The sequence below is a fragment of the Nyctereutes procyonoides genome, unplaced genomic scaffold (assembly GCF_905146905.1).
Source record: "Nyctereutes procyonoides isolate TBG_1078 unplaced genomic scaffold, NYPRO_anot_genome, whole genome shotgun sequence".
Classification (NCBI taxonomy): Eukaryota; Metazoa; Chordata; class Mammalia; order Carnivora; family Canidae; genus Nyctereutes; species Nyctereutes procyonoides.
In genome coordinates, this window is record NW_026575125.1 from 97,376,370 (window position 1) to 97,448,458 (window position 72,089).

The window sequence follows — 72,089 nt, forward strand, 5'->3', positions numbered from 1 at the left end:
ACTCTTCTGCCATCTTGCCCCTCCTCTCCTTGATTACAGTTTTGTAATACAGCTTGAGGTCTGGGATTGTGATGCCTCCCATTTTGCTTTTCTTTCACAGCATTTCTTTGGTATTTAGGGTCATTTTTTATTTCATATAAATTTTAGGATTGTCTATTCTAGCTCTGTGAAAAATGCTAGTGGTATTTTGGTTGGGATTGAATTGAATGTGTAGATGGCTTTGGGTAGTATAGACATTTTAACAATATTTGTTCTTCCAATCCATGAACATGGAATGTTTTTCCAAATCTTTGTGTCTCCCTCAATTTCTTTAATAAGGGTTCTAGGGTTTTCAGAACACAAATCTTTTACATCTTTGGTTAGTTTATTCCTAGGTATCTTATGGTTTTAGGCGCAATTGTAAATGGGATTGACTACTTGAGTTCTCTTTCTGCTGCTTCATTAATGGGGTATATAAATGCAACTGATTTCTTTTTTTTAATTTAAATTCAACTAGCCAACATATAGTACATCATTACTTTCAGATGTAGAGTTCAGTAATTCACCAGTTGCATGTAACACCCAGTACCCATTACATCCTGTGCCCTCCTCAATGCTTGCACCCAGTTACCTTATCTTCCCATCCACCTCCCCTCCAGCAACTCTGTTTCCTATAGTTAAGAGTCTCTCATGATTTGTTCCCCTCTCCAAATTCTTCCTATTCTGTTTTCCCTCCCATTCCCTGTGGTCCTCTGCACTATGTCTTATATTCCACATATGAGTGAAACCATATAATTGTTTTTCTCTGATTGACTTATTTTGCTCAGCATAATACCTTCCAGTTCCATCCATTTATTTATTCAAGTATAATTATCACACAGTGTTATATTAGTTTCAGGTATACAATATAATGATTCAACAATTCTATACATTTCTCAGTGTTTATCAAGAAGAGTGTACTCTCTATCCCCTTTATTTATTTTGCACATTCCCTCACCCACCTCCCCTCTGGCAATCACTAGTTTGTTCTCTGTATTTAAGAGTGGTTTTTTTTTTTTTTGTCCTTTTTTCCTTTGTTCATTTGTTTTCTTAAATTCTACATATGATTGAAATCATGTTGTATTTGTCTTTCTCTGACTTATTTCATTTAGCATGATACCTTCTAGGTTCATACATGTTGTTGCAGATAGCATTAATTTCTGATTTCCTATTTTTTTAAATTCCTTCTTCCCATTTTGAGGGCTTATTCTGTTTATTTTTTCATAAATTAGACATTAACTCTTTGATATTCACCCATTATTTTTACTTACATAAACATTTAAGACTATACATTTCTTTTTTTAAAAAAAGATTTTATTTATTTATTTATGAGAGACACACAGAGAGAGGCTGAGGCATAGGCAGAGGGAGAAGCAGGCTCCATGCAGGGAGCCTGATGTGGGACTCTATCCTGGGTCTCCCAGATCACACCCTGGGCCAAAGGCAGATGCTCAATGGCTGAGCCACCAGCCGTCCCAAGACTATCCATTTCTTACTAATTTCAGCAGTAGCTGCATTCCACCCCTTAATATCTAATAATTTCTTCTCATTCTTTTCTTTTTTTCTCTTTTTTTTTTGAGATGGATGGAGAGAAGGGCAGAAGAAGAGGGAGACAGAGAATCTGAAGCAGGCTCCATGGCCAGTGCAGAGCCTATTGTGGGGCTAAATCTCACAACCCTGAGATCATGACTTGAACTGAAATCGAGTTGGACACAACCAACTGAGCCACCTAGGTTCCTCTCTTCTCATTCATTTTTAATTAGCTTATAATTTTCATTAAATTTTTATTTTTGATACTTTATTGAAGAAATATCTTTTAGTATTTCCAATTGCACAATTTCATATTTTTTCTTATTTTTAAAGTTTTTTACAGACTTCACTCAGTTTCAATATTCAGTCTAAATTTAATTAATATTTCTCTGACAAATGCAAGTATATTAAAATATTTTTAACCCAAATCAATTTCCATGGCTTAGTCCTTTAGTATTATAGAGTTTTTGTCCTTTGTATTATGTTAATACTACAAATTAATGTGGTCAGTATTTTAAATTTACCTCTATTTACATCATTTTAAAGTGTTCATTGTTTTTTATACCCTATGCATCTTATTCTGGGATTATTTCTATATATCCTCAATTAATAATGTAAAATTTCCTTTAGTGGATGCTTTATTGGCAGTAGACACTTTCATTATTGTCAAAAAAAATCTTTTTTTTTTTTTTACCGTCTTTCTTGGAATGATTTTCCTGGGTATGTAATTTTAGGTTGAGAGTAATGCTTCCCTAGCTCTTTGAAGGTGTCATCCCACTATCTTCTGGTTCCACTGTGTTTTGCTAAGTTGTCTATAAACAAAAGAGTGTTAGTAAGCCAGGTCTCTCAAATATATCTAAAAAATAAAATACCTAATTTATAGTGATTTATATCATTCAATAATTTTCATAGCTATATCAAGCCAGCAATGTGACATTCTGAAAATGCAGTTGAGGAGATATGTGCAAAATAGACATTTCTTTTTAGTTTAATGGCTTTATTTCACTCAGGCTTAAATTTTGGGAATACCTCTTTGTGATTTGCTTCCCATCCTGTTCTTTTTGCCTGTATTACCTCTCATTTTCTTCTGTTCCACCAATCTATGTGAACTTGATTGTATGTATCCTTCTGTACTTTTCTCCAAGAACTTATAATTACATTAAAATATACATTTACATATGTACATATAAATGTGCATAGACATATATATGGGAAAGTGTCACTGTTTTGTTTACCAAATAGTTTGAATTACAAAGACTTCTCTGAATTTTCCATTTGTCTCCATATTTTGTAAAAATAACACTAATGAGAAAAAATTCATATAGGCATAATTTATTTAATAATTTATTTATTGATTACCATTAAATATTTCCAGTATTTTACCACTAACTAAATGAGGCCATAAACATAATTGAAATAAAAAACAAAAAGCAGATGTGTTGATTCTTAATACTCCCACTGGGAATAGGGGCCTTGAACCTTAATCAAATAGTGAATTCTATTCACATTTAGCCACTTTGCCAAGGAAAATAGCTCCATCCTATTTAGTTGCCTAATCCCTGATAACAGCAGAGAACCTTATTTTGCTAATAAAGGATCAATTGAGTGAAAGGGTCTGTTAAGCCCTAACAGCAGGGTCGCATTTCTTTTAGGTAATTTCCCCTCCACTTCCCACACTTTCTCTGGTGATTTCTGTCTTTCAATAGCACGAGATCTGCCAAAAATATCCAAGATACTTGATTAAAATGAAGTCCCCAGGGATCCTACCAAGTCAGGCTTATGGGCATGAGGCTCAAGCACCTGCTTTAACTATAAACCCTGCCAAGTAGACACAACATTAACAAATAAAGGATTTCTCTAGAGAAAACAACTAACAATGTCCATGAGCCAGAAAGGGTGTAATAGAACTACTTAAAATGATTCATTATCTGGATAAGAAATTACTCTGCTGCCCCCAAAAATGAACTGAAACCAAAATGTCATATCAATTTTATCAAACACCATGCTAAAGCCCAAGGAAAGATGTCACCTTCCACAAGTGCTCCTGTGATCTTACACTTCAAGCAGTCCCCTGTGTTATGGATTCCTTAAAAGCATCTTCTCTGAACAACATATGTCCCAAACTCCATGAAATCTGCAGAAGTGATCCACATCTGCTTGAAACTGCTCAGAGAGGTCACAATGGATGCACCTATCCATGCAGAAAAACATCTATCAGGAGAAGCTGTAATCTTGATGGGAGTTCCTCTGGAAGCCAGCTGTTCCAGTTCTTTCATAAGTCTTTCTTCAAGCCCAGGGAAAAGAGTGGTGCCCCCAGACAGCACAATTTCTGCAAAAAGATTATTTTGGATGTCAACGTCACACTTCATAATGCTGCTGGACACCATTTTGGAGAGTCCTGGGTTGTGAATACCCAGCTGATCGGGTGCAAAAAGAATTTCAGGCACTTGGTGCAGCTGGTCTCCAATGTAGATAACATTCCCGTCTGGCAGTCTGTATTCTCTCAGAACCTCTTCTGGTCTCTTGCATAGCTCTTTCTCCGGCTCCAAGGCCACATAACACAGCTTCTCTTTGATGTCACCAACTAAGGCCTTATTGAGTATGCAAGGGAAAGTACTTCCACTAGAAAGGAGGAGGCGAGTGAGGTGCTCTGTGATGTCCCTTCCTGCCACATAGAGCTTGGTGACAGCGTGAGGCAGGGAATAACCCTCAAAGATAGGGACTGTGCAAGTGACCCCATCCCCACTGTCCACCACTAATCCTGTGACAGAGGCAGAGGCATACAGTGCTACCACTGCATGATTGGACAGGTAGAAAGCAGGCACATTGAAGGTCTCAAACATTACTTCAGCCATCTTCTCTCTAGTCTCCCTTGGGTTCAAGGAGGGCTCAGTCATGAGAACAGGGCGTTGACAAGGATTTACTCCTAGTTCCCACTCAAAAAGATACTTCCAAAGTTTCTCCATTTCATCCCATCTTGTTACCAGTCCACGCTCAATGGGGTAGTGCAAATGCAAGGCCTCATATTTGTATAGGGCTTTTTCTCCCACAAGGTACTTTTTCTTAGTGGCTTCTGATGATGGCATGTTGAATTTAGGATACCCCACAACAGAACTGATGATGCGACGGGGTCCAATCTCTCCAGACAGGCCTGCTTTGCAGAGTCCTGATCCATTGTCAAAAATTACAGCTGGAGTATCTAATACATGTGGATTAAACATGTCTGAAGCATGCTCTTCCGAACTTCAAAAAAAAAAAAACTCTTTGCCACTTTGTATGACAACAGGCACCTCTGAAGTTTTAAAACCACAGGATTCCAAAGTTCTCAGGTTAACACTCAGGAGGAGCTAGCAGGCTGTCCCCATTCCCCCAGAATACCCCATCTTCAACCCATGAATCTTGTCCCCTTTCAGGCATCCCAGGGACTGCTATGGCAATTTCAGTGATGATGCCTCCTATGTAATAATCTAGCCAAGGCAACAATTATCCTCAGAGAGCAACAAAGGGATTTTAAGGGGTGGGGTCTCTGAGCCACCAATACGCCTAGCTTGAAGAAACATGAAAAAAGAGGAAGGTAGGTGCAGCTGGGTGGCTCAGCAGTTGAGTGTCTGCCTTTGGCTCAGGTCATGGTCCTGGGGTCCTGAGATGGAGTCTCGTATTGGGCTCCCCACAGGGAGCCTGCTTATCTCTTGGCCTATGTCTCTGTCCCTCTCTGTGTCTTTCATGAAAAAAATAAATAAAATCTTAAAAAAAATAAAAAAGAGGAAGGTAAAGCATACCTATGGGCAGTTTATGTCTATGAATCTGAAGCAAAAGCCTAGCCTTAGAACCAAGTAAAGCAACCAAACTGTGGGCTTCTTTCAGAAAACTGGCTTCTATGCACTGCTAAATTATTTTGGGGGAATGACAAAATATACCCTTCCCTTTGCTAAGGGGAGGAACTAACCACAAAACACAAGTTCAGATTGGAATAAAAATGGCCTTAATCCAGTTTCAGAGGTGCTCAGAAAACTCTTTTATTATCCCCCCATATGTGTTTCTTGTTTTCAACAGTTTTCTTGAGATAAATTTCACAAACAATACATCCACTCATTTATAGTGTACATTCCCATGATTTTCAGTATATTCACTGATTTGTGAAAATGTCACAAAAATCGAGTTTTTGAATATTTTATTTACCCCCAAAAGAAACCCTGTATCCTTCAGCTATCACTCTCTTTAGACTGTCCTCCTGGGCCCTAAACATCACTAATATATTTTCTGTCTCTATAAATTTCTTCTGCCTTTTTCATATAAATGGAAGCATGTAGTATGAGACCTTTTGTGTCTGACTTAATTAATTTAGCATATTGCCTGCAAGATTCTTCCACTGTTTGGATATAATACAGTTTCTTTACCTATCTTACAGCATACTATTTATTTATAATCCTTATGTATCTATATAATATCAGCAGAAATATTCTCTCTACTTCTATGAACTTTTTTATAGAACTGGCTTTTAGGGGGCACCTGGGTGATTCACTTGGTTAAATATCTGCCTTTGGCTCAGGTCATGATCTCAGGGTCCCCACTTGGGGCTCCCTACTTATTGAGGAATCTGCTTCTCCCTCTCCCTCTTGCCTTTCTCCCCTGCTCATGCTCTCTTTTGGGCTCTCTCTCTCGCTTGCTCTCTCTCTCTCTCTCTCAAATAAATAAATAAAATCTTAAAAAAATAAAAGAGCTGGCTTTTGGCTAGGGTAGTAATACTTATATCAGACAAAATAGACTTTAAAACAAAGACTGTAGCAAGAGACATACATAATGATAAAGGGATCAATCCAACAAGGGGATATACCAATAATAAATATCTATGTATCCAACAGAGGAGCACCAAAATACATAAAGCAAATATTAACAGACATAAAAAACTGATAATAATATAATATTAATAGAGTACTTTAACAGGCCACTAACATCAATGGATATATCATCCAGACAGAAAATCAACAAGGAAACCATAGCTTTGAATGACATAGCAGATCAGATGAAATTAACAGATATATACAGAATATATACATTCTTTTCAAGTGCCCATGAAACATTCTCCAGGATAGATTACATGTTAGACCACAAAACAAGTCTCATTAATTCTAAGAAGATTTAAATCATATCAGGCATCTTTTCTGAAGATTTAAATGATATCAAGCACTTTTTTTGACCACAGCAGCATGAAACTAGAAATTAGTAAGAAGATTGGGCTCCTGTATGGAGCCTGCTTCTCCTCCCTCTGTCTGTGTCCCTGCCTCTCTGTGTCTCTCATGAATAAATAAATAAAACTTTTAAAAAAGAAATTAGTAAGAAGAAACACCTCTGGAAAAATCACAAACACATGGAGGCTAAACAACATGCTACTTAACAGTTAATGGGTTCATGAAGAAATTAAAGAATACATGGAGCCAAAACAAAAAAAAAATGAAAGCACAATGTTCCAGAATCTTTGGGATGCAGCAAAAGCAGTTCTAAGGGGGAAGTTTATAGTGTAGAGGCCTACCTCAAGAAACAAGAAGAATCTCTAAACAACCCAAACTTACATATAAAAGACTGAAAAAAGAATAATAAAGCCCAAAGCTCTCAGGAGGAAGGAAATAGTAAAGATTAGAGCAGAAAAAATGAAATACAAACTAAATAAAACAACAGACAAAATCCAATGAAACCAAGGGTTGTTTCTTTGAAAAAATAAACAAAACCAATAAACATTACAGGCTCATCAAAAAAAGAAAACAAATACATAAAATTATAAATGAAGGAGGAGAAATAAAAACTGATTCCAAAGGATTATAAGAATATTATGAAATATTACATGCCAACAAATTGGATAACCTAGGAGAAATGGATAAATTCCTGGAAACATATAATCTGGCAAAACTGAATCAGGAAGGAATAAAAAATTTAAAGAAACAAATTTCTAGTAATGAAACTAATCACTATTCAAAAACTTCACAGCAAACAAGAGTCCTGGTGGGGATGACTTTACAGGTGAATTCCATTAAACATTTAAAGAGGAGTTAATACCTATTCTTCTCAATCTTCCAAAAAAAAATAAGAGGAAGGAAGAGCTCCAAATTAAGTCTATGAGGACGGTATTACCTTACTACCAAAACCAGACAGACACTACGACAAAACAAAACAGAATAACTATAGACAGATATCTACAGACCAATAACATAGGCGTAAAAATCTTCAACAAAATATCAGCAAACTGAATTCAACAATATATTTAAAAATCATTCACTATGATCAAGTAAGATTTATTCTAGTGAAACAAGTGTGTTTCAATACTTGCAAATACTTGTGATAAGTCACATTTATAAGACAAAGAATAAAAACCGTGTGATCATCTCAATAAATGTAAAAAAAGCATTTGACAAAATATATCATCCATTTATAATAAAAATTCTCGACAAAGTGGAGTTAGAGGAAACATATCTCAACATAATGAAGGCCATATATGGAAAACCTATAGCTAACATCATACTCAATGGTGAAAAACTGAGAGGTGTTACTTTAAGATCATGAAAATACAAGTACGTCCATTATCATTACTTTTATTCAACATAGTACTGGAAGTCTGAACTATATCAAAAAGAAAAGAATAAATAAATAAATAAATAAATAAATAAATAAATAAATAAAATCTAAATTGGTAGGGAAGAAGTAAAACTATCATTATTTGTAGATGATATGAAACTATATATAGAAAACCCTAATGACTCCAACAACAAAAAATTAGAACTGATTCATGAATTCAGTAAAGTCATAGGGTACAAAATCTAAGTGCAGAAATCTGTTGCCTATATATAGATAAATAATGAAGTAGCAGAAAATTAAGAAAAGCAATCTTATTTATAAGTACACTAAAAAAAATACCTAAGGAAAAAATTAACCAAGGAGGTAAAAGATCTGTACTCTGAAAACTATAAAACACTGACAAAAGAAAATTGAAGAGGACCTAAACAGATTGAAAGATATTCCATGCTTATGGATTGGAAGAATTAATATCATTAAAATGATCATAGTACTCAAAACAATCTACAGATTCAATGCAATTCCTATCAAAATACAAAGAGCATTCTTCACATGACTAGAACAAATAATATTAAAATTTTTATGGAACCACAAAAGACCTTGAATAACAAAAACAATCCTGACAAAGAACAAAGCTGGTGGTATCATAATTCCAGATTTCAAAATATATTAAAAAGCTGTAGTAATCAAAACAGTATGATATTTTCATAAAAACAGACACAAAGATCAATGAAACAGAATAGAGAACCAAGAAATAAACCCACACTTATATGATCAATTAATCTGTGATAAAAGAGGCAATAATATACAATGGAGAAAAGACAGTGACTTCAAGAAATGGCCCTGGAAAAACTGAACGGCTACATAAGAAAGAATAAAACTAGAACACCATACACAAAAAATAGACTCAAAATAGATAAAGGATTTAAATGTGATACCTGAAACCATTTTTAAAAATTCTAAAAAAAAAAAAAAAAAAAGGGATCCCTGGGTGGCGCAGCGGTTTGGAGCCTGCCTTTGGCCCAGGGCGCGATCCTGGAGACCCGGGATCGAATCCCACATCGGGCTCCCAGTGCATGGAGCCTGCTTCTCCCTCTGCCTGTGTCTCTGCCTCTCTCTCTCTCTCTCTCTCTCTCTCTCTCTCTCTCTCTCTCTCTCTGTGACTATAATAAATAAATTAAAAAATAAAAAAAAATTCTAAAAAAAAAAAAGACTTAGGGAGCAATCCTTTTGACTTTGGCCATAGCAACAGTTATCTAGATAGATCTCCCGAGGCAAGGGAAACAAAAGCAAAAACAAACTACTAGGACTACATCAAAATAAAAAACCTTCTGCACAGTGAGGAAAGCCACCAACAAAATAAGACAACCTATTAAATGAGAGAAGGGAGACGTTTGCCAATTATAACTGGTTAACATCAAAAGTATATATAGAACTTACACAACTCACCAAGAAACAAATAATCCAATGATAAATGGGCAGAAGATATGAATAGACATTTTTCCAAAGAAGACATACAGTTGGCCAATATATACATGAAAGATAACCAACATCACCAATCATTAGAGAAAGGCAAATCAATATCACAATGAGATATCACCTTGGGCTTATCAGAATGGGTAGACGAAAGAAAGAAAGAATGAAAGAATGAAAGAAAAAGAAAGGAAGGAAGGAAGAAAGGAAGGAAGGAAGGAAGGAAGAAAGAAAGAAAGAAAGAAAGAAAGAAAGAAAGAAAGAAAGAAAGAAAAAAGAAAAAAAGAAAAAAGAAAGAAAGAAAGAAAGAAGAAAGAAAGAAAGAAAGAAAGAAAGAAAAAAAAAGAAAGAAAATGAATGAATATTGGTAAGTATGTGAAGAAAAAGGAACCCTCGGTACTGTTACTGGGGATGTAAATTGGTACAATTACACTGGACAACAGTATGGCAACTAATAAAAAAGAAAAAAAATAGGAAGACCATATGATCCAGTAATCTTACTACTGGCTTTTTACTCAAAGCAAACAAAAACACTAATTTAAAGGGGTAAATGCAGTCCGATGTTATTGCAGACTTACAATAGCCAAGATAAAGAAACAAGCCAAGTGTCCATTGATAGATGAATGGATAAAGATGTGTGATACATATACAATGAAATATTATTCAGTAAAAAAGAATGAGATTTTGACATTTCTGACTACATGATAGACCTAGATGGTATCGTGATAAGTGAAATGAGTGAGACAGAGAAACACAAATACCACATGATTTCACTTATGTGTGAAATCTAAGAAACAAAACAAATGAATAAAACAAAACAAAAAACAAAAAATTGGCCTATTAAATATGGAGAACAAACTGTTGGTTTCCAGAAGGGAGGTGGATGGGAAGATGGGTGAAATAGATGAAGGGAATTAAGTGGTACAAATTTACAGTTATATAATAAATGTCACAGAGATGAAAAGTACAGCATAAGAATTTTGTCAATGCAATATTTATGGTGACATATTTTGATTACACTTATCATGGAGAGTGCTAAGTAATGTATAGAATTGCTGAAGCAGGATGTTGTACGATTGAAACTAATATAACATTTTATTTTATACTTCAATTTAAAAGTTTTAAAAATAGGGCAGCCTGGGTGGCTCAGCAGTTTAGCGCCACCTTTGATCTGGGGCGTAATCCTGCAGACCCAGGATGGAGTCCCACATCAGGCACCCTGCATCATGGAGCCTGCTTCTCTCTCTGTACCAATCTCTCTCTCTCTCTCTCTCTCTCTCTCTCTCTCTCTCTTTCATGAATAAACAAATAATTTTTTTAAAAAAAAGTAGTTTAAAAAAGTTTTAAAAATAAAATAACCAGATTTTGCTTTCATTGATTTCCCTATTATTTTTATATTCTCTATTTCAATAATTCCTGCACTATTTTTTAAATCATTTCATTCCTTTTGTTTGCTTTAGCTTGCTCTTCTTTCTCCAGTGTGTTCAGTTGGAAGGTTCAGATATGGATGTGACACATTTCTATTTTTTAATATAGACTGAGATGATTCATTTTATTTGTCAATTTGGCTAAGCTATTGTGTCCAATTGGTGAAAAACTAGTCTATATTTTTTTGTGAAACTATTTTGTAGATATAATTAACATTTAAATTCTGTTTACTTAAATAAAGGCGATTAAGGTGGGTGAACTTCAAATAATCAACTGAGAACCTTTGGAGCAATGATAAAAGTTTCTTGGAGAAAAAGGAATTCTTCCTCAATACTATAACAGAAAACCTGCCTGAGTTTTAAAGCTGGCCATTTCTGACTAAAGACTGTAACATTGTGATGGTTAAATTTATGTTGACTTGATTTGGATAAGGAATGCACAGATAGCCTGTACAAGATTATTTCTGAGTGTATCCCTGAAGATATTTCTTGCAGAGATTAGCATTTGAATTGGTAAAGAGAGTAAGGAAAATTAGCCTCACCAATGCAAGTAAACATCATTCAAATGTTGAAGGCCCTGAATAGAACAAAAAAGCAAAGGAAAAGTAAATTTACTTTCTGAAAGAGGATGTCTCTGGGACACTCATCTCCTGCTGTTGGAAAATGAACACAGCTGCTCTTGATTCTTGGACCTTTAAACATAGACCAGAACTTTCACCATTGACTCCCCTGGTTCTCAGGTATTTAAGTTTGAACTGGAATTATACTACCAGCTTTCCTGATTCTCCAGGTTACACATGGCAGTTCATAGGACTTCTCAGTTTCCATAACTGCATGAGCAATCCCTCATAATCTATCTATCTATCTATCTATCTATCTATCTATCTATCCATCAACACATTCTTTTAGATTTATTTCTCTGGAGAACCCTAATTCAAACATCATCTTCTATTTCCTGCATTTTTGAGATATACTTGATATATCAAAATTATAAATATATGTATATATGTATTTACATATGCATATATACTTATAATTTTGGTATATATACATTTTGATATATAAGATTTTGATATATAAATATACGTATAGGGGGCGGGGCAAGATGGCAGAAGAGTAGGGTCCCCAAGTCACCTGTCCCCACCAAATTACCTAGATAACCTTCAAATAATCCTGAAAATCTACGAATTCTGCCTGAGATTTAAAGAGAGAACAGCTGGAATGCTACAGTGAGAAGAGCTCGCCCTTCTATCAGGTAGGAAGACAGGGAAAAAGAAATAAAGAAACAAAAGGCATTCAAGGGGGAGGGGCCTGGCGAGGAGCTGGGCTAAGGCCGGGGTGAGTGTCCCCAGGACAGGAAAGCCCCGCCCCGGAGAAGCAGGAGCTTCATCAACCTTCCCGGACAGAAAAGCCCCCGCAGGGAGTTAGAGCAGGACCCCAGGAGGGCGGGGATGCCCTCAGGCTCCCTGGGACACTAACAGACACCTGCGCCCCGGGGGGAGTGCGCGGAGCTCCCTAAAGAACTGCAGTGCATGCACAGCCAGACCTGGATGCAGCAGGGAGGGGCTCGGGCAGAGGCTCCACGCAGAAGGAGCTGCGCAGCCGGGAGCCCGAATCCAACAGCACAGGCCCGGGAGCACAGGGTGCCGGGGACACAGCCCAAGATCCGGTGCTCCCCAAGGGACAGGCAGAAGCCTGGAGGGCCCAGGACAGCAAGGACACTCCTGCCCCAAGCTGAGCAGATCAGTGGCACGCGCCCCCGGAGCATCCAGGCCCCTGCAGACTGAGAGCTCTGTAGTTACTGCAGGAGCTGACTCCAGGGCTCCAGAGCTGGCCACGGCCACTGTTGTTGTTCCTCCTGGGGGCTCACAGGATAAACAACCCCCACTGAGCCTCACAGTGGTCTCACCGGATAAGCAGCTTAAACATCTTTCACTGAGCCCTGCACCAGGCGGGGGCTGAGCAGCTCCCCCAAGTGCTAACACATGAGAATCAGCACAGCAGGCCCCTCCCCCAGAAGACCAGCTAGACGGACAGGGTAAAAACAAATTATTGACCAAGCAGCACTGGAAAGTTCCAGGGGAAGTCGAGGGATTTACAGAACACAGAATCAGAGGATACTCCACCTTGTTTTTTTTGTTTCTTGATTTCTGTTTGCTTCCACCCCCCTTCTTTCTTTTTTTTCTTTTCTTCTCTTTTTTTCTATTTTCTTTTCTTTTTATTTTTTCTTTTTTTGAATAATGAATTTATTTTTTATCGGTGGTCAATTTGCCAACATACAGAATAACACCCAGTGCTCATCCCGTCAACTGCCACCCTCAGTGCCCGTCACCCATTCACCCCCATCCCCCACCCACCTCCCCTACCACCACCCCTAGTTCGTTTCCCAGAGTTGGAGTTTTTATGTTCTGTCTCCCTTTCTGATATTTCCTACCCATTTCTTCTCCCTTCCCTTCTATTCCCTTTCACTATTATTTATATTCCCCAAATGAATGAGAACATAAAATGATTGTCCTTCTCCAATTGACTTACTTCACTCAGCATAATACCCTCCAGTTCCATCCACGTTGAAGCAAATGGTGGGTATTTGTCATCTCTAATGGCTGAGTAATATTCTTTTTCTTTCCATCTTTCTCTTCTCTCTTTTTTTCCATTTCCCAATAAAACTTGTTTTTGGCCACTCTGCATTGAGCAAAATGACTAGAAGGAAAAACTCACCTAAAAGAAAGAATCTGAAACAGTCCTCTCTCCCACAGAGTTACAAAATCTGGATTACAATTCAATGTCAGAAAGCCAATTCAAAAGCACTATTATAAAGCTACTGGTGGCTCTAGAAAAAAGCATAAAGGACTCAAGACACTTCATGACTGCAGAATTTAGATCTAATCAGGCAGAAATTAAAAATCAATTGAATGACATGCAATCCAAACTAGAGGTCCTAACAATGAGGGTTAACGAGGTGGAAGAACGAGTGAGTGACATAGAAGACAAGTTGATGGCAAAGAGGGAAACTGAGGAAAAAAGAGAAAAACAATTAAAACAGCATGAGGATAGATTAAGGGAAATAAGTGACAGCCTGAGGAAGAAAAATCTACATTTAATTGGGGATCTCAAGGGTGCCGAAAGGGACAGAGGATCAGAATATGTATTTGAATAAACCATAGCTGAAAACTTTCCTAATCTGGGAAAGGAATCAGGCATTCAGATTCAGGAAATAGAGATATCCCCCCCCTCCATAAATTGAATAAAAACCGTTCCACACCTCGACACTTAATATTGAAGCTGGCAAATTCCAAAGATAAACAGATGATCCTTCAAGCACCAAGAGACAAGAGATCCCTAACTTATATGGGGAGAAAGATCAGATTAACAGCAGACCTCTTCACAGAGACCTGGCAGGCCAGAAAGGGCTGGCAGGATATATTCAGGGTCCTAAATGAGAAGAACATGTAGCCAAGAATACTTTATCCAGCAAGGCTCTCATTCAGAAGAGAAGGAGAGATAAAGAGCTTCCAAGACAGGCAGGAACTGAAAGAATATGTGACCACCAAACCAGCTCTGCAAGAAATTTTAAGGGGGACTCTTAAAATTCCCCTTTAAGAAGAAATTCAGTGGAACAATCCACAAAAACAGGGACTGAATAGGTATCATGAGGACACTAAACTCATATCTTTCAATAGTAACTCTGAATGTGAATGGGCTTAATGACCCCATCAAAAGGCTCAGGGTGTCAGATTGACTAAAAAAGCAGCACTCATCTATTTGCTGTCTAGAAGAGACTCATTTTGACATAAGGAAACCAACAGCCTAAAAACAAAACGTTGGAGAACCATTTACCATTAAAGTGGTCCTCAAAAGAAAGCAGGGGTAGCCATCCTTATATCAGATAAACTAAAATTTACCCCAAAGACTGTAGTGAGAGATGAAGAGAGACACTATATCATACTTAAAGGATCTATCCAAGAAGAGGACTTAACAATCATCAATATATATGCCCCGAATGTGGGACCTGCCAAATATATCAATTAATAACCAAAGCTAAGACATACTAGATAATAATACACTTATACTTGCTGTCTTCAATCTAGCGCTTTCTATAATCGATAGGTCTTCCAAGCACAACATCCCCAAAGAACCAAGAGCTTTAAATGATACACTGGACGAGATGGATTACACAGATATCTACAGAACTTTACATCCAAATGCAACTGAATACACATTCTTCTCAAGTGCACATGGAACTTTCTCCAGAATAGACCACATACTGGGTCAGAAATCAGGTCTGAACTGATACCAAAAGATTGGGATCGTCCCCTGCATATTCTCAGACCATAATACCTTGAAATTAGAACTAAATCACAACAAGAAGTTTGGAAGGACTTCAAACACGTGGAGGTAAAGGACCATCCTGCTAAAAGATGAAAGGGTCAACCAGGAAATTAAGGAAGAATTAAAAAGATTCATGGAAACTAATGAGAATGAAGATACAACCGTTCAAAATCTTTGGGATGCAGCAAAATCAGTCTTGAGGGGGAAATACATCACAATATAAGCATCCATTCAAAAACTGGAAAGAACGCAAATACAAAAGCTAAACTTACACGTAAAGGAGCTAGGGAAAAAACAGCAAATAGATCCTACACCCAGCAGAAGAAGAGAGTTAATAAAGATTCGAGCAGAACTCAATGATATAGAGACCAGAAGAATGGTGGAACAGATCAACAAAACCAGGAGTTGGTTCTTTGAAAGAATTAATAAGATAGATAAACCATTAGCCAGCCTTATTAAAAAGAAGAGAGAGAAGACTTAAATTAATAAAATCATGAATGAGAAAGGAGAGATCACCACCAACACCAAGGAAATGCAAACGATTTTAAAAACTTATTATAAGCAGCTATATGCCAATAAATTAGGCAATCTAGAAGAAATTTACGCATTTCTGGAAAACCACAAACTACCAAAACAGGAACAGGAAGAAATAGAGAACCTGAACAGGCCAATAACCAGAGGGGAAATTGAAGCAGTCATCAAAAACCTCCCAAGACACAAAAGTCCAGGGCCAGGTGGCTTCCCTGGGGAATTGTATCAAACGTTTAAAGAACAAACCATACCTATTCTACTAAAGCTGTTTGGAAAGATAGAAAGAGATGGAGTATTTCCAAACTTGTTCTATGAGGCCAGCATCACCTTAATTCCAAACCAGACAAAGACCCCACCAAAAAGGAGAATTATACACCAATATCCCTGATGAACATGGATGCAAAAATTCTCAACAAGATACTAGCCAATAGGATATAACAATACATTAAGAAGATTATTCACCATGACCAAGTAGGATTTATCCCCGGGATGCAAGGCTGGTTAAACACTCGTAAAACATTAAATGTGATTCATCATATAAGCAAGAGAAAAAAACAAGAACCATATGATCCTTTCACTAAATGCAGAGAAAGCGTTTGACAAAATACAGCATCCATTCCTGATGAAAACTCTTCAGAGTGTAGGGATAGAGGGAACTTTCCTCGACATCTTAAAGGCCATCTACTGAAAAGTCCACAGCAAATATCATTCTCAATGGGGAAGCACTGGGAGCCTTTCCCCTAAGATCAGGAACAACACAGGGATGTCCACTCTCACCACTGCTATTCAACATAGTACTGGAAGTCCTAGCCTCAGCAATCAGACAACAAAAAAACATTAAAGGCATTCAAATTGGCAAAGAAGAAGTCAAACTCTCCCTCTTCAGCGATGACATGATACTCTACATAGAAAACCCAAAAGACTCCACCCCAAGATTGCTAGAACTCATACAGCAATTTGGTAGCGTGGCAGGATACAAAATCAATGCCCAGAAATCAATGGCATTTCTATACACTAACAATGAGACTGAAGAAAGAGAAATTAAGGAGTCAATCCCATTTACAATTGCACCCAAAAGCATAAGATACCTAGGAATAAACCTAACCAAAGAGGTAAAGGATCTATACCCTAAAAACTATAGAACACTTCTGAAAGCAATTGAGGAAGACACAAAGAGATGGAAAAATATTCCATGCTCATGGATTGGCAGAATTAATATCGTGAAAATGTCAATGCTACCCAGGGCAATTTACACATTTAATGCAATCCGTATCAAAATACCATGGACTTTCTTCAGAGAGTTAGAACAAATTATTTTAAGATTTGTGTGGAATCAGAAAAGACCCCGATTAGCCAGGGGAATTTTAAAAAAGAAAACCATAGCTGGGGGCATCACAATGCCAGATTTCAGGTTGTACTACAAAGCTGTGGTCATCAAGACAGTGTGGTACTGGCACAAAAACAGACACATAGATCAATGGAACATAATAGAGAATCCAGAAGTGGACCCTCAACTTTTTGGTCAACTAATATTCTACAGAGGAAAGCCTATCCACTGGAAAAAAGACAATGTCTTCGATAAATGGTGCTGGGAAAATTGGACATCCAGATGCAGAAGCATGAAACTAGACTACTCTCTTGTACCACACACAAAAATAAACTCAAAATGGATGAAAGATCTAAATTTGAGACAAGATGACATCAAAATCCTAGAGTAGAATGCAGGCAACACCCCTTTTCAACTCGGCCACAGTCACTTCTTGCAAGATACATCCACAAAGGCAAAAGAAACAAAAGAAAAAATGAACTATTGGGACTTCATCAAGATAAGAAGCTTTTGCACAGCAATGGATACAGTCAACAAAACTAAAAGTCAACCTTCAGAATGGGAGAAGGAATTTGCAAATGAACTATCAGATAAAGGGCTAGTATCCAAGATCTATAAAGAACTTATTAAACTCAACAGCAAAGAAACAAACAATCCAATCATGAAATGGGCAAAAGACATGAAGAGAAATCTCACAGAGGAAGACATAGACATGGCCAACATGCACATGAGAAAATGCTCTGCATCACTTGCCATCAGGGAAATACAAACCAAAAGCACAATGAGATACTACCTCCCACCAGTGAGATTGGGGAAAATTAACAAGGCAGGAAACCACAAATGTGGGAGAGGATGCGGAGAAAAGGGAGTCCACTTGCACTGTTGGTGGGAATGTGAACTGGTGCAGCCACTCTGGAAAACTGTGGAGGTTCCTCAAAGAGTTAAAAATAGACCTGCCCTATGACCCAGCAATTGTACTGCTGGGGATTTACCCCAAAGATGCAGATGCAATGAAATGCAGGGACACCTGCACCCGGATGTTTATAGCAGTAATGTCCACAATAGCCAAACTGTGGAAGGAGCTTCGGTGTCCATGGAAAGATGAATGGATAAAGAAGATGTGGTTTATGTATACAATGGAATATTACTCAGCCATTAGAAATGACAAATACCCACCATTTGCTTCGATGTGGATGGAACCGGAGGGTATTATGCTGAGTGAAGTAAGTCAATCGGAGAAGGACAAACGTTATATGGTCTCATTCATTTGGGGCATATAAAAAATCGTGAAAGGGAATAAAGGGGACAGGAGAAAAAATAGGTTGGAAATATCAGAAAGGGAGACAGAACATGAAAGACTCTAACTCTGGGAAAGGAACTATGGGTGGTGGAAGGAGAGGTGGGCAGGGGGTGGGGATGACGGGTGGCGGGCACTTGATGGGATGAGCAGTGGTTGTCATTCTCTATGTTGACAAAGTGAACACCAACAAAAAATAATTTTTTTAAAGAAAAGAAAAATAAAAAATAAATATATGTATACTTATATAAATGTATATGTGTACATATATATATATACAATTTTTGATATATATTTTATAGTGAGACAGCACAACGGGAGGGGAAGGACAGAGAGAGAGGGAGAAAGAGAATCAATCAGGCTCGATGGGGTGCATATGGGGCTCACTCTCAGGACACTGAGATCATGACTTAAGCCAAAATCAAGAGTAGGGTGCTTAATTGACTCAGACAGCTAGGCACCTCCCCCCACAAATTTTAAATATATAATGTATGCATGTTGATGAGTTTGAACACAGGCATACTCTGTGGCACCAATACTGCTATAAATATACAGGTGCATGTATCCTTTTACATCAGTATTATTATATCCTTTAGTTAAGTATCTAGTAGTGCAATTGTTAGATCATAAAGTAGCTCATTTTTAATGTTTTGAGGAACCATAATACTTTTTTTCCAGAATGGCTGCACCAGTTTGTATTCACACCAACAATGTAAGAGAGTTCTCCTTTATCTGCATCCTCGCCAACACTTTTTTGTTTCTTGTGTTTCTAATTTTAGCCATTATGACAGGTGTGAGATGATATCTCATTGCCGTTTTTATTGTATGCCTCTGATGGTGAGTGATGTTGAGCATCTTTTCAAGTGTCTGTTAGCCATCTGGATGTCTTCATTTGAAAAATGTCTATTCGTGTCTTCTGCCCATTTCTTTACTGGATTATTTGTTTTCAGGGTGTTGAGTTTGATGGGTTCTTTACAGATTTTGCATACTAACCCTTTTATCAGATATGTCATTTTCAAATATCTTCTTCCATTCCGAAGATTACCTTTTAGTTTTGCGATTGTTTCCTTCACTGTGCAGAAACTTATCTTGATGATGTTACAATAGTTCCTTTTATTTCTATTTTTATTTTATTTTTTATTTCTCTTGCCTCTGGAGACATATCTAAGAAGAATTGGCTACAGCCAATGTCAAAAGGGTTGCTGCCTGTTTTCTCCTCTAGGATTTTGATGGTTTCCTGTCTCACTTTTAGGTCTTTCATCCATTTTGAATTTATTTTTTGTATATGGGGTTAGAAAGTGATCTAGTTTTATTCTTTTGAATGCTGCCATGCAGTTTTCCCAAAAAAATTTGCTGAAGAGGCTGACTTTTTCCCACTTGATATTCTTCCCTGCTTTGTCAAAAATTAGTTGACCATATAGTTCTGGGTCCATTTCTGGGTTTTCTGTTGTGTCCCATTGATCTATGTGTCTATTTTTGTGCCAGTACCACACTATCTTGATGACTACAGCTTTGTAATATAACTTGAAGTTTGTAATTGTGATGCCTCCAGATTTGCTTTTCTTCTCCAAGACATATTTCATTCCTCAGTCTTTAGTGGTTCCATACAAATTTTAGGATTGTTTGTTCCAGCTCTGTGAAAAATGCTGGTGATATTTTGATAGGGATTGTATCAAATGCATAGATTGCTTTGGGTAGTATAGACATTTTAAGAATATTTGTTCTTCTGATTCATGAGCATGGAATGTTTTTTATTTCTTTGTGTGATCTTCTATTTCTTTCATAAGTGTTCTATAGTTTTCAGACTATACATTTTTACCCTTTCAATTAGGTAACATCTAGATATCTTATGATTTTTGGTGCAGTTGTAAATAGTATTAATTCCTTGATTCCTCTTTCTTCTGCTCCATTATTAGTGTATAGACATGCAATAGATTTCTATGTGTTGATTTTGTATCCTGCAACTACTGAATTTGTGTGTGAGTTCCAGCAATTTTTTGGCAGAGTCTTTTGGGTTTTCTACATTGAGTAACATATCATCTGCAAATAGTGTAAGTTTAAATTCTTCCTTGGTGATTTGGATGCTTTTTATTTCTTTTAAGAAACAAAAAAAACAAAAATGACTAGTGCCTTTTTAAAGAGATTTAAGAGAATTCCCTTGTCCCTTCTGCCATGCAATAACCCAGTGAAATGACAGCCATCGATGACCCAGGAAGGAGGTCCTTGCAAGACACTGAATCTGTGGATGCCTTAAGGTTGGACTTCCCAGAATCCAGAACTGTGAGAAATAAATTTCTGTTGTTTATAACCCATTTGGGATATGTTACTATTGTGATAGAATTCTGAACAAATTAAGATAAATATGCTCCTGAACAATCAACAGGGCAAAGAAGAAATCAAATAGAAAGTAAAAACATAACTTGAGACAAACAAAAATGAAAACACAAAATACCAAGGCATATGATTCAGCAAAAGCAGTACTAAGAGGGCCATTTATAGTGATAAATGTCTACTTTTAGAAAGAATAAATATCTAAAATTAACTTAACACTGTAAGTAACTAGAAAAATAAGCACAAACTAAATCTAAAGTTAGCAGAAAAAGAAAATGGTAAAAATTAGAGCAGAAACAAATAAAATAGGAAAATAATATAAAAATCAATAAAAATAATAGCTAGTTTTTTAAAAAATGAAAAAAAAGACTCAGCTAGATTAAGAAAAATAAGAGAAGACTCATAAAATTAGAAATGAAAGAGGAAAAGTTAAAACTAATGCTGTAGAAATACAAAGAATCATAAGAAAATACCATGAAGAAGTATTTGCCATGAAATTGGAAAATCTTGAAGAAATGTATAAGTTCCCACAATCATATCACCTACCAATAATTAATCTTTTTTTTTTTAAAAAAAAATTTTTTTTATTTATGACAGTCACAGAGAGAAAAGGAGAGAGAGGCAGAGACACAGGCAGATGGAGAAGCAGGCTCCATGCACCGGGAGCCCGACGTGGGATTCGAGCCCGGGTCTCCAGGATCGCGCCCTGGGCCAAAGGCAGGCGCCAAACCGCTGCGCCACCCAGGGATCCCCCAATAATTAATCTATGAAGGTATCCTCCTAACAAAGAAAACACCAAGACCAGATGAATTCACTGGATAATTTTACCACGCATTTAAAAAATTAATGTCAATGTTTTGCAAATCTGTCTTGAAAAATTGAACAGAAAGCTTTTTAAAAAATATTTTATTTATTTCAGAGACAGAGAGTGAGTTGGGGAGGGGAGAAAATGTCAGCCATTATTTCCTGAAACTCTTTTATGTTCCCTCCTCTCTCTCTCCTATCTTTCTAATATAGCCATTATGCATATGCTGATGTAACTAATGGATTACCACACTTTTTTGAGGCTCTCTTCATTTTTGCTCATTCCTTTTTGTCTCTGTTCTTCAGATTACATAATCTCAATTGATCAAACTTTAAGTTTGCTAAGTCTTTCTTCTACCAGTTTCAGTCTGTTGCTGAACCCCTCTAGTGAATTTTTCACTTAAGTTATTGGTATTTTCAATTTCAGCATTACCATTTGGTTCTGTTTTATAATTTCTAACTATTGATATTCTCTATTCAAGCCAACATTGTTATCAAACCTTCCTTTATTTCTTTGATCAAGGTTTTCTGTAGTTCTTTGAACATTTTTATAATGGCTTATTGGAAGAATTTGTAAAATACATCTGGTCACTCTCACAGATATTTTCTCTTGTTTGCTTTCTCCTGTGTATAGGAGTCATATTTTCTTGTTTAAATTTATGCCTTATATTTTTTGTTTTTTTGTTGCTAAAAACTTAATAATGTAGGTAATGTAGCAAATCTGGGTATTTCCTCACCTCTAGGGCTTGTTACTATATGATTATTAGTTTAATGACTGACAGGATTATTTTAAAACAGTCTATTTTCACTCAGCAGTGTTAATCATCTGATATTGTGCTTCAGGGGAAAGCCTTGCATACAGTCATCCTGAAATGGTGACAGTGGTTTTGGCAGGACTCTGTATTTTCCCCTAACCACATCTAGCTACTAAGCTCCACTAATTGCGGGATAATTGCCCTATTGATTTCCAAAATGTCTTTAGACAAATTGCCCCACATTCTAAACTAATCAAATTCAGACTCTTGAAGTATAGTTCCTGAGGTCACTTACAAAATTAAACATGCTTTTACTATAGAATCCAACAATCATGCTTCTAGGTGTTTACCAAAAGGAGAAGAAAATTTATGTCCACACAAAACCTATACATAGATGTTTATAGAAGCTTTATTCATAACTGCCAAAATGTGGAAACAACCAAGATGTTCTTCAGTAGGTGAGTGGATAAACCCACTGGTTACATCTAATCAGTGTAATATTATTCAATGCTAAAAAGAAATGAGGTGTCAAGCCATGAAAAGACACAGAGTATACTTGAGTGCATATTGCTCAGTGAAAGAAGCCAATTTAAATGGGTCAAATAATGTATGATTCCAACTACATAACATCCTGGAAAAGGCAAAACTATGGAAATAACTAAAAATAAGAAGATCAGTGGTTGCCAGGGGTGTGTGTGGAGGTGGGGAGAAGGGATGTATAGGCAGAGCACAATGAAAATCCTGAAACTTTCAACCTTTTGTATAATAAATTTCAATTTGCTTCTTTGTTCAGTCCTCGGCAACCCCTACTCTATTTTCTGCTTCCATGAGTGTGTTTTTGATACTTCATGTATTGGAATTATGCAATATTAGTCCTTCTGTGACTGCTTTAATTTCACTTAGCATAATGTCTTCATGGTTCATTTACACTGTCACATATGGTAAGATTTCCTTTATTTTAAAATGAATAATATCCATTGTATGAATATACCATATTTTCTATATGCATTTATCTCTTGATAGATGTTCAGATTTAAATTATTTTGGGTAAATACCCAAGAAGTAGGAAATTGGATAATATGACAGTTATATTTTTTATTTTTTTGAGGAAAATCTATACTCTTTTCCATAATGATGGCAACATTTTATATTTCCATCAACAGTGTAAAAAAAGTTTCAATTTCCTCAAATTCTTACCATTACTTGTATCTTTTTTTTAATTTTTGACAACAGATATTGTATAGGTGTAAAGTCATATCTCCTTGCAGTTTTGATTTGTATTAAACTGGTAATTAGTAATATTGAGCATTTATTCATATACTTGCTGACCATTCGTATATCTTTTTATGTTTGTTTAATATATATGTCTATTTAAGCCCTTTGACCTTTTACTTTTTTATTTTTATTTTTTTGAAAATCAAACATAAGTTTATTAACATATATACCTCATGAATACATGGAAAATACCCAGGAAAAATGAGTAACTCCCTGAGGAGCCTAAGGTATCAGTTTCTTTTTCTTTAATACTAAATTTATTTTTTATTGGTGTTCAATTTGCCAACAAACAGAATAACACCCAGTGCTCATCCCGTCAAGTGCCCCCCTCAGTGCCCGTCACCCATTCACCCCAACCCCCCGACCTCCTTCCCTACCACCACCCCTAGCTCGTTTCCCAGAGTTAGGAGTCTTTATGTTCTGTCTCCCTTTCTGATATTTCCTACCCATTTCTTCTCCCTTCCCTTCTATTCCCTTTCACTATTATTTATATTCCCCAAATGAATGAGAACATATAATGTTTGTCCTTCTCTGATTGACTTATTTCACTCAGCGTAATACCCTCCAGTTCCATCCACGTTGAAGCACCAAAGAAACAAACAATCCAATCATGAAATGGGCAAAAGACATGAACAGAAATCTCATAGAGGAAGACATAGACATGGCCAACACGCACATGAGAAAATGCTCTGCATCACTTGCCATCAGGGAAATACAAATCAAAACCACAATGAGATACCTTTTGACCTTTAAAAAATCAGGTGGCTTTGTTATTATTGAGTTGTGGCAATTTCCTATATATTTGGAGATTAACCTGTTTTCAGATATGTAGTTTGTAAATAATTACTTTTGTTTCATAAGTTTCCTTTTCACTGTGTTGATTGTGTACTTTAATGTGCAAACCATTTAGTTGCATAAATTTTCACTTGTTGAACTTGTTTTTGCTACCTATGTCTTTAGTGTCATATAAGAAAATAATCTGTCCAGATCAATGTTAGGTTTTCTTATGTATTTTCTTTTAGGAGTTTCAAAATTTCAGGTCTTACTTGTAAGCACTCAATCTATTTTTGAGTTGATTTTTTGTGTATTGTATAAGAAAAAGGTTCAATTTCACTTTTTACATGTGGATATCCAGTTGTTTCAATACCATTTATTGATAAAACAATCTTTTCTATATTGTGTATTCTTGGCACCTTTGTCAAAAATCAGTTGACCATATATACTTAGATTTATATATGGCCTGTATTTTGTTCCACTTATCTTTATGTCTGCCTTCACGTCAGTACTGTGCTTATTACTATAGCTTTTCAATAAATTTTGAAATAAAAAAATGTGATGTCTTCAACTTGGTTTTTCTTGACTAGGACTGCCTTGGCTTTATGGAGTATTTCGTGGTTCCATATCAATTTTAAGAATGCTTTTTCTATTCTGTAAGGAAAAAAAACACCACGGGGATTTTGATAGATATTTTATTCTCTATGCATATCACATGGGGTAAAATGAACATTTTAACATTATAAAGTATTCTACTCCAGGAAATGGGATGTCTTTGCATTTACTTGCATCTTCTTTAATTTCTTCAATCAACATTTCCTACTTTCAGTGTATAAATCTTGTACTTCTTTAGTTAATTCATAATATAAATGCAATTGTTTTCTTAAATTATTATTTTGGGGTAGTTTCGGGTGAACACATAGAAATGCAACTAGTTTGGCATAATTATTTTGTATCCTCAAGTTTACTGAATTTGTTTATTAGTTTCAACAGGTGTGTGTGTGTATGTGTGTGTGTGTGTGTGTGTGTGTAGTCTTTAAAGTTTTCAACATATAAGATCATGTCACCTAGACAGAGATATTTTTACTTTTTCTTTTCCAATTATCTTTTATTTCTTTTTCTTGGCTAATCTCTTGCCTGATGTGCAGGAATTTTAGTATTATGTTGAATAGGAATGATGAGACTGTGCACCTTTGTTTTGTTCTTCATGTTAGGAAAAAAGCTTTCGACCTTTCACCATTGAGTGTGATGTTACAGCTGGGTTTGCTATATAAGACCTTTATTATTTTAAGGCATGTTTATTCTATACCCATTGTGTTGAGAGTTTTTAGCATGAAAGGTGTTCAGTTTTTTCATGTGCTTTATCTGCATCTATTGAGATGATAGTATAATTTTTCTTTCATTCTGTTAATGTGGTATATCACATTTATTGATTTTCATATGTTGAACTATTCTTGTCTCACATAGATAAATCACACTTGATCACAGTGTATTGTCCTTTTAATGTGCTGTTGAATTTGCTTTGCTGGTATTTTTTTGGAGAATTTTTGCATCCATATTCATAAGGGATATAGGCCTCTGGTTATCTTTGTTTAAAGTCTCCTTATCTGGTTTTGGTGTTAGAGTAATGCTGGACTCCCAAAATGAGTTTGGGAGTGTTTCCTCCTCTTCAATTTTTGAAAGAGTTTAAGAATTGGCATTAACTCTTTTTAAAACATTTAGTAAAACTCATCAACAAAGTCATGTGATCCTGAGCTTTTCTTTGTTGAGAGATTTCAGATTACTGATTCAATGTCTTTACTTGTTATTGGTCTGTTCAGATTTTCTATTTTTTCATGATTCAGACGTGGTAGTATTTCACTAATTTCTGCTTTGATTTTTGTTATCTCCTACTAATTTTGGGCTTAGTTTTCTCATTTTTCTAGTTTATTGAGTTCTAAAGTTAGATTGCTTATTTCAGAACTTTTATCTTTTAATTTAGGCTTTAACACTATAACCTTCCCTTTTAGCACTACTGTTGCTGCATCTCATAGTGTTTGGTATGTTGTGTTTCCATTTTTGTTTCAATATTTTTTATTCCCCTTTAAATTCTTCTTTAATCCATTGGTCACACAAGTGTGTGTTGTTTAATTTCCACATATTTGTAAGCTTCCCAGTTTTCCTCTTGTTATTGATTTCCAGTTTTACCTCATTGTAGTCAGAAAGATAGTTGATATGATTTCAATCTTTTTAAATTCGCTAAGACTTGTTTTGTGATCTAACATATGATATATTCTGGAGAATGTTCTATAAGTGCTTGAGGGAAAAAATATCTATTATGCTGCTATTGGCTGGGATATTCTGTATGTCTGTCAGATCCATTTGATCTAAACTATGGTTCAAGACCTATGTTTGCTTATTGATTTTCTGTTTTGGTGGTATATCCACTGTTGAAAGTGGGGTATTAATATCTACTAATATTATTATATTATTCTTGAGTATTACTTCCTTCAAATTTGTTAATATTTGCCTAATACATTTAGATGATCTGATTTTGGTTTTATATATATTTACAATTGTTTACCCTATTGATTAATTGACCATTTTTCTATGTATAAGTATTTTCTTGGTCTCCTGTTATAGTTTTTGACTTAAAGTACATTTTGTTTTATAATGTATAGCTACCTCTACTCTGTTTGGTATTACTTTTGTATCGAATATGTTTTTCCATCCCTCCACTTTGAGCTACTGTGTGTCTTTAAATCTGAAGTCCCTTGTAGGGATTATATATTTAATCTTGTTTGTTTTATTGATTTAGTCATCCTATCACTTTTGATTGGAGAACTTAATCCATTCACATTTATAATAATTATTGATAGGTAAAAACTCACTATTGCTATTTTGTTGTTTTCTGGCTATTCTTAGTTCCCTTGTTCCTATTTCCTCTCTTGCTGTCTTCCTTTGTAAACTGAAAGTTTTCCGTAATGGTATTCTTTGATTCTCTTCTCTTTATCTTATATTTCTCTACTTTAGGTTTATACCTTGTGGGTACCCTGATGCTTACTTGAAATAACTTATTGATATAGCAGTTTATTTAAGCTAATAAAAAACTTTATTTGCAAACTACTGTTTTTACTCACTTTTTACTTATTCTGTTTTTGATGTCACATTTTACATCTTTTTATGTAGTGTATTTTGTGGATATTTTGAATGATCTGTTTGCTACATCATGTATTACCATATTGTTAGACTCAGTTTCTGGAGATTAAATTTGTTTCTTTTTTGGGGTGATGTATCCAACTTTTAAACTTTCCTTAACTCTTTATGTTGGTATCTGTTTATTAGCAAAATCATCCAGTTCTCTCAGTCTTCCTGGACTAGACGTGTACAGGAGGAGAACCTCACCAGTCTGGCAAGAGATTCTGAAAGACTCAAAACTTTGTGCTAGTACAAACTACCACAGTTGTTATGAGTGGCTTCCTGGCATGTAGAATATTTTTATCCCATCAGGACTCTGAGATAGCTGAGACAAAATCCAGTACCTTACGTAGGCCTAAGAATGTCAAAATATTGAACATGTAGTCCAACACTCCCTCTACAGAGATAAGTTGGATCTGGGCTTTTAACCTACTCACTATGTGCTTAGCTGGAAGAAGGGACTATGATGAGTTCTTTTGTATTGTACAAACAACTATATTTGTTCTCAGTGGTCCTCAGGTGTCTAGAGTATACCAGGTCCTTTCAGAGCTCTAAGATATACAAAACAGAAGCCAGTACCTTTGTTAGACTACAAAAAGTTTGGATGTTGGATATATAATCCACCTTTAACCCTTCCAGGAAGAAACTAGGAGCTGAGGATTTCTTTCTGATAATATGACACTATGCTTGAGACAGGGATTCTGGTGAAATGGTCTTTTCTATCTTCCTACCAGTTTCAATGTGCTACTTTCACACTCACTTCAGGTTTTGGAGCCTCTTAACTAGTTTCTGGATTTCTCAAAAAAGGAATTTGTCCATTAATTGTTGTTAAATTAGTGTGTTAATGGATTTTTTTGTAAAAGAGTGAGAGGAAAGGTAGGCAAAAGGTGAAATGTGGTAGAAGGTAGAAAGATGCCATTTCAACAAAGAACATACGTTCTCCTCATGATGAAATGAGTCTCAGACATGTTCACCCCACACACTATGAACAATTATGAAAGTGAAAAAAATATACAAGGTAACTGTTTTCAGTAATTGGGCAAGATATATCTCTGAACTGAAATCCCTGTGATTAAATAATTAGCATGACCACACTGACCTGCAGTAAACTATCAAGTGGTCTAACAAACAAAAGTTAAAGATCTAAAAAAAAAAAGTAGAAAGGAAAAGAGTAGGAGAAAAACTATGTAGGATATGCATTTTCACCTCTGTAGTATAAATAACTTGAAAATTTTCACTCTAATCCTTAAAACAAGAAAAAGTAAAACTGAAAAGTGAGTTTTTCCCTATCAAAAAACAGGTTGCAAGGTAAACCACCACCACAAAATCTGTAGAAATAGAAGTAAACAGATTTGCAGCTGAGATTGGCTTACTTGTACCAGAAGCCACAGGATGTATAAACTTATTGGAACACTGAAGTGATAATTTTGACAAATTTTGAGGGCTCAGGGTAAATTACTATCAAAGTAAAAAAAGAAAAATCTTTATCAAAAGTTAAATACTATGAATTTTTGTATGTTTTACCTTAAAAATAGCACCAGGTTCTCATAGTAAAGATCTGAAAAAAGATCTCCCCTCTTGTATCTGGCAGGGAATGGGAAGAATAATTTTTGTAAAATGTTTCAAAAGACTTCCAAAAACAAAGAGTCACTCTACAGAGAATAAGATTTTACCAGAACCTTATTCCAACTGGGAAAAGGGCATTATTCCTAACCCATTCTCCTCTAGACCTTTGTCTCATCAAACTGGGAAGAGGTATACCTCTGAAGAAACATGTATGAGTCTCAGAGTCCCGAGATATAAGCCCAATAAAACACCGAGATTCAACATAAGACAATAGAAAGCTTCCCTCTCCACAACTTATTACCACACCAACAGGTTGCGGTATCATTGTGGATTAGAAATAAAAGATCTATAAGATGGCAGATATTCTCTGAAAATAAGTACCCAGAGAAGCTGAAAATGAAGAGAGGAAACAAAAGGAGGGACACAAGAGGAATTTTAAATCTCTAGCAGCTACAGAAAGAGCACGAATCATGAATCATCTGACTCCTAACCATATTAACATAAATCTTTGCACTACAAGTCTATTCTCCTCAGATACTTCATTGATACAACATGAAATACTTTCAAAATCATTACAAGGTAGAGGAGATCTGGTTAACTTGGCAGAGTAGTAGGGGACCCTCTGCCTCATGTTTCAAACATAACTAGATAAATATCAAAACATTCTGAACACCCAGAAACTTGATCTGAGGGCTAAGAGAACAAAGTACACAAATAAAGAGGAAAAAAAGAGGCCACATCATGAAAGTTAGGAGGTGCAAGGATGTGATTTGGGGGAAAAAGAGTCAGTGGTGTTATACAGGGGAAGAAGCCCTGATCAAGGTGAGAGGAGAGAAAGAAAGAGGTGGCACTGTCTGTCCGGGGACAAAAGAGCCAGTGAGTACCATTGAGCTGCTCCATTCATTAGCAAAGGAGCAGAAGCCCTTGCTGAGGGCAACTAACCTGGATGGGCTTTCTGATGTGTTTTTCCATAAACCCCAAGCCCCTGTGTGTTCATGTGACTTCCCTTCTGGGACAAACTGACACCAGCCACAATATAGTGAGACACTCACCCAGAGGATAGTATGAGCTCATGCCATGCCAACTCCCTAAAATTTGGAGATTTGAAATCCAGCCAGCATGCATGAGATAAAACATAGGAGCACTGTGCTGCCAGGTGGGCAAATGGCTTGGACACAGACAGGGAGAAGGCAGGAATATTAATGATGCCTGGGATGTATGATGAAGGAATGTTCACTTTTATGGGAGGGCTTCCTGAACAGCAGTGAGCACAAACTTCCCTCTCCTGTGGTGACAGCTCTGGATGATGCCATTTTTATCCAAACCCATCAGCATGGACAGACTTCAGTGAGCAGCACAGCTCCCACAATGGAGACTTGAGCCACTTACAACAAGCCCCTAACCCCTGTACTCTGCAGATGCTTCTTTACTAGAGCTAGTGGGCCAGAAAGTCAAAGCAGAAGGGGGGCCCTCCCCCAGAAGACCAGCACAAACTCCTCACATGTACTAATTCTACTGATCCAAGAGTGTTGCAAAGCTTCAGTACTAAAGGAAATAGGATCTAGTCTCTTTTAACAAGTAGACTAAAAATTATCTACTAAAAACTTGCAACACGGGATCCCTGGGTGGCGCAGCGGTTTGGCGCCTGCCTTTGGCCCAGGGCGCGATCCTGGAGACCCGGGATCAAATCCCACGTCAGGCTCCCGGTGCATGGAGCCTGCTTCTCCCTCTGCCTATGTCTCTGCCTCTCTCTCTCTCTCTCTCTCACTGTGTGCCTATCATAAATAAAAATAAAAATAAATATTTAAAAAAAAACTTGCAACACAGTGGACAAGATCCAAACATTCCCTACTTCAGAAAAGGAGAAATTCTGCAGAGGCCTGACCTGAGGGAAAGAGTAGCCAAAACACAATAGCAGAGTGCACACAGAATACACTGGAAACATTTTCTGAAGTGCCAAGACATGAGAAATATAGTAACTCTTTTTTAATATAGCTATTACTATCAGGAGCAGGAAACATAACAGACTTCCCTAACACACACGACAGAGATCTAGACAAAATGCCAAGATGGACGAATTCATCCCAAAGGAAAGAACAAGAAGAGACCATGGCCAGGGATCTAATCAAAACAGATAACAAATTCCTGAACCAGAGTTTAAAACAATAATCATAAGGAAACTAGCAAAGCTAAAGAAAAGTATAGAAGAAACAAGAAAGACTCTTACTGATGAGAAGAAATATCTAAAATCTAGTCAGGTCAAAATTTAAAATATTCTATAATCGAGATGCAAAACTAATTGTATATAATGATCATAAGGATGGAAAAGCAGAGGTATCAATAAGTGCTATAAAAAATAAAATTATGGGGATCCCTGGGTGGCTCGGTGGTTTGGCGCCTGCCTTTGGCCCAGGGCATGATTCTGGAGTCCCAGGATTGAGTCCCATGTTGAGCTCCCTGCATGTAGCCTGCTTCTCCTTCTGCCTGTGTCTCTGCCTCTCTCTCTCTCTCTGTGTGTGTCTTTCATGAATAAATAAATAAAAATTTAAGAAAAAATAAAAAGTAAAACATAAAATAAAATTATGGAAAATAATAAAGCTGAAAAGAACAGTGAAAGAAAAATATTGGATCATGAATGTAGACTTAGGGAACTCAGCAATTCCAGAAAGTGTAATAACATTTGCAGCAGAGGAGTCCTAGAAGAAGGGGAAAAGGAGGCAGAAGGTTTATTTGAAAAAATTATAGCTGAAAACTTCCCTAACCTGAGGAAGGAAACAAACATCCAAAACAAAGAGGCACAGAAAACTCCCATTCTAATCAGCAAAAGCAGACCAACACCAAGATATATATAGTAAAAAATTGAAAAAATGGGGAGATAAGGAAATAATCCTGAAAGTAGCAAGGGTAAAGAAATTGTAAACCTACAAGGGAAGATGAATCAAGTCGGCAGCAGATCTTTCCACAGAACCCTGGCAGGCCAGAAGGGAGTAGCATAGTTTCAATGTGCTGAATGGGAAAACTATGCAGTCAAGAATACTTTATCCAACAAGGTTGTCATTCAGAATGAAAGAAGAGATAGTTTCCCAGACAAAAAATTAAAATAAACAAAGTAATTTATAACCACTAAACCACCGCTGTAAAAAAATATTAAATGGGGCTCTTTGAGTGGGAAAGTCTAAAAGCAAAAAAGACTAGGAAGAGCAGAGAAAATCTACAAAAACTTTGACTTTACAAGTAATGCAATGGCACAAAATATATAACTATCAATAATAACTCTGAATTTAAATGGAATAAATACTCCACTCAAAAAACATAGGGTATCAGAATAGATAAAAAGAAAATAAATAAACTCATCTATATGCTGCCTACAATAGACTCATTTTAGACAAAAAGACATCTGCAGATTGAAAGTGAGTGGATGGAGAACAATTTATCATGCTAATGGCTGCAAAAGAAAGAGTAGCCATATATATATCACAAAAATAGGTTATAAACCAAATACTGTAAAAAGAGATGAAGGAGGGCACTACATCATAACAAAGAGGTCTATGCAACAAGAGGATTTAACAATTGTAAATATTTATTCCCTGAACATGGAAACACCCAAATATATAGATGAATTAATAACAAATTTAAAGGAACTCAGTGGGCAGCCTGGGTGGCTTAGAAGTTTACTCCCGCCTTCAGCCCAGGACCTGATCCTGGAGACCTCGGATCAAGTCCCACGTCAGGCTCCCTGCATAGAGCCTGCTTCTCCCTCTGCCTGTGCCTCTGCCTCTCTCTCTATCTATCTCTATCTCTATCTCTATCTATCTCTATCTCTATCTCTATCTCTATCTCTATCTCTATCTCTATCTCTATCTCTATCTATCTCTCTCTGTCTCTCATGAATGAATAAATAAAATCTTTAAAAAAATAAATGAACTCAGTGGTAGCAATACAATAATAGTAGGGGACTTTACAATCACATTTGCAGAACAACTAAGCAGAAAATCTACAAGGAAACAATGGCTTTGAATGACACACAGGACCAGAGGTACCTGTTAACAGTTATATTCAGAACATTTGATCCTAAAGAAGCAGAATACACATTCTTTCTGAGTGCATGTGGAACATTCTTCAGAATAGATTGCATACTGGGGTCACAAATCAAGCCTCAAACAGTACAAAATATTACAGTCATAACAAGCATATTTCCAGACCACAACACTATGAAACTTGAAGTCAACCATAAGAAAAAATTTGGAAAGACCACAAATACATAGAGGTTAAAGAACATCCTATAAAGAATGAATGAATTAACGAGAAATTTAAAGAAGAATTAAAAAAAATACATGGAAGCAAATGAAAATGAAACACAATAGTCCAAAACCTTTGAGATGCAGCAAAAGTGATCCTATGATGGAAGCGTATAGCAATATAGGCCTACTTCAAGAAGCAAAAAAAGTCTCAAAAACCTAACCTTACACCTAAAAGGGAGCTGGAGAAAGGAAGAGCAAATAAAACCTAAAGCCAGCAGGAGAAGAGAAATAATAAAGAATATAACAGAAATGAATGATACAGAAAAAAAGCATAAAAGAGATCAATGAAACTAAGAGATCGTTCCTTGAAAGAATTAATGAAATTCATAAACCGCTAGCCAGACTTATCAAAGAGAGAAACAATTCAAATAAATAAAATCATGAATAAGAAAAGATCACAACCAATACCACAGATATACAATTATAAGAGAATATTATGAAAAATTATATACCAAAAAATTGAAAAATCTGAAGAAATGGATGACTTCCTAGAGACATATAAACTACTAAAACTGAAACAGAAAGAAATAAAAATATTGAAGAGAACCATAGCCAGCAAAGAAATTGAATCTGTAATCAAGAATCTCCAAACAAAATTTCAGAACCGTATGGCTTACCAGGGGAATTCTACCAAACATTTAAACACGATTTAATATCTATTTTCCTCAAACTGTTTCAAAAAATAGAAATATAAGGAAAAGTTCCAAACTCATTCTACAAGGCCAGCATTAGTTTGATTCCAAAACCAAAGACTCCACTAAAAAATGAGAACTACAGGCCAATATTCCTGATGAACATGGATGCAAAAATTCTTTTTAAACTATTTATTTATTTATTTATTTATTTATTTATTTATTTATTTATTTATGAGAGAGCACAAGCTGGAGGAGCAGAGGGAGAGAGAGAATCCCAAACGGACTTTCCACTGAACATGGAGCCCCACATGGGACTTGATCCCAGGACCCTGAGATCATGGCATGAGCCAAAACATAGAGTTGGATGCTCAACCAACTGCACCATCCAGGTACCCCTGGATACAATAGTTCTTAATAAGGTAGCAAATTGAATCAAATTGTACCTTAAAAGAACCATTCACCATGATTAAATGGGATTTATTTCTGTGCTGCACGGGTGGTTCAATATATACAAATAAATCAACATCATGCACCACATTAATAAAAGAAAGGATAAGAACCATAATGTCTTCTCAATGATGCAGGAAAAGCATTTGACAAAATACAGCATCCACTCTTGATAAAAACTTTCAACAAAGTAGGGATAGAGGGAATATATACATCAACATCATAAAGATCATACACAAAAAATGCACAGCTATTACCATCTTTAATGGGGAAAAACTTAGAATTTTTTCTCTACAGTCAGGAATAAGACAGTGATGTCCATTCTCACAATTGTTTTTAACATAGTAGTAGAAGTACTAGCCTCAGCAATCAAACAACAAAGAGAAATAAAAGATACCCAAATCAGCAAGGAAGAAGTCAGATTTTCACTATTAACTGACATGATACTTTCTGTAGAAAACCTGATAAATTCCACCAAAAAGATTACTAGAACTAATATATGAATTCAGTAAAGTTACAGGATACAAAATCAAAGTATAGAAATCTGTTTCATTTCTATACACAAATAATGAAGCAGCAGAAAGGGAAATTAAGGAAAGCATTCCATTTAAAATTGCACCAAAACCCATAAGATATCTAGAAATAAACCTAACCAAAGGGCATAAGATCTGTACTCTTAAAACTATTGAACACTTATGAAAGAATTTGGAGATAACACAGAGAAGTGGAAAAATATTCCATGTTCATGAATTGTAAGAACAAATAATAAAAAATAAAAAAACAAATATTGTTAAAATGTCTATTCTACCCAAAGCAATCTACATATTTAATGCAACCTCTATCAAAATACCATAAGTATTTTTCAAAATGCAGAACAAAGAATCCTAAAATCTGTATGGAACCAGAAAAAAAAAACCCTGAAAAGCCAAAGCAATCTTATAAAAGAAAAGCAAAGGTGGAGGCATCAAAATTGTGAACTTCAAACTATATTACAAAGCTGTAGTGATCAAGACAGTATGGCACTTGCATAAAAGTAGACACATATATCAATGAATCAGAATAGAAAACCTAGGGATGGAACCACAACTGTTTGGTCAACTAATCTCCCACAAAACAAGAAAGAATATCCAATAGAAAAGATAGCCTCTTCAACAAATGTCATTTGAAAACTGAACAGCAACATACAGAAGAACTTAGACCAATTTCCTGTACCATACAAGAACATAAATTCAAAATTGATGAAACATCTAAATGTGAGATGGGAAACCATCAAAATTCTAAAGAACACAGGCAGCAATGTTTTTGACATCAGCCATAACAACTTACTAGACATGACTCTGGAGGCAAGGGAAACTGTTTATAGCAGTGTTATCAACAATAGCCAAATTATGGAAAGAGCCCAAATGTCCATTGACTGATGAATAGATAAAGAGGAAGATATATATATATAACTTATATATAACTTATTATATAATAATAATTAATATATAATAATTAATATAAGACTATTATTATATAATATATATATATTACTCAGCTCTCAAAATGAATAAAATAATATCATTTAAAATGACATGGATGATCAGAAAGGGAGACAGAACATGAAAGACTCCTAACTCTGGGAAACGAACTAGGGGTGGTGGAAGGGGAGGTGGGCGGGGGGTGGGGGTGACTGGGTGACAGGCACTGAGGTGGGCACTTGACGGGATGAGCACTGGGTGTTATTCCATATGTTGGCAAATTGAACACCAATAAAAAATAAATTTATAAAAATGAAAAAAATTAAAAATAATAAAGAAAAATAAAATTAAAAAAATAAAATGACATGGATGGAGCTAAGGTATATTATGCTAAGCAAAATAAGTCAGTCAGAGAAAGACAAATACCATATGCTATCACTCATATGTGGAATTTAAGAAGCAGATGAACATAGGGGAAAAATGGAGAGAGGCAAACCATAAGCGATTCTTAACTATAGAGAACAAACTGAGGGCTGATGGAAGGAGTTGGTCAGGGTATAGGTTAAATCAATAATCAGTATTAAGTAGTGCACTGGGTGTTATATGTAAGTGATGAATCACTAAATTCTATTCCTGAAATCAATATTACACTGTATGTTATTACTAGAATGTACATAAAAATTTGAAACAAACAAACAAAAAAGAAAAACACATCACAAGGCATAATGAAAAGAAGACGAAGCACAATATAAAGAGAAAAAGCAACCATCAGGACTAACTCATATGTAGCAGAGTCTTGATAATTACCAGAAAAGGAAATTAAAGTAATATTATTACTATGTTATGGACTCTAATGGAAAGTAGACAACATGAAGAAACAAATGATGAAAATCGAGATAAGAAAATCCATAAAAATATATAAAAATCAAAGTACTGTATTGTAAGCAAAAAATCACAGAGTAGAAGATTCTAAGGACCTATCTCTCCACAGAAACACTGCATAAATAAGCAAAAACTGTCAGTATCAATTTTGTTAGAGCAATGAGAAATAGTCAAAGGATTATAGCTTCCAATTGGACACTGAATCAAATAATCGTTGACTTGAATAAGATCAATAGAGTTTTATATCATTTTAATTTAGTCTTACCCAACTCTATACCTGGTATGGCAGTAGTTTTGAAGGTTGCAGTTTGTATTCCCAGTGAACCTGTATCGTGAAGGAGCAGAATAGACCTTGTTGTCAAGTAATTGTGTTTGTCTGTTTGATTTCTCTGTGGCTTCCCCTCATTGATCACTCAAAGGTGCTTGCATTTATCTCACCTCAATAAGAACTCTCTCATGAAAGAAAAGTAGCTAAGGGCACTGTTCATCAAAAATTATGAAAAGCAAATTAACAAACCCCTGTTGCCTGTATCAGGATATTAGAGTTGGGTCAAGCAACAGACAAACCAAAAAGCTGGGAGAGTATTAATTTGGGGCATAGGAGTTTTAAAACTCCTGAATTAATGGAGTACCTAGAAAACTACATGCATGCTCATGGCTAAACAAATGTTCTGAAAAGGACTGGGATAAATCTTTAAAGAATAGATTAATTGAAATTATTCAGTCCAAGGAACAGAAAGAGATAAAATAAGCAGAGTATAGGGGGAAGGAAGGAAGAGAGCAGAGAAAGTTTGAAAAGCTATATGAAGAAATACTGGAAAAAAATTCCAAAATATGATAAATCCATAAACCTACAAATTCAAGAATTTTAGTGAACTTCAAGTAAGATAAAAACAGATATAAAAAAGATAAAAATAGATATACAGCAATATACATTATGATAAAACTTCTAAAAACTAAAGACAAAGACAAAGAGAGAATTGTCATTGTGAAACAACTTGTAGTATACAGGGATCCTCAATAAGATTAACAATTTCTCAACAGAAACCATAAAAGCTAGAATGTATAGGATAACATATTTAAAGTGAAATAAACTTCAACCAAGAATTCTAATCTGACTAAACTATACTTTAAAAATTAAGGAGAAATTAAGAAACTCCCAGATTAACAAAAAAGCTGAACTACTTAATCGTTAATAAATCTCCCCTAAAAGAAATGTTAATAAAAATCTTTTAGGCTAAATTAAAGAATACTAAGCATTAGCTCAAGCCATAAGGAGGAATAAAAAAATACACCGGCAAATTACCTTCATTGGTAAATATGCAATCCAGTATTATTGAATTTTGAGTTGTAACTCCTTTTCTCAAATATTATTTAAAACACAAATGAATACAATAATAATTATAAAATAATATTAATGGACATATGAGCTATAAAGGTGTAATTTGTTACAGCAACAACAAAGGAAAAAGAATGGAGATATATAAGAACAGAATTTTTGTATATTATTGAATTTCAGTTTGCATTAATTAACAAAATTGTTATAAATTTAAGATATTAATTGTAATCTCTGGAAACAAAGCAAATGAATAAAGGGGGAAAAAGAGAGGGAGAAGCAAACCAAGAAACAGACTCTTAACTATAGAGAACAATGTGATGGTTACCAGATGGGGAGGAGAATGGGGGAATGGCTTAAATACGTGATGGGGATTAAGGAGTATACTTGTTGTGAGAGCACTGGGTGTTATATGGAAGTGCTGAATCACTATATTGTACACCGGAAACCAGTATTTTTTTTTTACCAGAAACCAATATTACACTGTAAGTGAACTAACTGGAATTTAAATAAAAACTTTAAAAAATACAAAAAGCAAAGAAAAATGAAACTAAGTCCTTCTGTGTCAATAATTACTGCAAATGAAAATGAATTAAATTCTCTAATTAAAAGACAGGGTTCTAATGGTTTATTGTTTTATTTCCCTTGCAGGAAGTAAAGGAGCCATATCTAGAAAAATGTTCCTACAGCTGACGTCAGGTAAATTACTCTATGTGCTCTCTCCTAGGATTTTTAGTTGAAGGTCTCACATTTTGGGTTTGTTTTTGTGTATGGTATAAGAAAATAGTTTACTTTCATGCATTTGAAGTTTTCCCAACACCATTTGTTGAAGAGACTTTTTCCCATTGTGTATTCTTGCCTCCTTTGTTGAATACTAATAGACCATATAAGCATGAGTTTATTCCAGAGTTCTCTATTCTACTCTATTAATCTATGTGTCTATTTTTGTGCCAGCACCACACTGTTTTGATTCCTACAGTTTTGATATATAACTTGAAGTCTGGAATTGTGATACATCCAGTTTTGTTTTTCTTTTTCAAATCACTTTGACTATACAATAAAATAACATGCTTCTGCACAGCAAAGGAAACAATTGACAAAACTAAAAGACAATCTACTGAATGGAGAAGATACTTGCAAATGGCATATCTGATGAACGGTTAGTATCCAACATATATAAAGAAATTATGCAACTAAACACCAAAAAAACAAATAATCCAATTTAAGAAATGGGCAGAAGACATGAGCAGATATTTCTCCAAAGAAAACATACGGGTGGTCAATAGACTCATGAAAATATATTCAACATCATTCATCATCAGGGAAATGCAAATCAAAACTATAATGAGATGTCTCCTCACACTTATCCGAATAGCTAAAATCAAAAACAAAAGAAAAAAGTGTTAAGATATGGAGAAAAGGGAGCACTTTTGGACTGTTGCTGGGAATGCAAACTGGTATAGCCAGTATGAAGACAATACAAAGTTTCCTCAAAGGGTTAAAAATAAAACTACTCTATGATTTAGTAAACATTCTACCGGGTATTTATGCAACACTAATTCAAAGGGTTACCTGCACCCTTATGTTTATTTCAGCATTATTTATAATAGCCAAATTATGGAAGCAGCCTATGTGCCAATCAATACATGAATGGATAAAAAGGTGAGATATATCTATATATACATATATAGATAACAGGTATAGATATATAGCTATATCTCAATTATTCAGGTATAAAAAAAGAATGAAATCTTGTTATTTGCAACCACATAGATAGAGCTAAAACTATTATCCTGAGGGAAATAAGTCTATCAGAGAAAAACAAATACCATGTGATTCCACTCATATGTGGAATTTGAGAAATGGAAAAAAAACAAGGGAGAGAGACCAACAAAGAAACAGACTCTTAACTATAGAGAACAAAGTGTTCATTACCAGAAGGAAGGTAGGTAGGGGGATAGGTAAAATAGGTGATGGGGATGAAAGAGTACTCTTATGATGAGCACTAAGTAATATATAGAATTGTTTTGTACACCTGAAACTAATGTAACACTGAATGTCAACTATACTGGAATCAAAATATAATTTAATTTTTAAAAAATAAGTGGAGAGATTGTGAGAAAAATTAAAATGTAATATCATATGTAAAGTTCTTTGAATATTATCTGAAACATATTAGTTCCCCAATAAGTGATTGTTATGAAAAAACAAATATATAAAGATACACACTGACAGAATGGATAAAAATATATAATCCAATTTTATGCAGTTTAGATAGACTCATTTTAGGTCCAATGATACATATAGATTAAGTGAAAGGATGCAAAAAAGGTTAAATTAAAAAATTATGAAAGGATATTAAACAGTAATAGAATGGTATATTCATCAATAAGATAAAAAATTATAAACAATTTATGCCTAACAACTGAGTCCCCAAATATATGAAGGAAAAATTGCCAAAAATGAAGAGAGAAATACACAGTCCTACAAAAATATTTGGATACTTCAACACTCCACTTTCAATAGTGCATAGAACATTGAAGATAGAAGATCAATAAAAGGAAAAGAAGACTTAACACTATAAACCAAATATTTCTAAAAGACTAAAACAAACTCTATACCCCCAAACAGCAGAACATACCTTTCAAGTTCACATGGGGCATTCTCCTAGATCACGTTAGGCCAATAACCAAGTCTAAGTAAATTTTTAAAGTTTGAAATCATACAAAGTATCTTTTTCAACTACAATGCAATGAAACAAAAAATATCAATAACAGAATGAAAACTTAAAACTTCACAAGTATGTATTTTGGCAACAATTTTTAGATACAACATCAAAGACATAATCCATAAAAGAAATAATTGACAAACTCAACTTTATTAAAATTAAAACCTTCTGTGCTGTTAAAGACAATATCAAGAGAATGAGAAGACAAGCCACAGACTTAGGTAAAATATTTGCAAAACACATATCTAACAAAATATTATTATCCAAAACATATAAAGAACTTATAAAAACCAACAACAAGAAAACAAACACCTTAGTTAAACATAGTCAAAAGTCTTGAATAGACACCTAATAAAAAATATAGATATGGCAGGGCAGCCCCAATGGCCCAGTGGTTTAGTGCTGCCGTCAGCCCGAGGTGTGATCCTGGAGACCCGGGATCGAGTCCCATGTCAGGCTCCCTGCATGTGGCCTGCTTCTCCCTCTGCCTGTGCCTCTGCTTCTGTGTGTGTGTGTCTGTCATGAATAAATAAATTAAAGATACATATATAGATAGATATGGCAAATAATCAATTATAAAAATACTATGTCATCAAGAAAATGCAAAGGAAAGCCATAATGAGATAATAGTACACACCTGTTAGGATGACCAGTATCCAAAATATTGACAACACCAAATGCTGGTGAGAATATTGTATATCAGAGCTCTCATTCATTATTGGTGGAAATGTAAAATGGTACAAGCTCTTTGAAAGACGGTTTGGCAGATTATTACAAAAATAAACATGTTCTTACTATGATATCCAGTAGTTGTGCTCCACGGTATTTACCCAACAGAGTTGAAAACGTATGTGTGCACAAAAACTTGCACATACATCTTTATAGCAACTTTATTCATGATTGCCAAATCATGTGAGCTACTAAGATGTCCTTCAGTAAGTGAATGGATAAATTGGCCCATCCAGAAGATGGGATAGCATTTACTGTTAAAAATAAATGAGCTACCAAGCCATGAAAAGACATGGAGGAAACAAATACATATTACTAAGTGAAAGAAGCCAATTTGAAAAGGTTACATATTCTAAAATTGCTACTACATAGAATTCTAAAAAAGCAAATCTATTGAAAAACTTCCCAGAAGTTATTGGGGAAGGAGGAATGAATAGGAAGAGCATAGAAGATTTTTAAGAAACTAATTATTTTGTATGGTACGAAAATGGTTGATACATGTCATTAAATGTTTGTCAAAACTCATGAAGTGTACAAAACCAAGAGTGAATCTTTATGTAAACTATGGACTTTGAGTGATAATACTTCAATGTAGGTTTATTGATTATGAAAAATGTACTACTGTGGTGCAGACTACCAGTAGTGGAAGAGGTTGTGTGTTGGTAAAAGTGGGAGACAGGTAAATATGAGTACTCTGTATTTTCCACTTAATTTTGCTGTGAATCTAAAATTGCTCTTAAAAATAAAGTTTTTAATTTAAAAGTCTAAATAAAAATCCTATAAAATAGATGGTTCATTTGTGAATTATATGAAACATTTAAAGAAGAATTAACACCAATCTTACTCAAACTCTTCCAAAAACAAATGATTAAGGAGCACTTACTTATTCTATGAAGCCACATTTCATAAAAGTTGAAGGATACACATTTCATAGTCCTCTACAAAGCTATAGTAATCAAAACAGTGTCGTACTGGCATAAAGATAGATGTATAGAACAACGTAATAGAGTAAGAAGTCTAAAATAAATCACATATCTATGGTTTTCAACAATGGTATCAAGTCTATTAAATAGGAGAAGAATATTATCTTCAAAAATGTGTAAGGGGATAACTGGTCATTCATATGAAAAAAAAGCATGAATTTAAATCTCTCTCACAATTCAGAAATACAAAAATTCACTCAGTTAAATGCTATGAGCATGAGAGATATATTCTAGAAAGCTGAAGTAACTATGTCAGTTTCAGACAAAGCAGAACTCAGAGCAAGGAAAATTATCAGGGATAAATATGGACATTACATAATGAGAAAGTGGTCAATTCTCTAAGAAGAAATAACAATATTTGTGTGCCGAAAACAGAGTGACAAAATATTGGAGGCAAAAACTGATTAAACTAAAGGAGGAAATAGACAAATACACTTTTATTGTTGGAGATGTAAGCACATCTTTTTCGATAATTATTAGATCATCAAGCAGACAAAACAATTAGTAAAAATATAATTGACTCAAACAGCATTGTCAATCAACTCAATCTAATCGACATTTAGATAATACTCTTTCCAAAAACAGGAGAATATACATATTCACAAAACTCACATGGAAAATTCCAAGAGTTAGGACCAATCTGAGCCATAAAATAATTTAACAAATTTAAAGGATAGAAATCATGCAAAGTATGTAATCAGCACACAATGGCATTAAACAAGAAGTTAACAATAGATGATAGAAAATTCCAGAAGAGTTAGAAATTTAAAAGCACACTCCTAAATGTTATAAGAAGAATAAGTCTCAAGAGAAACTGAAAAATGTTTTGTTTTAAATTAAAATAAAAATATGTTTTCAAAATTTGGGAAGAACACAGAAAAAGTATCATTTATAGGAAAGTATAGAACATTAAATTTGATTAGAAAAGAATATCTGAAATCAGCAATCTAGGCCTCCATCTTAAGAAACTAGAGAAAAACAGCAATTTAATCCTAAAGTGATTATTAGAAAAGAAATAATCAAAGCTACAGAATAAATCAAAGATATTGAAACCAAGAAAATAATAGAGAAAATTAATGAAATCAAAAGCTGGTTCTTATAAATGGTCAATAATTTTGATAAACTACTAACCAGGAAAACAAACATACAAGACATAAACTATCAATAAAATAAATGAAAGATAGTTCACCACTGTTATTACTACGAAGCATAAAATGATAATAAAATAATACTATGAAGAAATCTATGCCCACATACTTGATAACTTTGATAAAATGGACCAATTCCTCAGAAGGCAAATAGTACAAAACCTCATAGAAGGAGAAACAAATAATTTTAATTGGACTATATTAATGTGAATGAATAATAAATTTCCAAAAATTAAGCACCAGGACAAAATAGTCTTAGTAGTGAATTGCACCAAATATTTAAGGAAGAAGTGATAGTAATTTGCCACAATCTTTTCAAGAAAATAGAAGTAAGAGGAACATTTCCTAATTAATTCTGAGTCAAGAATTACCCTAATATTAAGATGAGATAAATACATTACAAGGAAAGAAAACTACAGTCCAATATCTCTCACAAACATAAGTGTATGAATCATCAAGAAAATATTAGCAGATAATATCCGACATGTATGAAAAGAATTATACAGCACAAACATTTGGGATTTATTCCAGGTTTGCAAAGCTGGTTCAACATTTGAACATCAATTAAATTAATCCACTGCTTCCATAAGGTTAAAGAAGAAAAATCATGTGACTACATTAACTAATGTAGAAAAAGCAATTGGCAAAGTTTAATAACATCTATTGATTTTAAAAAATACTTATTGAACTAGGAATAGAAGAGAACTTCCTTAACTTGATAAATAACTACCAAGAAAAACACCTAAAATACTAATTAATTGTGAGAACATGGATGCTTTTCTCTAAGAGTGGGAGGAATAAGGCAAGGCTGTCCTCTCCCCCATTTTCACTAAACATTGTACTGGAAATACCTAGTGTAATAGAACAATAAAATGAAATAAAAATTATGCAGGAAGATAGAAACAAAGACTTTTGTGTTGCTGCCTTTGCAAATGACAAAATTATCTATTTAGAAAGTTTCTTAGAATTAACAAACAAAAAATACAAGAACTTATAAGCAAGCATATCAAAGTTGAAGCATAAAGGTTAATATACAAAATCAGTTGCTTTTCCACATACAAGCAATGAACAATTTGAATTTGAAATCTACAAAATAAATAATAGCATTTATAATAGCATCCCCAAAATAAAATACTTATGTATAAATCTAATAAAATATGTGCAGGATCTAAGTGTATAAAATTTAATGTGCCCAATAAAAAATCAAAGGTCTAAATGAATTGAGAGTTTTTCTTGTGTAGTTTTGAACTGGAAGATGCTATTGTTATTATGTCCAATCTTCCCAACTTTATTATCAGATTAGACACAACTCCAATCACAACCACAAGGCTGGGGACACCTGGGTGGCTCAGTGGTTGAGCGTCTGCGTTTCACTCAGGGTGTGATCCCAGTTTAGGGATCAAGTCCCACATCAGGCTCCCTGCATGAAGCCTGCTTCTCCCTCTAACTGTGTCTCTGCCTCTCTCTCTATGTCTCTCATGAATAAATAAATCTTAAAAAAAAAAACACAAGGCTGGAATACCGGGTGGCTCAGCGATTGAGTGCCTGCCTTTGGCTAGGGGTATGATCCTGGGATCCAGGATTGAGTCCCTCATCAGGGTGCTTGTGGGGAGCCTGTTTCTCCCTCTGCCTGTGTCTCTGCCCCTCTCTCTCTGTGTCTCTCATGAATAAATAATAAAATCTTAAAAAAAAACACAAGGTATTTTGTAGATGCTAACAAAGTAATTCTAAAGATTATATGGAAAGAGGAAACACCAGGAATAGCCAACATATTACTGAAAAAGAACAAAGTTGGAAGGATCTCACTGTCTAATTTCAAGATCCCATATAAACCTAAAGTAATGAAGATAGGTTGTATATAGTAAAATAATAACTATATAGGCTAGTAGAACAAAATAGAAATTCCCGAAATGAACCCACACAAACATTGCCAATTGATCTTTGCCAATGGAGCAGAGTTAATTCAATGAGAAAGAATCGTTCTTCCAACTAATGTCACCAGAACAATTAGATGTTCATAAGCAAAAACAAAAAATTATCTGATAAAGACTTTACAGATTTCAACATAATTAATTCAACAGGAATCATAGACCTAAATTTAAAATGTGGAACTATAAATATTGTAGAAGAAAACATAAGAAAATATTGGTGACTGGATTTAGCAGTGAGTTTTAGTGCAACACCAAAAACAAGATTAGTAAAAGGAAAAATAATGATTTCAACCTTATTAAAATTAAAAGAAATATTTGTTCTTTTGAAGACACAATTAAGAGTGAAAAGACAAGCTACAACCTGAGGGAAAATATTTACAAAATGTTTATCTGATAAAGGGCTTCTTTCCGATATATGCAACTCAAAAATAACAGAACAAACAACCCACAATGGACAAAAGTATAAACAAACTCTTCATGAAGGAATTATTCAGATGGATAATAATCATACGAGAAGATGATCAGCATCCCGTGTAATTAGGGAGGTGTGAATTAAAACAATGCGGTATCTCTAAACATCAATAGAATTTTAAAAAAGAAAACCATAGCTGGGGGCATCACAATGCCAGATTCCAGGTTGTACTACAAAGCTGTGGTCATCAAGACAGTGTGGTACTGGCACAAAAACAGACACATAGACCAATGGAACAGAATAGAGAATCCAGAAATGGACCCTGAACTTTATGGTCAACTAATATTCGACAAAGGAGGAAAGACGATCCACTGGAAGAAAGACAGTCTCTTCAATAAATGGTGCTGGGAAAACTGGACATCCACATGCAGAAGAATGAAACTAGACCACTCTCTTGCACCATACACAAAGATAAACTCAAAATGGATGAAAGATTTAAATGTGAGACAAGACTCCATCAAAATCCTAGAGGAGAACACAGGCAACACCCTTTTTGAACTTGGCCACAGTAACTTCTTGCAAGATACATCCACGAAAACAAAAGAAACAAAAGCAAAAATGAACTATTGGGACTTCATCAAGATAAGAAGCTTTTGCACAGCAAAGGATACAGTCAACAAAACTCAAAGACAACCTACAGAATGGGAGAAGATATTTGCAAATAACATATCAGATAAAGGGCTAGTTTCCAAAATCTATAAAGAACTTATTAAACTCAACACCAAAGAAACAAACAATCCAATCATGAAATGGGCAAAAGACATGAAGAGAAATCTCACAGAGGAAGACATAGACATGGCCAACATGCACATGAGAAAATGCTCTGCATCACTTGCCATCAGGGAAATACAAATCAAAACCACAATGAGATACCACCTCACACCAGTGAGAATGGGGAAAATTAATAAGGCAGGAAACAACAAATGTTGGAGAGGATGCGGAGAAAAGGGAACCCTCTTACACTGTTGGTGGGAATGTGAACTGGTGCAGCCACTCTGGAAAACTGTGTGGAGGTTCCTCAAAGAATTAAAAATAGACCTGCCCTACGACCCAGCAATTGCACTGTTAGGGATTTACCCCGAAGATTCAGATGCAATGAAACGCCGGGGCACCTGCACCCCGATGTTTCTAGCAGCCATGTCCACAATAGCCAAACTGTGGAAGGAGCCTCGGTGCCCATCGAAAGATGAATGGATAAAGAAGATGTGGTTTATGTATACAATGGAATATTACTCCGCCATTAGAAACAACAAATACCCACCATTTGCTTCAACGTGGATGGAACTGGAGGGTATTATGCTGAGTGAAGTAAGTCAATCGGAGAAGGACAAACAGTGTATGTTCTCACTCATTTGGGGAATATGAATAATAGTGAAGGGGAATATAAGGGAAGGGAGAAGAAATGTGTGGGAGATATCAGAAAGGGACACAGAACATAAAGACTTCTAACTCTGGGAAATGAACTAGGGGTGGTGGAAGGGGAGGAGGGCGGGGGGTGGGGGTGAATGGGTGACGGGCACGGAGGGGGACACTTGACGGGATGAGCACTGGGTGTTATTCTGTATGTTGGTAAATTGAACACCAATAAAAATTAATTTATAAAATAAAAAAAATAAAAAATAAAATATAAAAAAAAGAAAATTACAAATGAGTATCAGTGTCAATTGCTGAGGATACAGACTAACAGAAACTCTCATTCACTGCTGATAGAAGTACAAAATGGTACAGTCATTTTGGAATTCAGCTATCAGTCTCCTACACAGACATGGATAGACGTAGCTTTTTCTATAAATAAACATGGCATAAACATGAATTTATGAACCAGCAATCATGCTCCTGGGATTTATACAAATGACTTGAAAACATAACCACACAGAAAAGGGATCCCTGGATGGCTCAGTGGTTTGGCGCCTGCCTTTGGCCCGGGGCGCTATCCTGGGGTCCTGGGATCGAGTCCCGAGTAGGGCTCCCGGCATGGAGCCTGCTTCTCCCTCTGCCTGTGTCTCTGCCTCTCTCTCTCTCCCTCTCTCTCTCTATGTCTATCATGAATAAATAAAAATCTTTAAAAAAAATAACCACACAGAAAGCTGCAGGCTGAACTATTATGTTTACAGGAACTTTAGTCATAATTGCCAAAGTTTGAAGTAACGAAAATACTGCTCAATAGTGAATAGAAAAAAATTGGTACATTTATAAAATAAAATATTATTTCATGATAAAAATAAATGTTATCAAGTCATGAAAAGCCATAGGTGAATCATAAATGTGTAATGCTAAGTGAAAGAAGATAATCTGTATGGGTTTCATACTGTATGATTCTATTTATATAACATTCCAGAAAAGGAAAAGCAAAACATAGCAACAATTGATGATTGTCAGAGCTTCAGGAGAAAAGGGGAGGGTTGACTAGTTAAAACAAATAGTTTCAGGGCAGTGAAACTAATCTGTATGATACTAAAAAGGTAGATACATGACAATGTGCATTGATGAAAACCCATGGAAATTTATAGTAAAATGAGTGACCTTAAATGAATGTAAATTTTAAAAAATCACTTAGGAGACTAAGGGACCTCAGGATGGATTATAGAATGTAACAAAATAATCTCACCGTATTAAAAATGTATACAAAATGCATGAAACAGACTCACTGTAGAGGGTGAGGTATAAAATCACTAACCTAAATAGCTTTGGAAATGAGTTGAGATTAAAAGCAAAAGATTCAGTATATAAGCACTGGACTATAATGAATTAAGTTATTTCCCTCAAGAGTAAAGGTAAACAATTCTGACACCACTATAAACATATGCTGAAATTGAACAATTAAATAAATGTATAGTGCTAAGTACGAGCCAGGTTTCTCACTGTTGGAGTAGGAGGAGGCTAACATGAGTTTGAAACATCAATATAAACTCATATTTACCTTAATATAAATACAGATATTTCTTATAAAATACTTGTATATATCTATGTACATAGGTTAGTATACACACATATATTTCCATGCTCTGTAGCTGAGAGGGCTAGAACTAATGCCACCCCAACAGCAAAGTACACACCTAGCTACCAGATCTTGAATTCTAACACTATTCTCTAATCAAAAAAGTCAAGATTTATTGAAGAAAAACCTTAAATTAGGACTATGGAAGAAAGTATAAAAAGCATCCTGTAGTGCCAAAAAGTAAAAAAGTGCAAAAAAATATGATTCACAGCAAATTGTTAAATGAGGCAACTGAAAGTGAATTCCCCATGACCAAAGATGTCTAGAAATTTGAGCAACACAACAAATAAAGCTGTATGAGATAATAATCTAATGTTGAAAATAAGTACCTTCAAATTCATGCTTATATCAATAAATGGTTGAAAAAATAAATAAATTAGGAAGAAGAGACAAATAACCCATGCAGAAAAATTCCAAATAGTTAATTTAGGTATTCCACCTCCAGTGAAATGGAACATGTCTCACCATACCTTACCTAAAGTTATTCTATGCATAATTACTTCTTTCCAAATAATACAGCATGAAAAGGGGAAAAAGTAACTTTACATTGGATAAAACTAACAAATATTTTCTCAGCAGAGTAATTGTGATTAATATCAATGATAAGTAATATTGATAGAGTGTACCCTTGATATGATGTGGTGAAAATGACGATTTATCTCTGTGGTATTCAGCCAAACATCATAAATCCCAATCTAATTGAACTTAAATAAGAACAAATGTAAACAAAATCCCAATCTAAGCATGAGAAAAACATCAGACATCTTAAACTCTATATTTTCTATAAAGGTAGGCATTCTACAATATCAATATTCCTCAAAATTATCAATTCTATCAAAACAAGAAAGATCTAAGAAACTATCACTGTCAAGAGAAACTTAAAGCAACATGATGACTAAATATAAACCAGTATCATGATGGGATATTGAAGCAGCAAATGACATTAAGTAAAACTAACTAAATCTAAATAGATTGCGGTCTTTTAGTTATAATACCGCATCAATATTGGTTCATTCATTGTAGCATTGTACCACACTAGGGTAAGTTGTTAATAATTGGAGAAAGTAGGGGTGTAGGATATGGGAGCTCTTTGTACTAATTCCAAATTACTTTGTAAATCCAAAACTGCTCTAAAATAAAAAGAATATTAGAAAATGTACCTGAAAGCATTCAAAATTTGGTGAAAAATATCAGTTTGCAACAAATTTAAAACATACAAATTAAATATAAGAATACGATAGTAAAACTGAGGAAAACCAGAGTACAGAGAAAATCTTGAAAACAGAAAAAAAGGCCATATTATAAAAGAAGAGAAATTTATACAAAATTTTTATGACATTCTAATCAGAAACAATGGAGGCCACTTCATTCTAAATTGATAAAATTCTTTATACAGTGGAAAAATTTCTTAAAAATGAAGAAAAAATGAATATATGGTCAGATAAACAAAGGATGAGTCAATTAATTAAGATAATACCTTCAATTAATAATTGCTAGCAAAAATTTTCAGGATAATGGACAATAATATCAGATGGAATCTCAAATCTCCAGAAAGGAATAAAACAGTAGAAATGGTTAATTTGTTGATAAATATAAAAGACTATATTTTTCTTTTAATTTCTGTAAAAAAAACTGATAGGAAAAACAACAGAACTAACAATGGAGGTAAATGGACATATATTTGTATAAGAATCTTACATTTTCTGTGAAAGGGTAAAATATTAATTCTGATTAGGATGCACACTTTGATCGCTAGAGAAATCAATATAAAGGCTAAAAAGTAAAGGCAATACACCATTAGAAAAAATAAAATGTAGTACTAAAATATTTTAAATCACTTATAATTAAGGTATAAATGAGAAAGAAGGGTAGACAAGCATGAGACAAATATATTTATAGATAAATAAAAATTAATTATATATAATAATTGATAAGATAGTGCTAAGTTCTTATGTCAATAATTACTTTAAAAGTAAATGGTTTAAATTCTCCAATCAAAAGACACTGAATGGCTGAAATGATTTAATAAACATGTGTAGGGCTGTCTTCACAGCCTACAAAGACCCTGTGACTGTCTTCCCCTTCATTGTGGGGCATCTCTGGCACCAGGGCATGATGGTGAGGATGGGCCAAAAGGACTCCTATATGGATGATGAGGCCCAGAGCAAGACGGGCATCCTGACCCTGAAGTACCCCATCCAGCATGGTATCATCACCAACTGGGATAACATGGAGAAGATCTGGCACCACAACTTCTACAATGAACTACATGTGGCCCCCAAGCAACGCCCCATGCTGCTAACCAAGGCTACCTGAACCTCAAGGCCAGCCATGGGAAGATGACTCAGATCAAGTTTGAGACCTTCAATATCCCAGTCATGTAGGTGGCCATCCATACCATGCTCTCCTTGTACTCCTTTGGCCATACCACTGGCATCATAATGGACTCTGGTGACTGGGTCACCCACACTGTGCCTATCTATGAGAGATACATCCTACTCCATGCCATCTTGTGTCTGGATCTGGCTGCCTGGGATCCAATGGACTCTCTTATGAAGATCCTCATGGATCATGGCTACAGGTTCACCACCACTGCTTAACAGGAAATCATGTGTGACATCAAGGAGAAGCTGGGCTATATTGCCCTGGACTTTGAGCAGGAGATGGCCACTGTGGCTTCCAGTTCTTCCTTAGAGAAGAGTTAGGAACTGCCAGATGGAAAGGTCATCACCATTGACAATGTGCAGCTCTGCTGCCTTTAGATACTTTTTGAGCCATCCTTCCTGGGCATGGAATCCTGTGGTATCTGTGAAACTACGCTCAACTTCATCATGAAGTGTGACATCTGCAAAGACCTCTACACCAACAAGGTTCTGTCTGGTGGAACCACCATATACCCCAGTATTGCTGACCAGAATGCAGAATATCACTGCCCTGGTGTCCAGCACAATAAAGATCAAGAACAATCATTTTATATAAAATGGATTATTGAGCTTAAAAAAGAAGGGAGATTCTGACATATGTTACAACCTGGATAAACTTTAAAGACATTAAGTAAAATAAAATAAGCCTGTCACAAAGGGTGATGTTAAATGATTCTGCTTATATGAAGAACCTAAGAGAGTCAAATCCATAAACACAGAAAGTGGAATGGTAGTTGCCAGAGGCCTGGGTAAAGGAGATGTAATGTATAATGTTTACAGAGTTTTAGCTGGGAACAATCAGATAGTTCTGGAGAAGGGTGGTGGTGATAGTTACACAACACGTGAAAGTATTTAGTGTGACAGAACTGTACATTTGAAAATGGCAATTAAAAAAAAAGCACTTCTGGGGAGATGGTGGAGTAGGAGGATCCTGAGCGCACCTCATCTCACAGACACAATGAGATAGCACCTACATATGTAGAACTAACTTTGAAACTGACGTGAAGACTAGCAAAACAGACTTTCCACAGTGAATTGTACAGAGGAGGCCACATCAAAAAAGTGTAGGAGAGGTGAAGACATGGTAGGAAACCTGGGTCTCCCACTCCCCTGCACAAATTTTGTCCATCCCCCAAATCCCCTTCTCTCTGGCAACTATCAACTTGTTCTCTGAATTTACATGTCTGATTCTGTTTTTTTTTTGTTTATTCATTTGATTTTTTAAAATATTAATTACATTATATGGTATTTTTCTTTCCCAATTTGACTTAATTCACTAGCATGATGTCCTTTGGGTCCATATATGTTGTCTCAAATGGCATGATCTCATTCTTTTATATGGCTGTGTAATACACCATTGTATATATGTAGCACATCTTCCTTATCCATTTGTCTATTGATGAATTCTTAGATTGCTTCCATGTCTTAGCTAACGGAGATAATGTTGCATTAAACATAAGCGTGCATATATCTTTTTAATTAGTGTTTTTGTTTTCTTTGGGTAAATACCCAGTACTAGAATTGTTGTATCATATGGTATTTCCATTTTAAATTTTTGTGAGGAAACTCATACACTTTTCCTTGATGGCTGTACCAATTTACATTCCCACTAACAAAATATAGAAATCAAAACAGTATGGTACAAGCACAAAAATATACACATATATCGATAGAACAGAATAGAGATCCCATAAGCAAACCCATGCATCTATGGTCAATTAATGTATGACAAAGGAAGCAAGAATGTACAATGGGGAAAAGAAAGTCTCTTCAATAAATGGCACTGAGAAAACCATTCAGCTACATGTTAAAGAATAAAAACAGACAAATTTCTAACACCACACACAGATATAAACTCAAAATGGGTTAAAAACTTAAATGTGAGACCTAAAATTTTAAAATCCTATATGTGTACACAGGCAGTAGTTTCTCTGACATTGGCTATAGCAATATTTTTCTAGATATATCTCCCAAGGCAAAGGAAAGAAAAGAAAAACTATTGGGAGTACATCAAAAAAATAAAACAAAACTTTTGCAAAGCAAAGGAAACCATCAACAAAACAAAAAGTCAACTGGTGAATAGGAGAAGATATTTGCAAGTGATATTTCTGATAATGGGTTAATATCCAAAATTTATAAATAACTTATACAACTCACCCCCCCCAAACTGAGTCCTATTTAAAAATGGGCTGAGGAGGGGTGCCTGGATTCCTCTTACTCTTGATTTTGGCTCAAGTCATGATCTTGGGGTGAGATTGAGTCCCATACCCAGCATGAAGGCTGCTTAATATTCTACCTCTCCCTTTGCCCCTCCACCTTCTCAAAATACTGTGCAGAGGACCTGAATAAACATATTTCCAAAGAAAGCATACAGATATCCAACAGACACATGAAAAGATGCTCAATATCACGTATCATCAGGGAAATGCAAATATTTATCACTACCTTCTTGTCATTTTAATTATGTGTCTTGAGGTAGATCTTCTTGGGTTAATTTTGTTTGGAGGATTTCTGTGCCTCCTGGTTCTGAATATCTCTTTCTTCCCCAGATTAGGAAAGTTTTCAGCTACTATATCTTCAGATAAATTTTCTGCCCCCTTCTCTCTCTCTTTTCCTTCTGGTATCCCTATAATGTGAATGTTATTACACTTGATGTCATTACATTTGTTATTATTACATTTGAGGATGATGACTTCCTTTAAACTATTCTCATTTTTTGTATTATTCTTTTTTTTCTTTTTGTTGTTTAGCTTGGTTGTTTCTCATTTACCTGTCTTCCATATAGTTGATGCACTCTTCTGCCTCCTCTATTCTGATATTAACTCCTTATAGAGTATTTTTGATTTCAGGTATTGAATTTTCACTCTGACGGGGTCTTTTAAAATATTTTTTCTTTGTTAAATGGATCATTGACATTATCCACTCTTTTCTCAAGTCCAATGAGTATTTTTATGACCATTACTTTGAATTATTTGTCAGAAATATTGATTATCTCTATATCATTAGCTGTTTTGCTGTGTTTTTTTTATTGTTCTTTCATTTGGGATGTATTCCTGTCCAATTTGTCTAACTCTTTATATTTGCTTCTATGTAGTAAGAAAGTCAGCTATGTCTCCTAATCTTGAAAGTGGGGGCATTTATGAAGAAGTGCTGTGGTGACCTGTAGCACAGTGACCCACATTCACCAAAACCGGGCACTCTAGGAGTGTCTCCTATGTGTGTGGGTGTGTGTGCCCTACTGTTGTGGCTGAGCCACATTTGCCTTTAGTTCAACTGGTTGTGATGGCCCACTTTTCCAGGTTTTTTTTTTAATTTTTTTCCACTTTTCCAGTTGTGAGCACAACAGGCAGCGTTTGGATTCTATGCTGTTAAGAAGCCAATCTGGGAACACAGCAATCTTATAGTTGGGCAGGGTCAACAGTTAGACAAGATACCTGCCTTCATCTCATAAGCTGAGGATGAAGTTGCACTGACTTGCAGGGTGCTTTCCCTGCGTTTTCCCCTGAGAAACTTATTGTGGAGAGGGCATGTAATCAGACCAGATGTCTGGCCCCAATCCAAGACTTATTGGTAGGACACTCTTACTGCATTGCTAGCTATAAGATTTGGCTGTTGGGATTTTAGGTGCAGTGATGTATGGTTATTTTCCCCTCTCCACAGGGCAGAAGTCATTTTAGCGTGGTACAGGTCCTTGCTGGGGTTGCTTACAGGGTATATTGGTGTAGGAGATGCTTAGTAGGGATATCTCTAAGTGGAGTGTGTTTCATTATGCAGATCCACAGGACAGTGAGAAGGCAAGATGTGCAGTGCTGGCAAGATAGGTGGAGAGTGTTTGTGCTGGTTCCTGCAAGTGTCTGACTATCTAGGCTGGGGGGTGGGAGAAAAATGGCACCTACCAGCACTTTTCTTCTTGGACAAGTCACCTAAAGATCCCTGTCTCTCCAGTGGACATTCTGAAATTAGTAAATAGATTTCCTTCAATATATCCCAGATGTTTTTCAAATTTCTGCTTCTATGCTATATCTCAGAGAAGTTGTTAGTTTTGCTGGCTGTTTAAGGGTAAAGATTGAGTCACTTAATAGCCCTCCAGCTTTCCTAAGCCCATTAATTTTTAAAGTATCCAGAGTTAAACCCAGCTGATTGTAAAAACTTGTGAAGTTAAGTCTCACTGGTTCTGAAAGCCAAATGTTATGGAGACTCATCTTCCCAGTGTAGGACCTGAGTCTAGGATGCCTGATATAGGGTCTTATCCTCTCACTTTTCTGTGCTTGTGGTGTCCCTTCTATTTTTAGTTAGTCTTGCTGGGAGTTTGGTTGCCAGCCACATCTCTACACCTCCTACTTTTTTTGATGTGGCCTCCTCTCTATGATTAACTGTGGAAAGTCTATTCTGCCAGTCTTCACATAATTTTCAGAGTTAGTTACACTGATATGGCAGTTATCTTTGTGTGTCCATGGAATGAGATGGGCTCAGGGTCTTCCTACTCTGTCATTTTCCCAGAACTCTCATATTTTCTTTTAATTTTGATAGTAGCCATCCTAATAGTTGGGATATAACAATGCATTGTCACTTTGATTTGCATTTCTCTGATGACTGATGTTGAGCATAATTTCCTAGGCTTGCTGGCTATTTGCATATCATCTTTTTAAGAACTGTTTATTCAAGTCTTTTGCCATTTTTAAATTTGTGTCGTTGTTATTCTTAGTTTTAGAAATTACCAAATTTCCCCAATGGTATTTGTTGCAGAGATGGTCATTTCCCCCATTAAATGGTCTTGGTACCCTTGAGATAAATTGACAAAATACACAGGAGTTTATTTTTGGAATTTCTACTCTATTCAATTTGTCTACATGTCTGACGTTATGCAAGTACTACACTTTTTTGATTACTGTGGAATTGTAATTTTTGAGATCAGGAAATGTGAAGTTTTCAACATTGTTCTTATTTCAAGACTGTTCTGGCTTTTCAGGGATCCTTAATATTCCATGAGTTTTAGAATGATTTTTATTTATTTATTTATTTATTTATTTATTTATTTATTTATTTATTTGCAAAAAAAGGCATTGGATGCTGATAGGGATTGTCTTGAATCTGTAGATTGCTTTGGGTAGAACAAACTTAATAATGATATTGTCTTTTAACCCATAAACATGGATGACTTTCATTTTGTGTCTTCTTTAATTTCTTTCAGCCATAATTTGTAGTTTTCAGTGTACAAGTATTTCAAGTCCTTGATAAGCTTTGTTCCTAAGCATTTTATTTTTTTGATGCTTTATAAATGGGTTTTTATTATTTACTTTGCCAATTATTCATTATTAGTGTATAGAAGTCTGATTTGGGTGGGTTGATTTGCAAACCACAACTTTGATTAGCTATTTTATTAGTTGTAAAGAGGTTTTTGTGGAATATCTAGGGTTTTGATAGAGTAAGCTGTGACAAAAAGAAAATTTTACCTCTTCATTTCCAATTTTGATGTCTTTTCTTTCTTTTTTTTTTGTACCTTAACTGTTCTTACTGTGAATTCCATTATGCTGTTGAATAGAAGTGGTGAGACAAGGCATCCTTCCATTGTTCTGATCTGAGAGGAAATATTTCACTCTTTCACTATTGAGTATGATGGTAATTGTACGGTCTTTATTATGTTGAGGTACTTTCATTTTATTCCTAGTTTGTTGAGTGTTTTTTTTAATCATAAAAGGGTATTGAATATTGTCAAATACTTTATTCTGCATCAATTGAGATTATGATGTGATTTTTGTCCTTCATTAATATGGTTATTTCATTGATTTTTTCACATGTTTAACCATCCTTTCATTTCAGGTACAACTCACATGCTTTAATAGTATATAATCATTCTAATGTGGAGTTGAATTCAGTTTGTCAAGATTCTGTTGACAATTTTTGCATCAATAGTTATCACGGATATGGGTTTAAAGTTTTCTTGTAGTCTTTGGCTTTGGTATCAGAACAATGCTGGCCTTATAGAATGAGCTTAGTAGTGTCCCTCTTTATTAATTATTTAAAGAGTTTCAGAAATATTTATGTTATTTCTTTAAATACATGTAGAATTCTCCAGTGAAGCTGTATGTTCCTGCAATTTTCACTATTGGTAGCCATATAAAATTTTCTAATCCAATCTCCTTACTCATAATGAGTCTGTTTGGCTTTTCTATTTCTTCAGGATTCTGTATTGGTAGATTGTTTCTAGAAATTCACCCATTTTTTCTAAGTTATCCATTTTGTTGACGTAAAATGCCTCATCATACTCTCTTATAATCCTTTTCATTTCTGTGTCAAGTTTTAATTTCCCCACTTTATTTTATTTTTTTAAATTTTTATTGGAGTTCAATTTCCCAACATATAGCATAACACCCAGTACTCATCCCATCAAATGCCCCCTTCACTGCCCAACACCCAGTCACCTCAACCCCCCTGCCCATCTCCCCTTCCCCTACCCCTTGTTCACTTCCCAGAGTTAGGTGTCTCACATGTTTTGTCACCCTCACTGATATTTTCACTCATTTTCTCTCTTTTCCCTTTATTCCCATTCACTAATTTTTATATTCCCCAAATGAATGAGACCATATAATGTTTGCCCTATTCCGATTGATGTATTTCACTCAGCATAATACCCTCCAGGTCCATCCACCTCGAAGCAAATGGTGGGTATTTGTCGTTTCTAATGGCTGAGTAATATTCCATTGTATACCACATCTTAGACAGCAAATAGATGAGTGTTGCTTTTTTATCCAGTCTGAAACCCTGCGCCTTTTGATTGGATCGATCATTAAGCCCATTCACGTTCAGAGTTACTACTATTGAAAGATAGGAATTTCATGTAATCATGATACCTATTCAGTCCCTGTTTTTGTGGATTGTTTCCTTGGACTTCCTCTTTCTTTTACAGAGTCCCCCTTAATATTTCTTGCAGAACTTGTTTGGGGGTCACATATTCTTTCAGTTTCTGCCTACCTTGGAAGCTCTTTATCTCTCCATCTCTTCTGAATGAGAGCCTTGCTGGATAAAGTATTTTGGGGTGCATGTTCTTCTCATTTAGGACCCTGAATATATCCTGCCAGCCCTTTCTGGCCTGCCAGGTCTCTGTGGAGAAGTCTGCTGTTACACTAATACTTTTACCCATAAAGGTTAGGGATCTCTAGTCTCTTGCTGCTTTAAGGATCTTCTCTTTATCTTTGGAATTTGCAAGTTTCACTATTAAATGTCCAGGTGTTAAGCGGTTTTTATTGACTTTAGGGAGGGGAATCTCTCTATCTCCTGGATCTGAATGCTTGTTTCCTCCCCAAATTAGGGAAGTTCTCAGCTATGTTTTATTCAAATACACTTTCTGGTCCTCTGTCTCTTTCGGGGCCCTCTGGAACCCCAATTAAATGTAGATTTTTCCTTCTGAGGCTGTCATTTATTTCCCTTAACCTATCCTCATGATTTTCTAATTGTTTTTCTTTTATTTCATCAGCTTCCTTCCTTGCCATCAACTTGTCTTCTATGTCACTCACTCGTTCTTCTACCTCATTAACCCTCATCGTTACGACCTCCAGTTTGGATTGCATCTCATTTAATTGTGTTTTAATTTCAGCCTGATTAGATCTAAATTCTGCAGTCATGAAGTCTCTTGAATACTTTATGCTTTTTTTCTAGAGCCACCAGTAGCTTTATAATTGTGCTTTTGAATTGGCTTTCTGACATCGAATTGTAATCCAAATTTTATAACTCTGTGGGCGAGAGGACTGTTTCTGATTCTTTCTTTTGAGGTGAGTTTTTCCTTCTAGTCATTTTGCTCAGTGCAGAGTGGCCAAAACCAAGTTGTACTGGAAAAAGGAGAAAAAGAGAGGAAAAAAAGGGGGGGTGATGAACATAAGACAAAAATCAAGGGGTGTATCCTCTGATTCTATATACTGTAAATCCCTTGACTTCCCCCTGGAACTTTCCAGTGCTGCTTGGTCAATAACTTGCTTTTCCCTTGTCCTTCCAGCTGGTCTGGGGGAGGGGCCTACTGTGCTGATTCTCAGATGTGTGCACCTGGGGGAGCTGCCCCCTGCCAGGTGCACGGCTCAGTGGGAGCTGTTTATCCTGTGAGGCCCCTGCTCAGTCCCAGGTACAAGGTGACACCAGGAGGAACAACAGTGGAGGAGGCCAGCTCTCCAGCCCGAGTCAGCTCCTGCAGTAGCTACTGCAGTCTTTCAGTCAGCAGGGGCCTGGATGCTCCGGGGGCGGGGGGGGCACCAATCTGCACAGCTCAGGGCCACCCGGTGGCAGGAGCGTCCTCACTGTCCTGGGCCCTCCCGGCCTCTGCCCATCCCGGGGGGAGTGCCGGATCTTGGGTTATGTCCCCCAGCGCCCTTGGCTCCGGGGTCTGCACCGCTGGAATCGTGCTTGCTGGGCCTTGCAGCCCCCTCCGCGTGGAGCCCCCACCTGAGCCGCAACCGGAGCTGCTCCAAGGGACCCGCCGGGCTAGCGCTGCAGCCCTTTAGAGAGCTCCTCCCACAGTGTGTGGCACACTCTCCCCGGGGCGCACCTCCTCTGCTAGTGCCCCTGGGAGCCTTAGGGCATCCCTGCCCCTCCTGGGATCCTGTCCGAGCTCCCTGCGAGCGCTTTTCTGTCCGGGAAGATTGGTAAAGCTCCTGCTTCTTCGGGACTGGGCTTTCCTGTCCTGGGGACACTCGCCCCGGCCTTATAGCCCAGCTTCTCACGGGGCCCCTCCCCCTTGGATGCTTTTTTGTTTATTTTTTTCCGTCTTCCTACCTTGATAGAAGCACAAACTCTTCTCACTGTAGTATTCCAGATGTTCTCTCTTTAAATCTCAGACCGAATTCGTAGGTTTCCAGGATGATTTGAAAGTTATGTAGGTAAGTTGGTGGGGACAGGTGACTTGGGGACCCTACTCCTCCACCATCTTGCCCCTCCTCCTCTAATTTCCCCACTTCAACTTCTTATTATACTTATATGAATCTTTTCTCATTCTTCTCAGTTAATCTAGCTTACAGGCTTGTAAATTTTATTGACTTTTTCAAAAAATTAACTGTTAGTGTCATTCATTTTTTTCTATTGTTTCTTTTTTTTAAGAGAAAGTTTATTTATCTGTTTATTTAAGGAGACACACAGAGAGATAGAGAGAGAGAGAGAGGCAGAGACACAAGCAGAGTAGAAGCAGGCTCCATTGTAGGAAGCCCGACATGGGACTCGATCCTGGGCCTCTGGGATCAGTCCCTGGGCCGAAGGCGGCGGTAAACCGCTAAGCCAGTGCAGCTGCTCTTTCTATTGTTTTCTAATCTCTATTTTATGTCTGTTCTAATCTTTATTATTTCCTTCCTTCTGTTAGTCCTGAGGGTAGTTGGTTCTTTTCTTTTTCTAGGTTTCTGCAGGTATTAAGTAGGTTGTTGATTTGAGATATATTTTTTTCTTTAATGTATTTATGTACAGAGATAAATGTCACTCTTAGGACTACCTTCAATATATATCATAAGTTTTGGTATGTTTGTGTTTTTGTTTTTGTTTTTTAAAGATTTTGCTTATTTATTTATTAATGAGAGACCCAGAAAGAAGCAAAGAGGGAGAAGCAGGCTCCCCATGGAGAGACCAATGCAGGGCTCAATCTCAGAACCCTGGGATCAGGGCCAGACCCAAAGGCACATGCTCAACCACTGAGCCACCCAGGCATCCCAAGTATGTTTGTATTTAAATTTTCATTTGTTCCAACTCTCTGAAGAAAGTCCATGGTATTTTTATAGGGATTGCATTAAACATGTAAATTTCCCTGGGTAGCATTGACATTTTCTCAATAATAATTCTTCCAATCCATGAGCATGGAATATTTTTCCATCTCTTTGTGTCTTCCTCAATTTCTTTCAGAAGTGTTCTGTAGTTTTTATGATATAGATCCTTTACCTCTTTGGTTAGGTTTATTCCTAGGTATCTTATGCTTTTGGGTACAATTGTAAATGGGATTGATTCCTTAATTTCTCTTTCTTCAGTCTCATGGTTACTGTATAGAAATGCCACTGACTTCTGGGCATTGATTTTGTTTCCTGCCACACTGCCTAACTGCTACACAAAGATAAACTCAAAATGGATGAGAGATACAAATGTGAGACAAGAATCCATCAAAATCCTAGAGGAGAACACAGGCAACACCCTTTTTGAACTTGGCCACAGCAACTACTTGCAAGATACATCCATGAAGGCAAGGGAAACAAAAGCAAAAATGAACTATTGGGACTTAATCAAGATCAAAAGCTTCTGCAAAGCAAAAGAAACAGTCAACAAAACTAAAAGACAACCTACAGAATGGGAGAAGATATTCACAAATGACCTATCAGATAAAGGGCTAGTATGCAAGATCTATACAGATCTTATTAAACTCAACAGCAAAGAAACAAACAATACAATCATGAAAGGGGCAAAAGACATGAACAAAAATTTCACAGAGGAAGACCTAGACATGGCCAACAAGCACATGAGAAAATGCTCCACATCACTTGCCATCAGGGAAATACAAATCAAAACCACAATGAGATACCACCTCACACCAGTGAGAATGGTGAAAGTAATCAAGGCAGGAAACAACAAATGTTGGAGAGGATGTGGAGAAAGGGAAACCCTCTTGACCTTTTGGTGGGGATGTGAACTGATACAGCCACTCTGGAAAACTGTGTGGAGGTTCCTCAAATAGTTCAAAATAGAGCTACCCCACGACCCAGCAATTGCACTGTTGGGGATTTACCCCCAAGATACAGATGCAGTGAAATGCCAGGATAGCTGTACCCCGATGTTTATAGCAGCAATGTCCACAATAGCCAAACTCTGGAAGGAGCCTCAGTGTCCATTGAAAGATGAATGGATAAAGAAGCTGTTGTCTTGTATACAATGGAATATTACCCAGCCATTAAAAATGATGAATACCCACCATTTGCCTCAATATGGATAGAACTGGAGGGTATCATGCTGAGTTAAGTAAGTCAGTTGGTGAAGGACAAACATTATATGGTTTAATTCATTCAGGGAAAATAAAAAATAGTGAGAGGGATTAAAGGGGAAAGGATAAAACATGAGTGAGAAATATCAGAGAGGGTGACAGGACATGAGAGACTCCTAACTCTGGGAAAAGAACAAGGGGTAGTGGAAGGGGAGGTGAGCGGGAGGATGAGGTACCGGGGTGATAGGCACTGAGGTTGGCACTTGACGGGATGAGCACTGGGTATTATAGTATATGTTGGCAAATTGAACTATATTAAAAAATACAAAAAAAGTCTTCAGTTGTCTCAAGGTATTTTCTAATTTCCCTCATGATTTACTTGACCCACTAGCTGTTTCAAAGTGTTTAGAATATTTTCCACTTATTTTGGCATTTTCCAATTTCCCTTTTCATATTTATTTCCAGTTCCATTTGTTTGTGATTGGAAAAAGGTTCTTTATATAATGTCTCTTTTATTAAAAGATTTGAGACTTTTGGGGGGCCTAACGTGTATAGCCTGGAGAATGTTGCATGTACACCTGAGGTGAATGTATATTCTACTCACATTGGGTATTCTGTATATCTATTGAATCTCTTTGGTCTATGGTGTGATTCAAGTCCTTTGTCTATTTATCTTCTGTCTGGATATTCTTTCCATTACTGAAAATTGGGTATGGAGATTTCCTATTATTATTGTATTCCTACCTATTTCTCCATTCATATCTGTCAATAATTGTTTTATATATTTAGGTTCTCTGATATTGAGTATATATATTTCTAACTATTATGTCACTTAACCTCAGTTACCTCTATAAATGTCCTATCTCCAAATACAGTTTCATTTTGAGGTATTTGATGTTAGATCTTCAATGTATGAATGGAGGTGATGGGCACAATCCACTCCTTAATGTTTAATTGATATTTCTGACTAATTCAAAAGTTACAGGCTATAAATTTTTAATTGAGTCCAATAAAGAAATTATGTTCAGTGATATTTTGCAAAGTAAATTTCTTCCTTTTTCCTTATTATTCTTGTTTTTATAATAAAAATAACCTGTTCTTGCCTTAAAGTTTCAATTTTCTACTTAATTCCTAAACTTAGTAAAATCTTGTTTTGAGAATATAAGACATGGTTTCTTCCCTCAAAATATAAGGATCATTGAATGCTATACAAAATAAAGAGGTTCTACCACTTTAATGGATGGAGACATTAAATGTATGTGTTGTTTTTTGTTGCACTAATTACTAATTCCTTTAAAAACTTCAATAGATATAGTATATAAATGTTTTCAAACTAATGTGATTCAATAGATTTCCACAGTAACAATATTTCCTCCTTACTCATAGAAGGCTCAGACATGAAGCTAACACTTGAAAACATCTAAAGAATGTTGAATTAGCAACTTAAATGGTAAATACCTCTGTACCCTACTTAATTTCTGAAGGCCTTGTCAACCACCATAAGATTTCTGGTTTAGCTAGGGTAATGAATGGTGCACATAATATAAGAATTCAAAGCCTCACTGAGAATTTGTGTCATTGTGAATTTTTCCAAACATCTGAGTCCTTCTATAAAAATAATACTGTCTTCCCGTAAAATAGCTACATAAATTGTGAATATTTTTGAAGGCACTACTTTAATTGCCTTAAAAATTATATGAAAAAAGTCCTCTTTTCTCACTTTTTGTTGACCAAACTACCACTCAGAATTCCAAAATATAAAATAGAAGCATTTTTTTTTATTTTCATGGTGCAGCTGAATAGCCATTTACAGATTTTTATTATGTTGCTTGGGAAAGTAGAATAGCCCATAAAAATTCTGAGTTTACTTTAGTAAGCTAAACATAATTGTGTATTTCATTTCATCTGTACAGTTAGTCCTTTACAGACACTTGTGTAATTAGTATGATATGTACTTACATGAGTATGCATGTCTGAGAGAGTAAAACCAGACTGATAACCAGGAACATATTACAATACAGACAGAAGAATAGTATGGGAACAAATAATAGATTATATAATAAAATGTATATTTAGTATAAACAATGTACTCAAGTGATGGAAAGATTAAAACTAAAATAACAAGTGGAGAGAATTGAGGTTTGTCCACTCTTTGGAAGGAGTGATGCTCAAAAGTTTCCAATATTGATTAAGAAAAGTCATAGAATTAAATTACTAGGGAGCAAGAGGGTATTCTAAAAGTGTGTACTGGTGTGGGCTAAATCTTAGATCTTGAAATTAGAAATGTATGAAATTGTTCAATGGATAGTTTGGTATAGTGGCAGGCCCCTATATTTTGGGTTAACATAAAGTTGGAGGCTAGCAGTTAATTGATTTTTTTTTTAACTATGTCAAGGATATTGGCCTATAATTTTATTTCCCTATAGTTTCTTTAGCTTTTGTATCAGGGTGTTCCTGGCCTCATGAAATGGTTTAGGGCTATTTTCGGGGATCCCTGGGTGGCGCAGCGGTTTGGCGCCTGCCTTTGGCCCAAGGCGCGATCCTGGAGACCCGGGATCGAATCCCACGTCGGGCTCCCGGTGCATGGAGCCTGCTTCTCCCTCTGCCTATGTCTCTGCCTCTCTCTCTCTCTCTGTGACAATCATAAATAAATAAAAATTAAAAAAAAAGAAAAAATATTAAAAAAATAGTTTAGGGCTATTTTCAATTCTTTGAAAGAGTCTGAAAAAAATTAGCATTAGAGTTGGTAGAATTACCCTTAAAACAATGTGATCCTGGGCTTTTATTTATTGGGAAGTTTTTGATTATTGATTCAATCTCCTGAATTGTTATAGATCTATTCACATTTTCTATTTCTTTATGGCTCAGGTATAAAGTTATCTAGTTTATTTCAGATCTTTCTTCTTTTCTCATGTAGGAGTTTGTCACTAAAATGTTCCCTCTTAGTATTACTTTCACTGCTTCTCATAAGTTTTGGTAAGTTATTTTCATTTTTGTTTGTCTTGAGATATTTTCTAATTTCCTCTTTGATTTTTTTAATCCACTGATTGTTCAAGAATGTATTGTTTTATACTAATTATTTGTGCATTTTCAAGTTTTCCTTTTGTTATTGATTTTTTATTAAGTTTTTAAATTTAACTCCAGTATAGTTAGCATACAGTGTTATATTAATTTCAGGTGTACAATATAGTGATTCACCAATTCTATACATCATTAATGAGTACTCCTCATAACAAATGCATTCTTAATCCCCTTCTCCCCTCCCCCACCTCTCTTCTGATATGCTTTATTTGTTTATTTAGTTTTGATATGCTTTATTTTAAATGAGTACCCTGTTAGATTTTTTCAAAAGAACATTTTTTACTTGAAGTATACATAGTTCTAATATATATGTTATATATTAGATGTTTTATACATTATATATTATGATAATATATAATATATATAATATATAATATATATAAAACATTCCAGAGGTGCTTAGGTGGCTCTGTAAGTTAAACATCTGACTTCAACTCAGGTCATGATCTCAGGGTACTGGGATCCAGTTCTGTACCAGGCCCTGAACTCCGTGGGGAGTCCGCTTCTCCCTTTCCCTCTGCCTCTCTCCCCACTAGTGCTCTCTCTCCCTCTCTCAAATAAATAAGTAAAATCTTTAAAAAATATTCCATCTGAGAAAAACAATACATATTTATTTTAAGTATACACAAGAGTATTCCCTGGTTGAATCACATAAAAAAAGACATAACAAATATTACAAATTTATGAAGAATGAAATCATACCAAATATACTTCCTAACCACAATGGTATAAAACTGAAGGTCAGAGGAGGGGCAAGATGGCAGAAGAGTAGGGTCCCCAAATCACCTGTCCCGACCAAATTACCTAGATAACCTTCAAATCATCCTGAAAATCTACAAATTCGGGCTGAGATTTAAAGAGAGAACAGCTGGAATGCTACAGTGAGAAGAGTTCGCGCTTCTATCAAGGTAGGAAGACCGGGAAAAAAGAAATAAAGAGGGATCCCTGGGTGGCGCAGCAGTTTGGCACCTGCCTTTGGCCCAGGGCACGATCCTGGAGACCCAGGATCGAATCCCACATTGGGCCCCCGGTGCATGGAGCCTGCTTCTCCCTCTGCCTCTGTCTGCGCCTCTCTCTCTCTATCATAAATAAAAATTAAAAAAAATTTTTAAGAAATAAAGAAACAAAAGGCCTCCAAGGATACAGTCAACAAAACTAAAAGACAACCTACAGAATGGGAGAAGATATTTGCAAATGACCTATCAGATAAAGGGCTAGTTTCCAAGATCTATAAAGAACTTATTAAACTCAACAGCAAAGAAACAAACAATTCAATCATGAAATGGGCAGAAGACATGAACAGAAATCTCACAGAGGAAGACATAGACATGGCCAACATGCGCATGAGAAAATGCTCTGCATCCCTTGCCATCTGGGAAATACAAATCAAAACCACAATGAGATACCACCTCACACTAGTGAGAATGGGGAAAATTAACAAAGCAGGAAATAACAAATGTTGGAGAGGATGCGGAGAAAAGGGAACCCTCTTACACTTACTTACACTGTTGGTGGGAATGTGAACTGGTACAGCCACTCTGGAAAACAGTGTGGAGGTTCCTCAAAGAGTTAAAAATAAACCTTCCCTACGACCCAGGAATTGCACTGCTGGGGATTACCCCAAAGATACATATGCAGTGAAATGCCGGGACACCTGCACCTGCACCCCAATGTTTCTAGCAGCAATGTCCACAATAGCCCAACTGTGGAAGGAGCCTTGGTGTCCATCGAAAGATGAATGGATAAAGAAGATGTGGTCTATGTATACAATGGAATATTACTCAGCCATTAGAAATGACACATACCCACCATTTGCTTCAACGTGGATGGAACTGGAGGGTATTATGCTAAGTGAAGTAAGTCAATCGGAGAAGGACAAACAGTGTATGTTCTCATTCATTAGGGGAATATAAATAATAGTGAAAGGGAATATAAGGGAAGGGAGAAGAAATGTGTGAGAAATATCAGAAAGGGAGACAGAACATAAAGACTCCTAACTCTGGGAAATGAACTAGGGGTGGTGGAGGGGGAGGAGGGCAGGGGGTGGGGGTGAATGGGTGACGGGCACTGAGGGGGACACTTGACGGGATGAGCACCGGGTGTTATTCTGTATGTTGGTAAATTGAACACCAATAAAAAATTATTTTATTAAAAAATAAAAATAAATAAAAATAAAACTGAAGGTCAAAAATAAAACAAAGCTAGAAAATCTACAATGTAAATATTAAATTTTAATATGTAAATATTAAAAAACACATTGCTGCACAACTAATGGTCCAAGTAAGAAATTAAAAAGCAAATCAAGGGATCCCTGGGTGGCTCAGTGGTTTAGTGCCTGCCTTCAGCCTGGGGCACGATCCTGGAGTTCCGGGATCGAGTCCCACATCGGGCTCCCGGTATGGAGCCTGCTTCTCCTTCTGCCTGTGTCTCTGCCTCTCTCTCTCTCTCTCTGTGTGTGTGTCCATCATGAATAAATAAATAAGATATTTTAAAAAATAAAAAAATAAAAAGCAAATCAAAATATGTCTCAGAACAAAAGAAAAAGAAAACACAATATTCTACAATCTAGGATATATAGCAAAAGCAGATGTTATAGTAAAATTTATGCTATAAATGCTTACATTAAGAAAAAAGTTCATATAAACAACATTAAACCACAAGGAACTAGAAAAGGAAGAAGTGTAGCTAAAATTTGGTAGAGGGAGAAAATAACAAAGAAAAATCAGAAATAGAAGAATAAACAGTAACATAACATTGAACATAATGAGCAGTTTAAAAAATAAACAAAATTATCAACGCTTTAACCACACCAATAAAGAAAAGACTCAGGTATGCCTAGGTGGCTCAGTGGTTGAGTATCTTCCTTCAGCTAAGGTTGTGATCCTGGGGTCCTTGGATAGAGTCCCACATTATGCTCATGGCAGGAAGCCTGTTTCTCCCTCTGCCTATGTCTCTGCCTCTCTCTCTATGTCTCTCATTAATAAATAAATAAAAATCTTTTTTAAAAAAAGAAAAGACAAAACCAAAATGAGAAATGGAAGATAAAATAATACAACATAACCACAGAAATACATAGTGTGATATTAGATTACTATAAACAACTATATAGTAACAAACCAGATAACTTAGAAAAAAATAGATAATTCCTAAAAATACACAATTCATCACAATTGAATCATAAATATTGATTCAAAGAAATAGGAAAATTTCTTAGACCCATAGTAAGAATGAAAGTTGAATTCCATCCCACTGTAATAAAATATGGTAGGGTACTATCATCTTAAATTTGTTAATGCTGTTTTGTGACCTACCTAGTAATCTATCCTGGAGACTATTCTATGTGTGATTGAGGAAAATGTATATTCTGCTGCTGTTGGGTAGAATGTTCTATAAGTCTGTTAAGTTAATTTGGTCTATAGGATTCTTCAAGTCTTCTCTTTGGTTATTAATTTTCTGTCTGGATTCTTCATCCATTATTGAAACTGTGGCATTGAAGTTCCCTCCTTTTTTTATATTGCTATGTATTTCTCCCTTTAGTTTGATAAATGTTACATATATTTAGGTATTTTTATGTTGGACATTTATATATTTATAACTGTTATATCTCCTTGGTGAATTGATTATTTTATCATCACAGAATGTCCCTTTTTGTCTCTTATGGCAGTTTTTGATGTAATAACTCTATTGTCCTACAAGTACATCTCTTTCGGTTAATAAAAAAAAACAATCTCAACAGTGCCTTAAAAATTAATATACCATAAATCAAGTGGGATTTATACCTATGGTGAAGGATAATTCAACCTATACAAATCAATCTGATACACCACATTAATAGAATGAAGGATAAAAACTACATGATTATCTCAGTGGATACAGGAAAATTCTTGACAAAATTCAACATCTTTTCATGATAAAAACTCAAAAAATTGAATTATTTCTTATAGAAGGAATTTACCTCAACATAATCAATGAAAATTCTTCAGCTAATGAAAAACTGAAAGCTTTTACTCTAATACCAGGAACAAGACAAGGATATCTACTCTCATTACTTCTATTTAGCATGATATCAGAAGTCCTAGGTCAAACAATTAGAAAAGAAAAAGAGGGACGCCTGGTTGGCTCAGTGGTTGGGCGCCTGCCTTTGGTTCAGGTCATGATCCCGGAATTCGGAGTCGAGTCCCCGCATCAGGCTCCCTGCGAGGAGCCTGCTTCTCCCTCTGCCTATGTATCTGCCTCTCTCTCTCTCTCAGTCTGTGTCTCTCATGAATAAATAAATAAATCTTAAAAAAAAGAAAGAAAGAAGAAACATTCACATTGAAAAATATGAAGTTACAATTATCTCAATTATCATTTAATCAATTATCAATTTATTTATCAATTATCATTATCATTATGAAAAATGGCATAACCTTATATGTAGAAAGCCTTGGAGGCTCCAATATATATATATATATATATATATATATATATATATATATATATATATATATACTAGTTTCTATTTAAATTCCAGTCAAAATTTTTTAAAATGTTGAAACTAGTAAATTCAGGAAACTTTCAGAATGTAAATCAAAATACAATTTTTTTTATATATGCTACTAACAGAGTCCAAAAAGGAAATAAAGAAAACAATTACATTTACAAAGGCAAAAAAAGAATAAATTTTTAAAAATAAATTTAACCAAGGGACTGAAGGCTTGTACACTGAAAATGACCACATCGGTGAAATAAATCAACGAGAACATAAATAAATGCAAAGACTTCTCTGTTCATAAATGGAAGACTTAATATTGTTAAAATATCAATACTATTCAAAGCAATCTCCAGATTCAATGCAATACCTATCAAAATTCTAAGGCATTTTTCACATAAATAGGAAAAAAAACCTATCCTAATATTTACAAGGAAGGAAAGAAAACCGTGAATAGACAAAACAGTTTCAATAAAAAGAACAAAGTTGGAAGCTTCACACTTGCTGATTTCAAAATAATTTACAAAATTATAGTAGTTAAAATCATATGGCACTGGCATAAAAACAGACATATAGGAAAAGGACAATCACTATATGGTTTCACTCATATGGGGAATATAAGAAATAGTGAAAGGGATTATAGGGGAAAGGATAGAAAATAAGTGGGAAATATCAGAGAGGGTGACAGAGCATGAGAGACTCCTAACTCTGGGAAACTAACAAGGGGTAGTGAAAGGGGAGGTGGGGGGGATGGGGTGACTAGATGATGGGCACTGAGTAGGGCACCTGACAGGATGAGCACTGGGTGTTAAACTATATGTCAGCAAATTGAACTTCAATAAAAACAAAAACAAAAACAGACATATAAACCAAAGGGAATAAAGAGCCCAGAAATAAATCCAGGAATATACAGTTAACAACTTTTTAAAAATAAGGGTGCCAAAAATGCACAGTTTGAAAAGGATAGTCTCCTCATCAAATGGTACTATGAAATCTGGATTTCCATATGCAAAAAAAATACAACTAGACCCTTATCTTACACTACAAGCACAAATAAAATGTTGTTTTGGCGTGATTTCTTGGATATGACATTGAAACCATATGCAACAAAAGCAAAAATAGACAGATGGGCTACAAAAAAAACAAAAATCTTCTGCACAGCAAAGAAGGCAATCAATAAGGTCAAAAGACAATACACAGAATGGGAGAAAATATTTGCAATGGCTCTATCTGTTAAGAGCTTGAAATTCAAAATATATAAAGAAGTCCTTCAACTTAATATCAAAAAAGCAAATAACCCTAATAAAAAATGGGAAAGATCTGAATAGATATTTTTAAAAGACATGTAAATAATTAACACATATATAAAAAGATGTTCAACATCACTAATTTTCAGCAGAATGCAAATTAAAACCAAAATGAGATATCATCCTCAATATATTTGGATAGCTATTACCATATTATATGTAGTAATACCTGTAGAATAATATGTGTTGGTGAAGATGAGAAGGAACTGGAAACCTTATACACTGTTAACTGTTAGTGGGAATGTAAAACGGTGCAGCCACAATGGAACACAGCTCCTCAAAAAATTAAAAATGAACTATCATATGATCTGTTAATTCCATTTCTGTGTATATATCTAAAAGAATTGAAATGAAGATATCCAAAAGATATCTCTTCACTGTGACATTATTCACAATGGCCAATATGTGGACAGATGAATGGATAAAGAAATTGTGTTTATACACAATTGAATATTATTCTGCCTTAACAAATAAGGAAATTATTACATATGTGACAGCATAAATGAACCAAGTAAACATTATGCTATTCCATTTATAGCAGATATCTAAAATATTCAAAGTCAGAAATAAATATAGAATGTTGATTGTGTTATACTATATGTTGGCAAATCAAACTCCAATAAAAAATATACACAAAAAATGTTGATTG

The 72,089-nt window shown here is 35.5% G+C and overlaps 1 protein-coding gene and 1 pseudogene across 1 annotated transcript; one reads left to right on the forward strand and one right to left on the reverse strand.

The window, feature by feature from the left end:
* Nucleotides 1-3,635: 3,635 nt before the first annotated feature.
* On the reverse strand, nucleotides 3,636-4,769 carry ACTRT1 (actin related protein T1). The gene has a single exon (XM_055337802.1). It carries the CDS (start codon nucleotides 4,767-4,769, stop codon nucleotides 3,636-3,638), a length of 1,134 nt encoding a protein of 377 aa, XP_055193777.1.
* A 46,529-nt stretch (nucleotides 4,770-51,298) lies between these two features.
* Nucleotides 51,299-52,207, forward strand: LOC129518075 (actin, cytoplasmic 1-like; annotated as a pseudogene).
* The last annotated feature ends 19,882 nt before the right edge of the window (nucleotides 52,208-72,089 follow it).

Bases quoted from the DNA above. Each gene is read 5' to 3' on its own strand.
- ACTRT1 (XM_055337802.1), bottom strand. From the start codon at position 4,769: ATGTTTAATCCACATGTATTAGATACTCCAGCTGTAATTTTTGACAAT.